Genomic DNA, 72089 nt, shown 5'->3' with positions numbered 1-72089 from the left:
TCTCCACGTTGTACATCCGTATGAAGGTTCCAAACAATGAGGCATACCAATCTGCTATATCGATCAGTGCCTCCATTTCCTTGTTTGACATGCAAGGTGGATCTTGTTCAAATATCATCTTGTACACCAGGGTGACAAAATGATCTAACAGCTATGTGATAACTCCTTTAAATCTACATTCGAACAACATCTTATTTAAGTGTTCATAGAGGTCTCCGCTAATGTCCATGCCCACTTCAAGTCTAAGAGCTCCTGACGGGCACAGATTGGATTCAAGATGTAAGAGGACATGTAGATTTTTGCTTGCTGACCTTTGGGCGACTGTCGAGCTATTGTTGCCTATTCCTTCAACCTGTGAGCCAACATGTCATGCAAGTTTCATGCTTTTCCTTCACTAGCCAGTTGGTCCAACATGATCACCCTACTCTAAGGAAAGGTCTTGGTCATACAGGCGACATGAAAAGATGACCAAGTATTGATACACCTTCCACAGTATCTTCGTCTTGTAAACCTGGTTGGGTGTCATCCTGAATTTGGTCAGCTCCTTTCTCGAATTCTTCAAGATATCCCTAGAGTTGGAATTGTTGCTAGGTATGCTGAAGGGTGTCTCCATGGTGACCACTAGCTTCAAAATAATCCCACTGACACTGCTCAATGTCATCGTCTTGGGATCAGTGTCCGAGACGATCCAATGTATGATGTCCGCGCATGGGAACACAGGATACCTGCAAGCAATCTAGTATGAGCGGGACTTGTGAATGTTCACATAGACTTGATGGTCTTTGAGGTCTTCCCCAAATGTGTTTGACTACTCATCATTGACCTATTTCCATTTCAGCTTGATTTCTTTGTCTACAATTATCTTGTTATCTTCATAGATCGACGAACTTGTAAACACTCTCTCAATTGTTGCTCTAGTTGCGCTTCCGTCGGTGTCCTTTGATCCTACTCTCTTGGAGGCCATTGATCATGAACTGCTAAGAGATAGAAAAAAACCTTTTAGATCTAGATACATGGTGACACACATGGTGTTAGTGCCTAGATTTACCTCAGGCTGAGAAAGGTAGGATCCAGGGCCAACATCAAACCACACTTAACTTGGTAGCTAGCCCTACCAGGTCAGGAGAGGGCTCTCTCTGGGTCAATCTCAGCAAAATATAATCACTAAAGGCTTGAGATGACTGATATAACTACTGATCTTAGGCTAGGTATGTGTGCAAGAGAGTTTGATTAATAAAATAATGTTTTTTCTGGCTCAAATAGGAAAGAAGATTTTGGGTGCGGGGAATGAGGCCCAGTTTTGCAGAGATCTCAATGGGGAAAGGTAGGCAACTGATTTTGGCACTTCAAATCGAATGATGTGGAGGGATTAGATAGGTGAGGAGTTGAAGAGGGAAATAGAAACCATGGATCCTCTATAAACAGCTAAAAACATCAAGAAATTAAAGCAAACCTCAAGTAGAGCACTGCAATTTCAATGGATTCTACTTACGCACTTGTTTGATTTAGTTAGGAAGAAACAAGATAGATAATGTCATATATAACACATAAAAAAATATAGAAGAAATCATTGTACCAAAACAAAATTCCACAGGGATCCCAAAGAGTGCTGCAAACCCTAGTCTCAATTCCTTAGCCAAAATGCTGATATGAGTGTACAATGAAGCTCCTTGCTTTCTAAAGAGTAACCATGCTAATGACTGAAAAAAACATAATATAGACAAACCATATCTCATCCTAGCTTCTAGGGATTGAGCTCACATGTTTAGGAGCTGCTTCAAATAATTCTAAACTAGGAACTAGAAATTAGGGAATAGAATAGCATGCCTCTAGAAACAAGGGAACTGATTCATTCAGTTTCAAACAACTTTTTAACAGATGGATCTACCTCCATAAGTGAAAATTTGACATATTTACATCATGATCCATCCATGTACATTGAATTACATCACAAATTTGACACTAAGCATGTGAAAAAGTCAAACTGGAAAAAGACAAGCGAAAAACAGAGCATTCCTAGTCAAACTGGGCCAAATTTCCTCTATGCACCGCGCCTGATTCTGTATGCATAGCACCTGTTTGAAGCCACTTTTAAAGGCCTTCCTGGTGTCCAAATTCACTCCAAGTGTGCTTGTTGGAAATCTCTGACTATCTACATTCCAACCCAAGTGGCATTTGTCAATTTGGTCTCCATTTTCCCCTACAAAATTCAGTTCTTCCAACACTGCTTCCTGTGTGTCAAAATAGGGGCAGTGAGGTCATTTTTTGAGTGTTTTTGACCATTTTGAGGGCTCAAAACCTGTCCAAATTTCTTGGCCATTGGTAGGAAATCATATCTGTTCATGCCAAATCTAAAAATGTTGAGTTCTTGTGATTTAGAGGCTCCTATCAAAAGCGAGCGCTAGGTGGTGCGGCGCATAGAGCAGAAAATCCTGTTTTTTATGCCAAAAAATTCAAAAATGTAAATAGTGCCCCAAATTTTTTGATATTTGGGCTGAGTCTCCTCCATCAATCATTGTGTTGAGCCAAGGAAGCCTCAGCCAATATCTGAATCCCTTCATGCTCCCTTCGCCTCTTTGATGCCTTCTTCAATTTTACCTTTAAGTTCATGATTCTAGCTTGGCACACCATATTCCTTGACAAATAATGATATGCCATGTTTCTTAATATATTCTTCTCATTGAGGCCTTTTCTAACCTCCTCTCCAAGTGAATATTGGTCTTTCAAGCCATGACTCCTGATCAGCATTAACCTCTTGCTCGGGTGAAGTGAGCTCCACCCCCCTCCTTTGGGCAGCTTGGCGATTCTCCTGAATGTTTTGCAACTCCATAATCACTTGCTGATCTTCAAGCTGCTTATTTCCTTATTCCAAGTGATTTATTGTCCTTTTTTCCCTCTCCAAGTTGAGGGAGAAGGCATTGATGTCCGCCTGCTGCTATTGGATTATTTCATTGAGATTTGTGCTTTGCGGGCCCACATCGGTATCATCACCCTCAATGAGAATGAAATCAGTCTCCCACTCACCTGATGGTCCTTCATCCTGTAATGGCCTCTTGCCTTTGTCCTAAACCTGTTGTGCTGATGACGGAAGTGAGATCCCTTCCACCCCGGGTGGAGATAATACTCGCTTAACTGCTGCGAACAACCATCTAGTGCCCTTCTCATAAGTGATAAACATTGGCATACTAGCGGTCTATGTCTCATGACCCTCATGCTGATATGAAGGTCCACCTATCTCATGTAAAGTCTTTGAAGGTCCCTGAGGAGCTGTGAAAAACTCATGAGAAATGAAGTCCTCCCAAGTGATGCTATGTAAGCCAAGCTGATGGATGACTACAATTTTAATCAGAGAAAAATGATATATACTGTTGAACTGCTACTGAGGAGTTTTGTGTTGTACTAGGGTGGTAATCTTCTCAATTTTTCGGTACATGAAGTAGGGGAGTTTCATCATCCTCACCCTGGTAAAATGCATCAGCAACCTGATATGATAAGCATATAAACGGGAAAACCGGCCCTCACAACTGAAATACTTCATTATCAATTTCATCAAAGGAGCATAAGAATCTTTGAGGTACCGGAAAGGAAACAATCTGCTGAGTTGTCTCAAATATCTGGGCTTGATGTATGGTTCATAATGCTGCCTGTCAATTTCTTGCCTCTTGTTCCATTGCTCTCCAATGTTAGGAATACCGGTTGCTAGTGAAATAGATTCTAGTGTTAATGTGAATGTGACACCGGCTAGAGTGGCTTGACCATCATGTAAATGAAGCACAAAAAAACGAGCCAACTCATGATGAAACTGAATTCTAAAAACCATCTCACAAAATTCATAGTAGGAATGGTGTTGGAAACAAGTGATGGCAAGAGGGTAGGTCTGTAACTCAGAAAGAGTGGTTGGTTCTTCTCGAATATGTTTGCCACCTCTATGAGGCCTCCTAGGTGCATGTACCTCTGTAGGTGAGTCACTGTGTGTCTCCTCTTCATAAGCATATGAGGGATCAGATTCCATCTCTGCTAGGTGGATGAGCTGTCTTGATGAGAAGTAGGTGATTTATGATGTTTTTTACTTCTGCCACCAAGGGAAAAGTGATATGAGGGACTATAGAGGGAGGGAAAAATGAGGGATTTAGGGACTGTTGGGACAGGGTTTAGTTAAGGGAACAGGGAATTAGAGAGTAATTTGGGAGCTTTTGGTATAGGACTAGGGTTTGGGAATTTGTATTTGGGATTTTCGGAAATGGGAATTGGGGTAGGAATAGATGATGTTTTAGGATTGTGTGAATTTAGGGAATAGGGGAATCAGGGAAAATGAGTGATGGAGTGGAAAGGTGAGGGAATAACAAGATTGACTTGGCAGCCAAAACAACAGTTCAAACCCTAGGCAGCAGTTTCCTTTGAGAGATTTCAAGAGATAGGGTTTGATTTCTTTTTAAACCATCACCATAAGACAACCACCATAAATTGCATAAAAAATTGTTTCACTAGCAGTGATAAAGGCTCAACCTACTTGCACAAATGAAGATCCAAACATTTTGGGCAATTTGGAATGAGTTGTTGAAGATTTTGGGCTTGCCAGCTCTATGCGTTGCGCCTCAAACCCAACGCATCGTGCCTGTTTAGTTTAACACTGGAAATCGTGGCCGAATGCACCGCGCCTTTGTCTTGGGGCAATTTTTCATCGATTTCTCTTGCTTGCTCTAAAACACGGCTTTGCTTTGCTTCCAACTTTGTCTTTGTGTGAAAATGAGCATTTCAATTTGAAGAAATAACTTATATACATGGAGCCTTTAATTTTTATCTCAGAAATACCCACTTTCATAATGTTTGGAATTTGACTTTATCTTTTAACTCTGTTTTTCAGCTTTCTCACTTTATTTAAGCTTATGATGAAATGAATGACTTATGTTTTGTTTTCTTTGCAGGGTATTGGAGCTACTAAGGCTAGGAAAATGACCAGGGTTACAGATGAAGTGATTTACATATGAAGGAAATAAAATTACATGAATTTGCACGATAAAATCTAAAGATACCCTGTTTTTCCTCAAAACAGAGTTTTGAGGAAAAACATATCTCTGAACACTTGATTATGAAATTTATTAATGCTAGAACCTCCTCATGTGCCTGCTGGTTATTATTGGACTTTCTGAAACCCTTTTTGATAAAACCCTAATGAAACCCTAGACCTAAATGACAATGAAACCCTAGAAAAGACTTCTGCAATCTTTAAGACAAAAAGGTGACTGTATACAATTTTTTATGAATAAACATGAGCCAGCAGGTAAATGACATGAGGGAAACTGTAGGAGAAGCCACTAACGTCAGATGATCCATGCGCCTAATGGAATGCAGCTGACTGGGTGAGACACCTAATATGCAATGCAATAAGAGGATTTGATCTCTGATGGAGGGATGAAGATACTAACGCTAACATTGGCTCCAATGGGGACGGTAGCTCCTTGGAGGTGCCAAGCACTAAAGATCTCTAGGAAAGCAAGCAGTGCCTTTGTCCATTGGGCTATGGAGTCAATAACTTCGACAAATCGAAACCAAACTCTTGACTCAATGACTCAATTTTAGGACTTAATGTGACTCAAAATTGACTCATTTTCAAGACTGAAATTGACTGAAAGACTGGAGTCTATCAAACCAAACCAAAACTGAAATCAAACCTCAACTTTAGCCCCAAACTGAAGAATGAAAATAGTACACACTTGCAATGGAATTTAAACAAACCGGTATATACAATGATGAGTAGGACAGCAGAAAACATTTCACAAATAATACCGTTTAAGGCTCCAACCATTGACCGGTCCACCAGGATAGTCTTCACCATTCAGCTCTTGCAAAAGGAAAGCATTCTAGCCTTGATATGCAGCAATCTTGTATGGTCCTTTCCAAAGATTTTCAAATTTTCCATGTTTACCTTTCTCTTCATTCCTTACATCCCATTTCAGCACTATGTCTCCTATTTCAAAGTTTTTGCCTTTGGTTTTTGGTCATATATCCTCTTGATTCTCTCCTGCAGCTTGAAATTGTTCTAAAATACCTCCTCTCTAGTTTGTTGCAAATGAATCATTTGATTGATCCTCTGCTGCAAACTATCATCTTCGTTGTCGGCTTCTTGTAAAAGTTTGACCACCGGGACTGCTAGAGAGGTTGGGAAGACTGTGTCCACACTGTACGAAAGCTCAAAAGGAGACATGCCTATAGATTTCTTTTGACTTACCCTATCTGCCCAAAGTGCATTGACCAACTTTTTGTGCCAACTTTTCTTGTTAGTTTCCAGCAGCTTTTTGATAATCCTGACAAGAGATTTATTTGAGGATTCTGCCAATCCATTGCCTTGAGGGTAATAGGCAGTCGGGTGCCCCAAAGTGATTTGATACATATGACAAAAGTTAATCATTCTTTTTTATTTAAAGGTTGCTGCATTGTCAGTGATCAGCTAATTTGGACAACCAAAACGAGACAAAATGTTGTTTTCAAGAAATGAGATAATTACCGAATCAGTAACCTGCCTTGTGGAAATCGCCTCAATCCATTTGGTGAAATAATCCGTTGCTGTGAGGATCCACTTATGTTGCGCTGAAGAAGAAGGATGGATCTCACCAAGGAAATCCAAACCCCACTGCTGAAATGGAGCACTTACTTCAATGGGCTTGAGTGGTAAAGGCTGCAACTTCCTCTTACCTTGAAAAATCTGACATTCGTGGTAGCTGGCCATTGTTTTGTACACATCAACAAAAAGATTTGGCCATTAATACCCTGCTCTGAAGATTTTATTGGTTGTTGTCTTCCTGAAAAGATGTCCTCCGCAATCTCCCTTGTGAAAGTCTTCCATAATCTGTTTTGCCTCTTCTTCTACTAAACAATTCAGCAAGACACCACCAGGCTCTTTCCAATAAAGTGCACCATTCATAATACAAAACTTTGCAGCCTTCAATTTCAGTGTCCTACTTTTGTTCTTAGCCATTCCGAGTGGTGATGATAGATTTTGTAGTACATAAACAATGTCCGAATACCGAGGAGAAAGAAAGAAAATTCCTGATACCTGAGAGGGCAGATTGTCTTCATCTTCCTCAGACATAGCAGCAATTAGATTAATGTCCAAGGCATGCAAATTTGACTCAGCCATTAGTTTAGCCAGCCCCTGTCCTTTAATGAGCTTCGTCAGTTTGATTTCCACGTCATACTCTAGCAAGGCAGCAATCCATTTGCCTCTTCTTCCTTCCAGATCTGTTTGCACTAAGACATCCTTAACAAAAGCATTAGGGACATAAGCAAGGATGTGAGAATGCAAAATATAAACCCGAAAATATTTCAATGTTTTTACCAAAGCAAGGGCCTGTTTTTCAATTATATTGTACTTCAATGCCGCATCCCTTATGGTTCTGCTAAAAAATGCAATTGGTTTCTCAAGCTGGTCTCTTTTTTGCATCAAGACCGCTGCCATAGTATGATCCGAGGCAAATGAGAACAAAATAAAATCCTGAGTATAGTACAGGCTGATCAAAACTGGAGCTGAAGAAAGAGCTAATTTCACCAAATTGAAAGACTTAACTGCTTCCTCAGTCCACCTTACTGCACTATCTTTTTTGAGCATGTTTGTGATTTCTCTTAAATGTTCTGCAAGATTGGGCACAGAGCGACGTAAGAAATTTATTTTACCATTGAAGGATTGGATTTCTTTCTTACTTCATGGGAAATCAATCTTTTGAATGGACTCCACCCAAGCTGGATTGATGCGAATGCCCTCCTTTGAGATAATATGCCCGAGAAGCTTGCCTTCATCCATGGCAAACAAACTTTTCTTTGGATTAAGAGAGATGCCATACTTCCTACACCGCTGAAACACAATCTTCAAATGATAAAGGTGATCTTCATATGAATTAGAGAAAATAGTCAAGTCATCAAGATAAACAACTAGAAAGACATCTTTTTCATTAGCAAATGCGATATCCATCGCCTACTGAAAGGTTGCACCAGCATTTTTCAATCCAAAAGGCATCTTCGCATAATGAAAAGTTCCCCACAGAGCGATGAATGTTGTTTTGTCTCTATCATCCTCACGGACCAGAATTTAGTTATAACCCAAATAACCATCGAGTAGCAACATGCAGGATGCTCCAACTACTCTCTGAAGTATGTGATCCATCTTAGGCAATGGATAGTTGTCTTTCAAGGATACTTTGTTCAAATTTCTAAAATCAATACATAACCGGATCTCACATGTTTTCTTGTGGATGGGCACCAAGTTTGAAATCCAATCTGAAAATCTTATGGGTACTATGATACCAGCTTTATACAACTGATTCACTTCCTTCTCTATTGACGGAAGCAACTTCGGATTTATTCTTCTTAACTTCTGACGAAATGGCCTTTGATTTGGCTTGATTGGAATGATATGCTGAATTATGCTTGTGTCATATGCCTTCAAATCTGAATAATCCCAAGAAAATACATTAGTAAAAGACGATAACAAACTGATATACTTTTCTTTTACCTGTGGAGGCAACACCTTTGATAATTTTACCATCTTAGGATTTTTAGGTGATCTAATGTTCACATCCTCAACTCTGTTCCTGGTTGGCAGCAAACTCGGTTTTCGAGGCACATCATCCTGATCAAATAGCTCCTCTAAAGGTATTATACCTTTAGGAATGATGTTGTCTTTGAGCTGCAAAACTTCCATTTGATTGACTTCTATATATGCTTCACCATCATCGTACTCCACATCAATAGAAGTGTCTTTGAACTTACCTTTATTTTGCAGAAATTCATCGATCTCATCATCATCTTGGAACACTTGCCAATACGTTTGATTGTCGGGGACAGCTGGGTGATGCTTCACATGAATCTCAAACTTGTTGTTTGAATTCATCGGAATTTTCAAATTACTTGCTGTTGTCGCAAGTGAATCTATAATGACATTCTGAGCACGGGGGACACATGTTAAAGTATAATCAGAAAATACTTTCAAGATATCCAACACCGCATTGCGGTAGGCCCACATTCGAGGATGCTTAGCTTGGTATTCCCCTTTCACCTGATTGATAACTAACTCAGAGTCACCATACATTGAAATCCTTTTAGCATTCAATTTTCTAAGAACTTTCAAACCAGCAATTAAAGCTTCATATTCAGCCTCATTATTTGAACAGTCAAAAGCTAGTTTATAAGAACAGATCCTTACATTGCTTGGCACTTTATTTGGGGCGAAAATAGGGCTGCGTATCCAAATGCCAATTCCAAAACCTTTCCTTCCTACCACGCCATCAAAATCCATGCTCCACAGGCCTGCTTCATCCTCTTCCAAATGCTGAAATTCTGTTTGTTCTCCTTGTTGTCCATTAATATGTTGCTACTGTCGGAAGGATGATTGCTCAGTGGTAATATCAAGTCTTTGCCTTTCTTGCTTTAAGACTTCTCTGAAATTTTCAGTGATCTTGGGAATGTCTTCTACTTCAACTACTTGGCTATTTACATCATTAAAGCTATCTGAATACAAAACAAATGATTCTAAATCAGTATGTATATAGTTGATTGGATGATTTACCGGCTTCTCCTTGCTAGTAATCATGTACTTCATTTTTTGTTCCCGGTATAGTTTCCTCATCTGACCAAACACGGGAATGGTAGCATAGGAGAAATCAAGCTGCATTATCCATTTAATCTTTTCTCCCCAAGATCTGGAAAGAATCATGCCAAATCTAGGAGGTATATCTGCCACAACCACGTCCATCAAAACATTTCTAGCTAGAATCTGATCCAAACTAACCACCAAATCCTTGATAATACCAATGCACCTTACTCTACTAGAATCAAAAAAGTAAAGGTCATGATATTTTCTAGTGATATCCAATCCTAATATCTCCATGATAGCCTTAGGCATGAGATTATGAGAGGCTCCGGAATCAAACATAGCATTATGTAACACAAACTCATGCACCCTGAGACTGATATAAAAAGGAGCGACATCACTATCTTGAGACTGACCTTCCAATGCTAGCCCAAAAATCAACTTGGGACTGTCATCCTCCATGTTCACCATGTCGGATGATGGATCTAAATTCAAAATTTTAGACACCTGACCTTTATAATTGTTGTTCTTCATCAACTCAGTCAAAGGAATGGATATTTTTAACATAGAAATTTCATTTTCTAAGTTAAAAAATGAAACTTTTTCTACCTCTTTCACTAAAACATCCTTCTTTTCAGTTTTCTCCTTTGACACATTTGGCTGATTGGGTCTTTCACTTGCTGATGGCGTTTTGTTGGTGTTAGGATCAGCTATCTCTTTTCCCTTTTTCTGCACATTGGGAGGATCATTCTTTGACGTTGCTGCCTCCTTCCTTTTCTGAATTGGATTTACGGGCACATCTCTACTTCAGAGTGAATATTGTCACTGCTGAGCTGACAAAGCATTCATGTATCCTCTTTCCTATTCATCGAACTCTTCCTCAAGAACTATTTCATTTGCCAAAATGAAATTTTCATCCCTTTGCTCAACTGAATTCTCGAAGTACTCTTCATCTTCAGTGATGAAAATTGGCATATCATCAGGTGTAAAGAAATGATTCTCTTCTCCGATTACATTCTCCTCCTCATCTGATTCCGGACCATGTACAAAATTCTACTACAAGGGTGTCTTCACCTACTGCTACGCTGCTTGATCTTGTGCTCGTTGCTCTCTTTGTTTTATCCTAAATTGTTGTGGTTGCTAGCCACAGAAATTAGGATTTCTGACTTGTGGTTCAGATTTGTCAATTGTCAATCTATCAAAGATCTTCTCCATCTTCCGAAGCACTTGATCTGAAGTGGAAACCTCTTCCTTTATTTTCACCTTCTTTTCAGCCTTTGCTCTAGCTCTCTTGGCAAGGAGATTAGCTTCAACGCTGACTGCAATTTTCTGCATGTCTTCCAAAGTAGCCGGATCTCTCTCTCTTAATTGATAGGCCATATCAGTATCAAAACCGTCTGGAAACTTAATCAAGGCCAGCCCCATAGGTGGCTTTATATGATCAGGAATTGCATTGTAAACTGAATTGAATCTAATACAGTAATCTTGAACAGACTCACCAACATTCCGCTTGATGTTCTCATATTCAGAAAAGATTTGAAGAGGACTTTTCTTCACTTCCCAGTGATCCAAGAATTGTCTCTGTAAATTAGCCAATGTAGTGATACTTGTAGCTGGCAAATCTTTGAACCATTTCCTCACTTCACCACCAAAGGTTTGTACAAATAGTCTCATGGTCACATTTTCTGCATCAATCTCATGGAGGTCAAAGAAATCTGTCATCCTGTCCACATGTTGTTGAGTCGTAACACTGTGAGGAGTGCCGTCAAAGAATGGAATTTTACTTTGATAATCGGCGAGCATATCATCCAAATTTTGAGGTAGCACGACGGGTGCAAAACAAGCAGCCATTACTCTTGGTGGATTTGCAATTAGTCTTGGGGATGTTGGGGGATATGAGGAGGTGTGTGTGGAGGCGAAGAAATTTTGGATGCTTGAGGAGTAGAAGGAGTAGACAGAGGTGATACTACTGCAGACTTTTGATCAGAGATAGTAGGCTGCATGGGAATGGTGGGAATGAAAGGCGGTTCGATGGGAATTTTTGAGCTAGATGCAATTGCAGATGACCCAAGGGTTGCAGAAGAAGTCTCTAAGAAATCAGCAATATCAGAAGCCACAATTGAAGTCTGGAACTGATTCAAGATATAATCGTCAATGGATTTATTGGCCCTTTCAGTTTCAAGATTTCTAGCAAACTCAGGATTTAATGCAGTTGAAGCAACAAGGCTTTTAGATTTGGTTTCAAACAAAGACAAATCAAACTGTTTGTCAAACTCAAGCTCTTCAAGATCTTCAAAAACGACAGGACATGAATGAGATTTGAACATGGGAATCACAGAACTTCCTTGGCGAAGGATTCTTCGAATAAAATTGGGATTTTTGTACACAGGAGGGGGATCTGGATCTGGATTAGCTCTGGTATATCTTCTGGAAGCCAGTGTGCTATTATTTCAAAGAAATCAAATGGACATTAACAACATGTTCAGCCTATCAAATCCTGAACTTTCATCCAAAAGCTTATAATTATGAGATGTACTGGGGTGACTTGCAAGTTAGATATTCTGTTTATAATACTAGACTAGAGATTGACTGGAGTAGCTTTTATCTACTTGCGCTAATGCAAAGAAAAAGCGTTTCGAAGGCTACCTAGCTAATCTTCAGACTCCGTCTGTAGTTTATAAAATGAAGAACACTAACAAACAACAATCTCTTACCTAGTATGGTCGCCACTATCTTAGTGCCTAGATTTACCTCAGGCTGAGAAAGGTAGGATCCAGGGCCAACATCAAACCACGCTTAACCTAGTAGCTAGCCCTACCAAGTCGGGAGAGGGCTCTCTCTGGGTCAATCTCAGCAAAATATAATCACTAAAGGCTTGAGATGACTGATATAACTACTGATCTTAGGCTAGGTATGTGTGCAAGAGAGTTTTATTGAATAAAAAATGTTTTTTCTGGCTCAAATAGAAAAGCAGATTTTGGGTGCAGGGAATGAGGCTCAGTTTTGCAGAGATCTTAATGGGGCAAGGTAGGCAACTGATTTTGGCACTTCAAATCGAATGAGGAGGAGGGACTAGACAGGTGAAGAGTTGAAGAGGGCAAGAGAAACCATGGATCTTGTCCAAACAGCTGAAAACATCAAGAAACTAAAGCAAACCTCAAGTAGAGCACTGCAATTTCAATGGATTCTACTTACACTCTTGTTTGATTTAGTTAGGAAGAAACAAGATAGATAATGTCATATATAACACATAAAAAAGTATAGAAGAAAGCATTGTACCAAAACAAAATGCCACAGGGATCCCAAAGAGTGTTGCAAACCTTAGTCTCAATTCCTTAGCTAAAATGTTGATATGAGTGTACAATGAAGCTCCTTGCTTTCTCAAGAGTCCAACCATGCTAATGACTGAAAAACAGCATAATATAGACAAACCATAGCTCATCCTAGCCTCTATGGGTCGAGCTCACATGTTTAGGAGCTGTTTCAACTAATTCTAAACTGAGAACTATAAATTAGGCAATAGAACAACATGCCTCTAGAAACAAGGGAACTGATTAATTCAGTTTCAAACAACTTTTTAATAGATGGATCTACCCCCATAAGTGAAAATTTGACATATTTACATCATGATCCATCCATGTACATTGAATTACATCACAAATTTGACACTAAGCATGTGAAAAAGTCAAACTGGCAAAAGACAGGCGAAAAGCAGAGCATTCCTGGTCAAACTGGGCCAAATTTCCTCTATGTGCCGCGCCTGATTCTTTATGCATAGTGCCTGTTTGAAGCCAGTTTTGAAGGCCTTAATGGTGTCCAAATTTTCTCCAAGTGTTATTTTTGGAAATATCTTCTTGTCTATTTTCTAACCCAAGTGGAATTTTTCAATTTGGTCTCCATTTGCCCTCCCAAATTCAGTTCTTCCAACACTACTTCCTGTGTGTCAAAATAGGGGCAGTGAGGTCATTTTTGAGTGTTTTTGACATTTTTGAGGGCTCAAAACCTGTCCAAATTTCTTGGCCATTGGTAGGCAATCATATTTTTTCATGAAAAATCCAAAAATGCTGAGTTTTTGTGATTTCGAGGCTCCTACCAAAAGCAAGCGCCAGGTGGCATGGTGCATAGGGTAGAAAATCCTATTTTTTGTGCCAAAAAATTAAAAAATGCAAAAATTGCCCCAAATTTTTTGAAATTTGAGCTGGGTCTTCTCCATCAAGCATTGTGTTGAGCCAAGGATGCCTCAGCCAATATCTAAAGCCCTTCATGCTCCGTTCGCCTCTTTGATGCCTTCTTCAATTTTTCCTTTAAGCTCCTGATTCTAGCTTGGCACACCATATTCCTTGACAAATAATGATATGCCATGTTTCTCAACATATTCTTCTCATTGATGACCTTTTCTAACCTCCTCTCTAAGTGAATATTGGCTCTTTCAAGCCATGACTCCCGATCGGCATTAACCTCCTGTTCAAGCAAAGTGAGCTCCACCCCCCTCCTTTGGGCAGCTTGGTGATTCTCCCAAATGTTTTGCAACTCCATAATCACTTGTTAATCTTCAAGCTACTTATTTCTTTTCTCTAGGTTATTTATTGTCCATTTTTCCCTCTTAAAGTTGAGGGACAAGACATTGATGTCCGCTTGCTGCTCTTGGATGATTTCTTCGAGATTTGTGCTTTGCGGGCCCACATCGGTATCATCACCCTCAATGAGAATGAAATCAGTCTCCCGCTCACCTAATGGTCCTTCATCCTATAATGGCCTCTTGCCTTTGTCCTGAACCTATTGCGCTGATGATGGAAGCGAGACCCCTCCACCCCAGGTGCAGATAATACTCGCTTAGCTGCTGTGAACAACCATCTAGTGCACTTCTCATAAGTGATAAACACTAGCATACTAGCGCTTTGTGCCTCATGACTCGCATGCTAATATGAAGGTCCACCTGTCTCATGTAAAGGCTTTGAAGGTCCCCGAGGAGCTGTGAAAAACTCACGAGAAATGAAGTCCTCCCAAGTGATGCCCTGTAAGCCAAGTTGATGAATGACCACAATTTTAATGAGAGCAAAATGATATATACTGTTGAACTGCTGCTGAGGAGTTTTGTGTTGTACTAGGGTGGTCATCTTCTCAATGTTTCAGCACATGAAGGGGAGGTTCATCATCCTCACCCTGGTAAAATGCATCAACAGCCTGATATGATAAGCATATAAACGGGAAAATTGGCCCTCACAGCTAAAATACTTCATTGTCAATTTCATCAAAGGAGCATAAGAATCTTTGAGGTACCAGAAAGGAAACACTCTGCTAAGTTGTCTCAAATAATCGGGCTTGATGTATGGTTCATAATGCTGCCTGTCAATTTGCTACCTCTTGTTCCATTGTTCTCCAATGTTAGGAATACCGGTTGCTAGTGAAACAGATTCTAGTGTTAATGTGAATGTGAGACTGGCTAGAGTGGCTTGACCATCATGTAAATGAAGCACAAACAAATGAGCCAACTCATGATGAAACTGAATTCTAGCAACCATCTCACAAAATTCATAGTAGGACTGGTGTTGGAAACAAGTGATGGCAAGAGGGCAGTCCTGTAACTCAGCGAGAGTGATTAGTTCTTCTCGAACATGTTTGCCACCTCTATGAGGCCTTCTGGGTGCATGTACCCCTGTAGGTGAGTCACTGTGTGTCTCCTCTTCATAATCATATGAGGGATCAGATTCCATCTCTGCTAGGTGGATGAGCTGCATTGATGAGAAGTAGGTGATTTATGATGTTTCTTTGATTTTTCCACCAAGGGAAAAGTGATATGAGGGACTGTAGAGGGAGGGAAAAGTGAGGGATTTAGGGACTATTGGGACATGGTTTAGTTAAGGGAACAGGGAATTAAAGAGTAATTTGGGAGTTTTTGGTATAGGACTAGGGTTTTGGAATTTGTATTTGGGATTTTGGGAAATGGGAATTGGGGTAGGAATAGATGATGTTTTAGGAATGTGTGAATTTAGGGAATAGGGGAATCGGGGAAAATGATTGAGGGAGTGGAAAGATGAGGGAATAACAAGATTGACTTGGCAGCCAAAACAATATTTCAAACCCTAGGAAGCAGTTTTCTTTGAGAGATTTCAAGAGATAGGGTTTGATTTCTTTTTAAACCATCACCATAAGACAACCACCATAAATTGCATAAAAAAAAATTTCACTAGCAGTGATAAAGGCTCAACCTACTTGCAAAAATAAAGATCCAAGCATTTTAGGCAATTTGGAATGAGTTTTGAAGATTTCAGGCTTGCCGGCTCTATGTGTTGTGCCCTGTGTATGCACAGTGCCCATTCAGTTTAACAGTGGAAATCGTGGCCCAAGGCACCGCGCCTCTGTCTTGGGGCAATTTTTCACCGATTTCTCTTGCTTTCTCTAAAACACGGCTTTGCTTTGCTTCCAACTTTGTCTTTGAGTGCAAATGAGCTTTTCAATTTGAAGAAATAACTTATATACATGGAGCCTTTAATTTTTATTTCACAAATACCCACTTTCATAATGTTTGGAATTTGACTTTATTTTTTAACTCTGTTTTTGAGCTTTCTCACTTTATTTAAGCTTGTGATGAACTAAATGACTTATGTTTTGTTTGCTTTACAGGGGATTGGAGCTACCGAGGCTAGGAAAGTGACCAGGGTTATAGATGAAGTGATTTGCATATGAAGGAAATAAAATTACATGAATTTGTACAAGAAAATCTAAAGATACCCTGTTTCTTCTCAAAACAGAGTTTTGAGGAAAAGCACATCTCTGAACACTTGATTATGAAATTTATTGATGCTGGAACCTCCTCATGTGCCTGCTGGTTATTATTGGACTTTTTGAAACCCTTTTTGATGAAACCCTAATGAAACCCTAGACCTAAATGACAATGAAACCCTAGAAAATACTTCTGCAATCTTTAAGACAAAAAGGTGACTGTATACAATTTTTGATGAATAAACATGAGCCAGCAGGTAAATGACATGAGGGAAACTGTAGGAGAAGCCACTACCATCAGATGATCCATGCACCTAATGGAATGTAGCTGACTGGGCGGGACACCTAATATGCAATGCAATAAGTGGATTTGATCTCTGACAGAGGGATGAAGATACCGACACTAACACATGGCAAGAAATATGTCAGCTAAAACCAAAGAAAACTTGACGAACGACGTGCAACATACCTAGGGATTGACTAGAAATGATTGTGTAATCTTTCCTGGGAGGCCGGGAGGCTGGCTATGGGAACTGTGCCAAAGGAAATCTGGACTACTTGGAGGCTGGTTAACTGTAGGAATTTCACAACGCACAATCCAGATTGGCCTGTTGGCTGCTCGGATTGCACAATGCATAATTTCCGCTGGCAAGGGTTGTAGGCCCAATGACTGCTTTTTGCAATTTTCTATGCCAGCCATCACTGCCTCTTAGAATTGCACAATCCAAGACTGAAGGACAATCAATGAGAAGAAATGCACATTTTTTGAGAGGAAGGCAGAGCCTTTCCTCTCAGTATTGCGCAATTCTCTCTTGGTGAGGCAGAGTATGGGCTAAGGTTGCCTAGACCTGCCGACGGGAAACTGAAAACAAATGGGGATGTTAATCCATGGAAATACTGAGTGTAATCAAGAGTGAATGATTGTGCATGCAAACAGTAAATGAAAGATTCAAAAAGTGGAACAACATGCATGTGTGTGAAGCAAGTCACCGAAATGGTGACCATTCATACAAAACAGTTTCATGCATGCGACAGTAGTGAGATGGTAACAAAAATTGAAATGGTGCTAGTAAAAGCTCATATGCATGCAAACGATAACAAGCATTCACAGAAATCAAGCAGACAACACTCACACAAGCCAAAACTCAAAACGCGACATAAATGTTGCAATAGACAAGTTAAGTGGAGATACACAGAAATAGATGATCTGAATGTGTCGAAGACTCCTTGATGTGTTGTGGGATTCCAAAGCTCCAAGATCAATGTGAGGAAGTGAGCTCTAAAGCTTTCAATAAATAAGTTTGAGGCTCATGACGAGCATGCCAAAAATCTATGAAAAAGCAACACTTGGAGGAAAGATTCTAAAACGATCTTTGCATGTAACCTCCAACTGCTAAAAATAGGTCCCTAAAATCTATGGATGCTTTTTGCATGTTTCTTTTTGCTATTTTGAGAAAAAGCAGTACATGCATGCAAGTTAAGTTTTCTCAGTCCTGAGTGGAACCAGTCAACCTAATGACACATGCAACAACCTGCCTAACTTAGGGTAACTTTTGCATAATTTCTGGGAGGAAGTTGGGTTGGCTGCCCAGAGGGATTGTGCAATTTCTAGGCTGAGTAGCTGACTACTACCCAGGATTGTGTAATTTCTAGGCTGAGCAATCCTACTGGGTCGGATTGCGTGGTTTTCTCTGGGAAGGTTGAGTGGCAGGGTTATGTAGTTTCTGAGCCCAATAGGCTGCCAAATAGGATTGCACAATTTTGGAGGGAAGATTGGTTCCCCTCCAGAATCACACATTTTCTTGAGAGAGATGTTAAGCTAGTAGCTGGGCCAAGTTTGGGGAAGCAACCTGTGAGAGGATTGAAATAAGTTATCATGCATAGGCTGAAAATCTGATAGAGAACCACTGAAGCTCATGTACTTGACAATGAAAGACATGCTACTAAGGATGGTTGGTAGGGAGGCTCAAAAACGAAGCTAAGGCAAAATTTTGGAGGGTGGTTGTAGCCGCTACAAAAGAATGGTTGATGGATTGGTTCATGTCATGGTTATCTCATGTATTTACATGTAATTGTTAAATTGATGGATGCAAGACCTAATTTATGTTATAATTGTTCAATGGATAAGGTGGTGATCCTTCTTGTCATGTTTCATAAGTGTTTTCAATCATTCATGCTATATCTTGTATCCTAGACCTGTAAGTTGTATTGATGCCAAGTGTTGAAAGAATTCCAGTCCTAGTTGGGGATGGTCAGGCCTAGTCTTGAGGTTTATTTTTGGTTTAGTAGTCTTTTCATCATGTCTTTGATGGATTTTGATAGTTAAAACAAGTTCTGGGTAGTGGCCATAATTCTGGGCTAGAAAGGTGCCTTGAATTATGTGGACATTAGGACAAGTCTACTGGGAAAAGTCCTTGGACGCTAGCTTATAGGCCTGTGAGAGCATCCAAAGGTCCCTAGATGATGGCATGCATATAACATGAGAGCGCCCATAGCTCAAGAGGCATAAAATATTAGTGTGACCTAGGGGCAGGATGTTTCAGTGGTTGAGATCTCTAATGGGGTTGTTGTTATCTAATGTGTAAGGTTGGTTGATGTGTTCTATCAATTTGATTTCCTTAAGGTCACCAACTAGGTTGAATCCCTTATGTTAGCCTCTCTCATCGCATGTTTACACCAGTTGGTCGATTACTTAGGCAGATGTGGGAGGAGGTCATTATAGATTGGTATCAGAGAGTGGTTACACTCTCGTTGGGTGAATGTCTTTGTCATGCATTCATGTTGGTTGTACATGTGTCAGTCACCCTTGTGGTCTACGTGCTTGTTGCATATGCATGGTCTTGGTGATGGTTGTAGTGATGTCACCATGTGAATAAGGATGTCATTGTGTGAAGCATGTCTTCATGAGTGTATGATTGGTTACATGTTGTTATATGTCACTTAAATATGTCATTTTGTATGCTTGGTTACATTCTCGTATGTTTGGTTACATTATTCCATGATTGGTTACATGCATCCTTCTTGTAGGTTTAGTTACAAGTATTGTCGTTCATGCTTGGTCATATGCGTTCATGCATGTGTGTGGTCAATTATGCATTGATTATGCATGTTAATGTTTGCATGTCGTCAAGTATATAGTGGTGTTATGGTTTTTGTTGTCATGCATGTAATCATGGTATGTGTGTAGTTGATATGGTCATGCATTGATGAGTGGACTCTAGCTAGACTAATGGTTACATGGTTATGTGCTTATGTATCATATGCCTATATGTTGTTACGATTATTTTGTACTTGTATCACATTGATTTCATGATCTTGCAGATGAGATGTCTTGCCAGAACTATGCTAAGTTACATTGGTTTATTGTAATTTGCTTTAGATAACATAGTATGCCTTGCAGGAAAGAGATCAAATGGCTAGCATGATCGTAGACTACAAAGACTCTCCCTATGAATTAAATGAGTAGAATGGTGTTGGATTCTCTTCTGATTTGGAAGATACATTAAGAAGCTTGAAGGAAGAAATAAGTGTTGGGTTGTATTATATTATTTCCACGACTAGCCCACGTAGTTAACCGGGGATTAGAGGGGGGGAGGTCACAAGGGGTTTTAGGGGTACCCGTAACCCCACTTTATGTGGTATTGGATGCTTCGGCATGTATAAATACGTATTGTAACATTGAAAGGAATATAATGAAAAATCAAGCTGGTAGTCCCGGTTTTGGGATCCATGGGAAAATCTCTATGTATATGTGTTTTATGTGTTATGCTCTCACTATTGTTTATTTTCTGTGTTTTAGAATCCGTATGCAGGTAATTTCTGTACGGGGTTAAAACATACAATAAGGATTTGTAAGGTGGAAAATGACAAAATCATGCAAGCACAAGAGAAACAAGTAGAGGTTGATTCAATACTACTTCAAAGTTTGTTAGACATACAGCAACAAGGACCACTTCAGATCAGCCATGAGAACAAGGACAAAACTAACGGGGAATATCGAAATAGGTCTTACGGTGGTCACAAGTCAGGTAGAGATGACATGATCAGATATGGCATGTTTTTGGACACTCTGGATAGGAGAGGTGATGGAAACAAGTATTATTCTAGTTCTAGTTCTAATAAGCATTATCATCATCATCATCCTTACGGGAGGAGTGATAGGGGATACATTCTGGATGAGTTTAAGAAAGAAAACCCACCTAGCTTTGATGGAGAGATAAAGAAATGATAGGATGTAGAGGCATGGCTGCTTGGTAAGAGGAAATTCTTCATATTGCATGATTATTCGGGAAAATTGAAAACAAAGATAGCCACTTTTAGTCTCAAAGGTAAAGAAGATATTTGGTAGGAAGATGTGAAGAATGTTAAAGGTATACATGAGGATGATTTGGCTTGGCATGAGTTTGATAGGCTCTTCAAGAAGAAGTACTTGTCAGAAAGATACTTCGATGAAAGAGCTAAGGAGTTTTAAGAGTTACAGATGGGTTCCATGACAAATGATGAGTATACTAATAGGTTCTTGGAGTTGTTGAAATATGTGCCTTACCTCAAGGAGGAGAAGGCCAAGGTTAAGAGTTTCATTGGTGGAATGCCTGTAGCATACAGAGACCAGATTGAGTTCAATGAGCCTAGATCCTTAGAGGAGGCCATCCAAAGTTGAAAAATTGTTATGAGCAATCGAAGTGCAAAGTTGAGCCTAAGCATGACTTGAAAAGAAATGAGAAAGATGAAGGAAAATGACAACCAAAGTGAGGAAGACTTCAAGATGCAAGTGAGAAAGAAAATGTAGTTCCTTACAAGTAGTTCAATATAGCTGAGAAAGGACATGGAGAGGAGTAGGCTAAAGGCACTAGTATGGAACCATTAAATTGTTGGATATGTGGTAAGAATCATCCTAAGAGGGATTCTTTGTAATATCAAAATGGTGGTAGACCCCAAAACTAGAGTGCTTAGAAGGCACATATAGTTGAGTATGTGGGACATAGCATTCCTCGTACCTATGCACTTGTGGACAATAGGTAGGTGGATCATCAAACATTTATCATTGAGTTGGATGGTAAGCTTTGTGATCAAGTTGTTTCTATTTTGATTTATCTAGATCTAACTATAGTTATATTAATCCTGACCTGGTGGATAAGTGTGGTTTCAGAAAAGAAGTGCATGCATAATCTTGGTTGGTGCAGTTGACTACGGGTACAAAGAAGATAATTCACCATTGGGTAAGAGCTTCTGCATTTGAGTTAGATGGTATGTCTACAAAAAAAAAATCAATGTACTTCCATTGGGATCGTATAATATTATTTTGGGTATGTATTGGTTGTACCTTCACAAGACCAAAGTGGATTTCTTAGACAAGGCCATTGAGTGTGTGGATGATAATGGAGAAAAGAGAACTTTGGAGGGGAAGAAGAAGCCTACATCAATGAGGATGGTTACCACTATGCATGCTAAGCATAGTTGCAAAAAAGGTTGTGTGATGTTTACAATTAACATTTCTAGTGGAAAAGGTAAGAAAGTTGGCAATGGAGATGTTTTGAGTAGATACCCAGTTCTGCAATAGTTTTAGGATGTATTTCTTGAGGATATTACAAATTTTCCACCCCATTTGGAGGTAAAATTTTCTATTGAGTTGGTTACATGATGCAGCTCTGACATAAAAGGAACCTTACTAGATGAGCACAGATGAATTGGTAGAGTTAAAGCTACAGTTAAAGGAGATTCTTAACAAGGGATACATTAGGCCAACTATATCACCTTGGGGTGCACTAGTGTTGTTCATAAATATGAAATATGGTAATATCGGATTGTGCATTGACTACAGGAAGCTAAACAAGGTAACAATCAAGAACAGGTACCCATTGTCGAGGATCAATTATTTGTTTGATCAGTTAAAGGGAGCAGTAGTGTTCTCTAAGATTGACTTGAGATCGACATACCATCAAGTACGCATCAAGGAAGATGATATCTTCAAGACTACGTTCAAGACTAGGTATGGGCATTATGAGTTTGTTATCATTCCATTTGGTTTGACTAATGGTCTAGCTAAATTTATGTGTTTGATGAATAGTGTGTTGTGCCCTTATTTGGACAAGTTTGTTATTATGTTCATTGATGACATATTGGTATATTCTAAAAATGAGGAAGAACATGGCAAGAATTTAGTAGCGGTCTTGAGATTTCTAAGAGAGCATCAATGGTATGCTAAGCTTAGCAAGTGCAACTTATTTCAGACTAAGGTACATTTCTTGGAGCATGTTCTCTCCAATGAAGGAATTGTAATAGATCTAGAAATGATCAGGGCCATCATGGAGTGGGTAGCTCCCAGGAATGTGGATGAGGTGAGATCTTTCATGGGGTTGGAAAGTTATTATAGGAGGTTCATTAGGAACTTCTCGCAGATTTCTTATCCCATTACATCATTGCAGAGGAAAGGTAAGAAGTTTGAATGGACAAATGAATGTGTAGCTAGTTTTGGGTAGCTCAAGCAGTTGTTCACACATGTAAGAGTGCTAAAGATTGCAGATCTAGATAATGAGTTTGTAGTGTGTATAGATTCTTGCAAGAGAGGAGTTGGTGGGGTTCTCATGTAAGAAGGAAAGGTAGTTTTCTATGAGTCACAAAAACTGAATGAGCACAAGAAAAAATATTTGACGCACGATCTTGAGCTAGCAACGACCATACATGCATTGAATATGTGGAGGCATTATCTTCTTGGTAGGAGGTTTGTACTGATGAGTGACCATAGTGGTTTGAGGTATTTGTTTGACTAGTCAAATCTAAATGCTAGGGAAGCAAGATGGTTAGCCACCCTCAGCAAGTTTGACTTTGAGATCAGATACATGAAAGGGAAGGAGAATCAAGTTTCAAATGCTCTTAGCAGGAAGGTACAAGTAAATCATATATAATCTATGAGCTCTTATGGGACAAAGTTACAAGATAGGATCTTGTAGGTAGGACAATGAGATGAAAAGTACATGCATATCATGCACAGGTTACAACAAAGTGCAGGTACAGGTGCAGGTGCAAGTACAGGCACAAGTGTAGGTAGAAGTATAGGTGATAAGGATGAAGACTATCATCTTATGATAGATGGTTCGGTGAGATTCACGGACAAGATCTATGTACCAAATTGCATTGATCTCAAGAAACTAATCTTGAGAGATTACACGTCAAGACATACTCAGGTCACCGAAGATATCAGAAGATGTTGATGGCGATGAATAAGTTCTATTGTTGTCTGAATATGAAGAAGCAACTCGCAGCGTTTATGGCTAGATGTTTAGATTATCAGCAGGTAAAGGTAGAATGTAAGCATCCAAGTCATTTACTATAGCCTATAGCAATTACGAAATGGAAATAGGAGGTCATTTCTATGGATTTCATTACAGTTCTTCTGAGGACAGTGAAATAACATGATTCTACTATGCTCTTGGTTGACAGGTTCAACAAGGTATCTCACCTCATTCCAGTAAAGGCTACATATTCAACTAGTGAGGTAGCACAAGTTTTCATCAGAGAGAGAGTGAGATTACATGGTGTTCCGAAGAATATTGTGTCAAAAATGGATGCAAAGTTCACTTCCAAGTTCTGGAAGGAGCTATTTGTAGGATTGGGTATAGATTTGGCCTTCATTACAACTTATAATCCACATACAGATGGAAAGATAGAGAGGGTCAAAAGGATCTTGTAGCGTATGCTGAGGATGTATGTGATGCACTAGTAGAGGATATGGGAGGAGTATCTTCCATTGGTTAAGTTTGTATACAAGAATGGTTATCAGGAGTCATTGAGGATGATTCCTTTCGAAGCATTTTACAGGCGGAGATTTAATAATCCCATCAACTGGAGTGATCCAGTGAATAGGGTAATTATTGGATTGGATATGTTGGAAGACATTGAACAAGAAATGTAGGTTATAAAGAAGAATCTAAAGGAAACACAGGATAGATATAAGAGTTATGCGGATCAGTAGAGGTTGTTCAAGGAGTTTCAGGTTGGTGAGCATGTGCATTTTCACATCCAGCATAAGAAAAGCTCTTTGAGGATTGGATCATGTGCCAAATTGGAACCATATTATTGTAGTCCTTTTGAGATCCTTGAGAGGATTGGACCAGTGGCCTATCAACTTGCACTACCTCCAACAATGAAAGTCCATGATGTTTTTCATATTACATTGCTTAAGAGGGATATAAAGGATGTTGATCATGTTATTAATTGGTCTATATTGCAGTTGGAGAAAGAAGGAGAGTTCCAATCAGAGCCTTAGTGCATATTGCAGTGGAATCATCTCATGCTCAGGAACATTTCCATAGAGCAAGTTAAAGTGAAGTGGAAGCACTTTGGGCCTGAAGAATCTACAAGGGAGATGGAGGATCAGATGTAGGGCCTGTATCCTTCATTATTTTTCGGTTGAGGCAAAGCCATTATGGCATGGTGTTTCGTATGGTTTTTTGTTATATGTTTAGTGATTTTGGTATGTGTACATATGTATATGTATGTAAATACTACCATGAGCTATGTTATAAAGCTCCAATAAGCGGTATGTTTGTTATCTTGTCATGTTGTCATGATGTCTTTCTTTTAAAAAAGTCTTTCATTGTAAATACTGCAACGAGCTAAACTATAAAGATCCATGGGTAGTATGTTTTCCTTTCCGTGCTTTTGTTGACATCTTGGTGTGGTTAAACACCGAGGATGTTGTTCCCTAGGGGGGAGGGTTCTATAACGGCAGTGGTGAAAATTTCATGTAATAAAAGTTAATAAAGGAAAAATAAGACCGTGGTGAAAAATAAGACCGTGGTTAAGGGAAAATTACTCCAAGTTGAACGATGGGCTAATATATCATAGTGGGCATCATTGGATGTGTTTATGGCTAAGGAAATTGGAAAAGGAATTAAAAGGAAAAAAGGTATTTTTGGCACATTTATTTATGAAAATAAAGGAAAATAGGAGAAAAGTAATGTGAAAGGTTACAGGTTGCATGTGAGGAGGAAAATAAAGGAAAATAATGGAAAATTAAGAAAATATCAGCCTCATTAATAAAAATGGCTTCTGAGGATCAGTTAGTAGCCTTTTGTCAGTTCAAGTTTTGGAGCTCTCTCATTAATCTCTCTATCTCTCACTCTTGGTCATTTAGATTTTTCTTGGAGCACTCTAGCTGTGGATCAAGGAAGGAAGAGCAGGATTAGGTTGCTTTAGCAAGAAGACTTACAAGTAACATATTGCATGTGTGATTTTCTCACTAGTTTTGACATGCATAGCTTTGCATGTTGGTGTATGGTTCTATTTCTCTTAGTGGCATGGTTTTGTCGAGTTATGACAGTGGTTATTAGCCTAGCCTTGCATTTTTCTAGATACCATGGTATGTTGCGATGTTTATCTTGGTTTTGAGATTCCTTTTATCGTATGGATTTCGAAATATGGGGCGGAAGTGGTCTCAAGTTTCATTCCCAAAGGTCTAGGAATCCTTTGATCAGTTTTGTAGGGAGACATGGAAAATCTTGAGGGAGAAGTATTGGTTTAGGGCCTACTGGTCCAGGTTTGGATTGTAGTAAATCCTAAGAGAATATTCTTGATTTAGGGCCTAGTGATCCAGGGTTGGATTACGGTAAAGCCTGAGAGACAAGGGGATAGAAAATTCCTCAAGGATAGTGGTGGATTCCAGATGGCATTCCAAGTTTGGTTCGGTTGTGATCAGAGCACTGGTTTTGGTGTAATCACAGTTTAGTGAGGGTGGAGGTGGTTTAAACTCTAGATTCCCATAACACCCTCATCCCACATCTACCCAAGCAACTGGCCAACTGGGGTAAACATGAGATGATAGTATACTATGATATGATTCGGCCTCCTAAGTCACATTAAGGAAGTGGAAACGATGGAAACACAACATACAAACATTAATCATCAGCTACAAGACCCTTAGGAAACAATCCAATACCTTAGACAGCTTACCTTAGGGACCCCTTCAACTTTTAGACAACTTAAGCCTTAGTTGTTCCCATGCTATAGGCATGAGGGTGCCCAAAAACCCAAATTCACTCACACATGCTTTCCTGCCAGTGACCAAAGATCAAAATTTTCAGTGTTATGCCAGCGATTCTAGGATTTGAGCCACTTTTTCAAGCCCAGAGACCATGTCACTACCCAGAAGTGAGCCACCTCTTCAAATTAGTAAAATAACATGGAAATGATAGTAATAAAGAAAATGATTGTCCAAGACCTTGAATGGACCCCTACTAGCCACAACAAACATTTTGTCAAACATATTACAAATGTGTAATCTACAGGTGTAATTAACAGTTCCAAGAATAGGGGTCTAGTACTTAGATGAGAAAAGCTAAGAACCATTGATGCCTCAACACATCAACTACCATTCCATCCATTAGGTCATAGATACATTGATCATTCAATTACAAGTAAAAACATGATGAGAGCCACACATGGTTGTTGTCATAAAACATATACATAACCATCATAATAGGGACAAAATTATCCATGAAAACATAGCCATATAAACCACATATAATCCATCATAATACTCATAGGAATACAAGGAGAAATAACCTTTCATTAATGATGCAAAATCAAAACCCAGGATGGGACTTCCACATCCCACCCAACCGTAGAATGGCTGAGCCAAATCTCTCTTCATTCATTCACCCCCGTGCCATATTCCAAGAATTAATGTGGGATATCATAAAATATATCAATTAAAAACCATCTAGGGCTTCTAGAGGTCATCCACCTCAAATCGTCGAACAATGATTCCACCTCATGGTAGAACATCACAACATAATCATCGAATCGGTCTCTATCCTAGCCATTTAGGGCTCTAGAGCATTTGTTACAACCAAGGCTCCAATACTAGTAACTCAAGCCACATCTACCACTGGGCTCTAGAGTGTTTTTCCAACAAAGGCTCCAGGACTAGTAAATTAACCCAAGCTAAGGAAATATGAGAACCAACCGAAAACAAGTAATGATAGTAAACCCACAATCACCATGGCTATATAGGAAATGGAAAGGATAGGAAATCCATTGTCAATCCAGAAAATCCTCCATGCCAATGATAGTTCACAACCTAGAAACCACATGCACATGTCAAGAATGCCAAAACAAGTGAAGGAAACATGCATTCAACTCAGTAGCTGCAAGCAAATCTGATGTAGTTATTGATCCTGATTCTTTCTTGCACTTTCATCCTCTTCCTTTTCCTTCTTGCTCCAAGTATCCAAGTATGCCACACCCACCAAGAGTGCTCCAAGAAAAATCTAAGTCTCCAAGAGTATGATAGAGAAAGAGAATAATAAGACAACTCCAAAACTAAAATGACAAAAGGTTACCAATTGCTCCTTAGAAGCCTTTTTATGAATAACACCTCTATTTTCTTCATTTTCCATTATTTTCCTTCATGTTCCTCTTCACATGAAACCTATGACCTTCCACCTCCCTTTTTCCTAATTTCCATTAATTTCATAAATAACTGTGTCAAAAAAACCATTCTTCCTTTCCAAAGCCTTAGCCATTGCCTTTAACAATTTCCGTAGCCTTAAACAATCACAAGTGATCCCCATCACTAGGATTTTTCCCAATATTCATCTTGGAATAAGTGTCCCGTCATCCATGGTTATTATTTTTCCTTTATTTAATTTTATTACATGGAATTTTCACCAGGGATGTTACAGAACCCTCCTAGTGGAGGACTGAATTTGAAGCCAATCCAATTGGGCTTCAAACTTTGCATAGAGTGTTTATACAGTGGCACTCTCCTCATGGCTTCCCTCATCCTACTTGGGGAATGATACTCCCTGATCCATAGGCTGTGTGGCAATTTGTTCCACCTTCTCATGCACGCATGAATGCAGTTATCTCCAAACAATCTCTCCATGTCCTCGAAATGAGCAATAGCTTGGGCCTGCTTATCCATAGAGTCTAGAAAAACTTTAGGATTAGCTGCGAGGTGTTGGTGGGCATAGATGAGAGCCATGGGTTCTGTTGGTTCTGCTCTAATTATCAGGGGTTCATTCAGCTCTTTTGCCATCATTTTCTAGATTTATACTGCCCTTTTCTCTTCATGGCTCATCCAAGATGCCATGGCCATGAGCTGCAAGTATCCCAACGCATCATTTGGATCCCATAAGTTCATGTCAGTAAGTGCCATTTTGTGCAAGTAAAACTCTGCTAGCTTCGCTCTGTCCTTAGCTGAACTGTGATCACATAGATGCATGAATTAGCCATAATCCTAAAAAGGTATTGTGCCCCTCTGGTGCATTGTCTTGATCTGAAATTGGAGCCACTGATCCTTGAGGTACACTACATATGATTTGGCTGGCTGCCTGCACTATAATGCCTCCATAGCCTAGCTAGCCATGCAGGCTAATTGGGCTTCCTTTTCCTGTAGCTGCTTTCTCAAGATCAACACCTCATTTTCTGCCTAGGATTCCATTTCCTATTGCTATTTTATTAATGTCTCACTATTTGCTTGGGGTTCCTCTTCCTGTTGTTGTCTTTTTAATATTGACAGCTCATTTCCTCCTCGAGATTCCCTTTCTTGCAGCTGCTTCTTTAGTATTTCATTTTCTACCTCTAATTGAGCTCTTCTGATGCTTTGTGTGTGCCTGACCATGCTCAATTCTTTGCCCATTTCCCTCAATTTGTTTTCCATGTGCCCAATGTCTTCCACTCCTTTTGATTTTGAAATCTGCATCCATGTATGGCTCTTGACTCTTTCCTTTTCCAGCTAGAAGAAAAGATGGACTGCAAACTTTTATGGGATGATATTCCCCCCTTCCAGAAGGTTGTAGTAGGAACCTAAGTTAGGCTAAGGTCCAGGCTCTGGTATCTCTTTTGCCTTGTCTTCCTCCTTGGTCTTTTCTTCTACCTTATTTTCAAGTTTTTCAGTCTATTGGAGCTTTCCCAATGTCTCTTGTAGAGAGGTATGCGCCTCCTGTAGGGCTATTTTGGAGTCCATTAGTTTGATCCTTTCTTTCCAAGTAGAAGTCTTAGGACTTCCTCTTTCGTAAGTGATGGGGGTTTTGGAGGGAGATTACTCCTTTGTTGCAGTAGGGACATCCTCAACGATGATGGGCTGCTTTGAAGGTGGTTGAGGCTTCCCCATCTTTATTGTGGTGCTCTTTTGAGCCTTGAAGTACATAGATGGTTGTCTCTTCCTTTTTCCTTTGGGCTTGGCTGGAGTACTAACTGTAGCAAGAACAACTACTGCCTCTCTTGCTAGTGTCTCAGGAGACACTTCTTCTTGTTGTGCTTCTTCTTCATCTACTGTTTTGCCTATTTCTGGTGGTTTTGTGTCTGTTGTCTCTAATTCTGTTTTCTCCTTTTCTTGTTTAGTTTCTGCCTTTCCTGTGGCAGCCTTTTTCTGAACTGTCTTAGGCTTCTTCTTTTCAGTTCTTGCCCTCTTCTTTCTCTTTGCTGTGGTTTTACCCTTTTCTGCTTTTGATTCTTTCTTCTTCTCTGCTTTAGGCTCATCTGTGGTGGTGTCATGTTTCTCCTCTCCTATCTGGTTTCCTCCTTCTTCTGTGTGGGGTTCCTCTTCTTCATGGATTTCCTTCTCAGCTTCCCCTTTTTGTTCCTCCTCTTCACTTCCAGATGGACTAAGGTCATCAGTGAGAAATTTTATATCATCCTCTTTAGTCATGCTCCTAAAAATCTCCCAGGCTATGGGGATTGTGTAAGTGTGGAGGGCATCCTCCACCAACAATTTAATTAGCCCATGGTGAGCCAATTGGTCTGGAACCCCTGACTTTAATTTGGTGCTAGATTTTATTAAGGATTGGAGGAGAAAATATGGAATACTGAGTTTTCTATATGAAGGAAGGTCCATGCCATATCTTAATTCATGTAATAGTCTTAAATGATACCCATGAATTATGTTGTATCTGCCTTCACAGGAGATGTATTTCACGATCTAATAACTGACCTCACCCCATGGATAAGCTATACCTGTCCTCCTGATGCCATTCTTATCCTCCACAGGATGTTCATTAGGCTGGAAAAAGGTCTTCTTGGCAACTTGGCCCAGTGGTTTTTCTTCCTTGCTCCAGGGGAGTCCAAGTGGGAGACTTGTAATCCTGCTGATGAACTCCGGTGTAAGTTCAATGGTTATACCCCTAAAACTGATGGTGGAATGGGTTTTTGAGTGAGGTTCTAAAGACAATAAAAATTCCTCTATGACTTCCTTATCATACCCATGAAACTTCTCAAAGAAAGGCATCCAATTTGCCCTGGTAAAGAGGGCTACCACTTCTAGATGTTCATGTAGCTTAGTTGAATTCAGAGGCTCCTTCCTCATAAAACCCCATATCATGATGTCCAAATACTACTGGAATGTCTTAGGTGAGGAGGAAGGCAGCAAATTTCAAACCCGGAAATAGAGGAACAGCTAAGGTTTTCTTTCTGGAACCAGAGAGAGATTTTTTCATGTTCTTCCTTTTTAACAAAAACAAATTGCAACTTTCCTCCCTTCCAAACTCTGTTCTTAAACTTGCATTAATTCTCGGTCTGTCTGAGCGAAACAATGTCTCAAAAAAAATAGAGAGCATACAGGGCAGTATTTTTTCCTTTCACAAAATGAGCAAACCACCCAATGCAAGTTCACTTCTTTTTACGGGCTTAATTTTCTAGAGTTGCATCATCTCTTTGCATAGGAGAGTACCATGAAGGAGAAAGAGATAGTATTTCAGTGCAAGGAGCAAATGGAGAAACTATATATATTTTTCAAACAAACACAGGCAGACTCTGTTCTCACTTTTCCCTTCTTTTCAACTCAATACGTTGCTTCGAATCACACCACCTTTTGTATATATATGGAAATGCAAAGTGGGTTTTACTGAGACGACCTCTTTCTATCCAAATCTATCATGAAATCCTAAGTTTTCCTCTGCGGTGCTACTCACTGGCCTTCCTGTAGAAAGGCTCCTATAGGACTCTGTTTCCGCTCCTGTAGAGTCCAATAATGGTTATGAAACTAGTAGAGAGTGACTATTCCAAGGCTCTGGAGGTGGTAGGTAACTCGTTGCAGTTGAGAGAACGATGATACAAATGAAAACAAAGGTTATGAAGGCATCGACTGCAGCGTACTTAAGCTTACGGGAGAGAGTTGCAGTGATGATATGAGGTGGTAGGAAGGGTACGTTACCCTCATCCAGACCATTGGTCCCTACTTCGGTGCCATTATGAAACTTCATGCCGCCTGCCCACAATAATTCCCATCATTCGCGTTTCGACACTGCCACTACCTGTTTTGAGTTTTTCCCGAGTTGACTGAACACACGTGCCGATTGTACCCACTGAGCCCAGTTTGAACTAGACGAGGGTGGTTGTTTGAACTAGACGAGGGTGGCCAGTTAGCTGGCCACCGAGCTCGTTTAATCGCAACCATCTCACTTGTCCATGAGGTTTTTAAATTATACTCATGCAATACAGGAACGGGTTTAGTCACTTACCTGTTAGTAGCTACTATGTTGTTGCATGCTTAGACTTTGGCGTTCTACTCATGGATTGTTGCTGCTAGCGCCCGTGGCTTCTGAATTGGTGGCTCAACTACCTCGTGCTGGTGATCTTTAATCAGGACCAGTTCCTTGTACGTTTTATCATCTATAGCTGCACTGACCTTGCCTTTGGAGCTCTATTTTTAAGGGGATCAATTGTTATAGGAATCCTACAGAATTTCCTGTAACTGCTTCTCCCTCTAAAACTTTTGGCTGAGGCTTGAGCAGGGAATGGAGAGATAGCTGGGGAAGGTTTTGCCAGTCGAGGAAAAGCAGCTAGGATGCACTAGGTAAGAGTTATGTTAAGGGTGTGGCTTGTTTATTCTTCATTTTTTAAAAAGAAAAGAACAAAAGAAACAGGATTTCTATGTTTTCTATGCAGGGAAGAAAGAAGAGAGTGGAAATGCAGTGGTGTAGGTATGGAATGGAGAGTCAGGAGGATGAATGGTGGTAGGGGGGTCTATAGGTCTTCTGGACAAGTTTCTAGCCCTTTGATCCTTTTCTTGACTTGATTTCGATCTTTTTGTGGTTTCCACAGGAGCCTCCTGTAGAATGCACAGAGCCTCTTGTATGATGCATAATTTCCAGAACAGGTGAGACCAGGGACTAGGAAAAGACAATAGTGATGGAGAAATGGTCTATCAAAGGTGTATTCAGCTTGGCCATGTCCCTTTTTATTTTGTGGCCCTCCTGCAATTTGCAACGCATTCAAAAGAAGTTAATTTTTCTGTTCCTGTTTTTCTTTTTTTCTTCTTTTTTTTTTTTTTGAGATAGTTGGGGCAACTCCAGGAGGTTTTCACCCTCACTGCATGCCCTGTGTGCCTCCAAGGGGAGTTTTTCACCCAGGGATCTTTTATTCTCCTCATTTTTTTAATTTTTTTTTTTTTTAAGGTCTGGGTGGAGTGGAGGCAGAGACCTACTCCACTGCCAACACTGTTTTACTCATATTCTTGCTTGGAGGGGGGATTCCTATAGATTTTCAACTTATTCCCATTGACAAGCATGGGGATGGCTTCTTCATTGATGGTTCGGATCAGAACTGAACCATTGTCATTGCACCTTTCTACTGTGTATGGTCCCACCCATCTTGTCCTTAGTTTGCCCTTGAAATCTTTATACCTTGAATCATACAGCAGCGCCCAATCTCTTTCCTGGAATTATTTCTCTTTGAGGTGTCTGTCATGCCATATTTTCCTTTGAAGCTGGACTACCTCTGAGTGGAGAAGGGCCTGCAATATTTGTTCCTCTAATCCATTTAGCTGAAGTAACCTTTCCTTTTATGCATGGTTGAGATCTAAGTCCAGCTAAGCTACCATCCTTAGTGTGTTATATTCAAATTCTATTGATAGAAAAGCCTTCTTCCCATAGAACAGCTCATAGGGTGTGAACCTTGTGGCGGTTTTCCAGGTGGTGTTATAGGCCCAGGTGGCCTCAACCAATCGATCTGCCCAATCTTTTCTACTGCTGCTCACTACCTTGGTCAAAATCCCTTCCAAAGCTCTGTTAGTGACTTCCACCTGTCCATTTGCTTGTGGATGATAAGGGGTGGAAGTTCTGTGCTTAATTTTGTGATGTGTGAGCAGGTCTTCAATCAAATTGGGGGTAAACTGACTCCCTTGATCTGTGACTAATTCTCTTGGATATCCAAACTTGTAGAATATATTCTCTCTCAAAAACGCAGCTACTTTTTCCTCTGTTGCTGCCTTTATCACCTTTGTTTCTACCCATTTTGTCAGATAATCAGTGCACATGATGATGTAAGATTTCTGCTTTGAAGGAGGGTTGACAAGACCCACAAAGTCCATGCCCCACTTCTCAAATGGCTTGAAAGTCACTTGAGGCTGCAAGGGCATCTCATCCCTTGAAGTAGGTTTCCTCATCCTTTGATATCATTCACATTGGCTGATATATCTCCTTACATCTTGATGAAGAGTGGGCCAATAGTAACCTACTTGCAAGATTTTGAAGGTAGTCCTCTTTGTAGCAAAATGGCCCCCACAGGGCCCATCATGACAGGCTAGGAGAATGTCAAAAACTTCCTCCTCCCTGACACATCTCCTCGAAACCTGATCTGGGCCAAGTTCGAAGAGATTTCCCCTAATCCAAGTGAAAGGAACATTTTTCCTCACGATCTTGCTCTTCTCTTTTGAGGACAGGTGTGCCGGAAATTGTGCGGAAACCAAGTAATTTGCTATATCAGCAAACCACAGAGAGAGTACTGAGATAGAAAATAGGTGTTCATCTGGCATTTGATCATCCACCATTCCTTCTTCACCTGTAGGCAGATCTATTCTAGACAAAAAATCAGTGACAACATTTTCCTTACCTGGCTTATCAACAATGGTTAAATCAAATTGCTGCAATAAAAGCAACCATCTAATAATGCGAGCATTTACATCTGGTTTGTTCATTAAATACCTAATGGTAGCATGATCAGTGTGTACAAATGTTTGATAGCCAGTGATGTAGTGTCTGAACTTATTTAGGGAATTGACTACAGGTAGGAGCTCCTTTTCGGTTACAGTGTAGTTTAATTATGCCTTCAACAAGTTTCTACTTACAAAATATATGGCAGAAGGCAGTTTCTCATAAACTTGCCCTAAGGCTGCTCCTATTGCTTTGTTCGAGGCATCTATATGAATGTGGAAAGGTAGGGCCCAGTTTGGGCTTCTCAAAATTGGGTCAGTCACCAGTTTACTTTTGAAGGTATCCAGAGCCTCTGGACAATTGTCAATCCATATGAACTTAGCATCTTTTCCCAAAAGACCAAACAATGGAGAGGCTATCTTACTGAAATCCTTAATGAATCTTCTATAATACCCTACTAAGCCTAGGAAACTTCAAACATCTCTTACCCTTTGAGGAGGTGGGACCCTTTGGAGATGGAAATTTTGTTGGGGTCCACCTGTAATCCTTGCTAAGAAATTGCATGACCTAGCACGGTCCCTTCAGTCATCAGGAATTCATATTTTTTAGGACTGAGGGATTGGTTCATTTCAATACACTTGTCCAAAACTTTTCCCATGTTAGACAAAGCTTCCTGGAAGTTAGAACCATAAGGGGTAAAGTCATCCATATATATTTCGACTGCATCATGAACTAGTTCAGCAAATATACTCAATACTGCTCTCTGGAAAGTGGCAGGAGCATTGCACAATCCGAAAGGAAGGACCCGATATGCAAAGGTACCCCAAGGATAAGTGAAAGTGGTCTTATCTTGGTCTTCCGGGCTGATTTGGATCTGGTTGTACCCAATAAACCCATCTAGGAAGGAGAAAAACTTCTTCCCTACTAGGCCATCTAACACTTGATCTACGAAAAGCAAAGGAAAATGGTCTTTCTTGGTGGCCTTGTTTAGTTCCCGATAATCGACACAGATTCTCCACTTCCCATTTTTCTTTAGCACTAGCACCAATGAAGAGACCCATTTGTTGTCAGAGATAGGGTAGATGAATCCTGCATCCAGTAACTTTTGCAGTTTTTCTTTGACAATGTCCTTAAGGGCTGGATTCATCCTCCTTGGAGGCTACTTGACTGGTTTGCAATCTTCCTTAATGTAGATGTGATGGGTACAGATTAAAGGGTGCACTCCCTTCATCTCCTTATATCTCCACGCAAAAGCATCCAAGTGGTTTCTTAATAAGCAACACAGTTCTTTCTCCTACGAGGTGGATAGGGATGAGTTTATTTTCAAGGTTCTTTCTGGCCGAATTCCATATTCTTAACTCGCAGAGAGTTTGGGTCGGCTACACAGAGATCAACTAGAGGATTGGCTTGGGTTTCTTCCACCAACTCTTCTAGTGGCAACACACTAGGGGGTGGATTCTGAATCGAATTTTCAATATGATCATCCTTGGTTTGTGCCCCCCCCCCCCCGGCAAAGGTAGCTTCCACTGCACACAGTGGTGTGGAATAGACTTCATCCTCATCTTCCTCCTCCAACTAGAGAGGTAAATCATGTTCTAACAAAGATTAGGCAGGAGGATATAGGACTAGCTGTTTGGACATATGCCCATTCTTGATTGTCATGTTCACAGCTCGACAACTGATGTAAGCATCTGCAGTAGCCAACCAGGGTCTTCCCAGGATGAGAGGATACCTAGTGAGCTTTGCCTTTGGCTGGAGAATGAGGAAATCAATAGGGTACTCCCAAGAATCGATGGATACCATTACATCTTCCACAATCCCTTTAGGGGTCACGGTGGAGCGGTCTGCTAACTGTAGTACTATTATGGTCTTTCTCAAGGAGCCCTGAAGGTTGAGCTTGAGCATAATGTCCTTGGACATCACATTAATGGCAGCCCCTAGATCAATCAGGGTATGGGGGATTATGGTTCCATTGATGTGGACATCGACTGCAGGACTTCCAGGGTCTAGATATTTCAGAAAGATTACCTGCCCCAACATCAGGTCAGACAGTTGTCCTATGACATTGATAGTTGAAGCATCTCTCCTGCACCTGCTTGGATTCTTGAAGCACTTCTCCTTGATAATCTTGTTGTACATAGGCACATCCTTTATGTCTTGGAGAAGTAGTATCTTTACACATAATTGTTTTAGTTCTCCCAGAAGTTCAGTTTCTTCTAGGGTAGGTTGTGTTGTTCTTGATAATCTCTTAGGAAAGGGTGGAGTGGCTTTTGGTTCACTTTCCTCTTTTTGTTCCTCATCCTCCTTAGGGGAAGGTTGGTTATGTGGGAGAACATTCCTAGATCATAGGTTAATCTCCTGAATCTCCACAGCATAGTTCGGGCATGATGTTTCCCCACTATATACCTATTGGGCCTGTCTGTTATTTGGGTTCGGGTTCGGTTGAGTAGGTATTTGGGGTTGCCTTGGTGGAACAGGAGGTAATGATTGTGCTTGAGCAGGTGGTGGAGGCAAAAGAGTGGGAGAAGAGTTGTACTGGGGCCTCCACCCCTGATGAGGTGCATTCCACTGAGGCTGTCACTGAGCATAAGAGTGAAATGAATGAGCAGTTGGTTGAGCATGGTATTGAGATGGATATGACCAAGGAGGGGGTGTGGACAAGGAAGGATGAGTAGGGGGACCCCAAGAAGGCATGGACGTGGCTTGATTGGGATTGTAATATGTTTCAGATGTCTAGTGCATTCCCTGCTAGTAAGGTCTGGTCCCATGTGGCCTTCTTTGGTTCATGAAATAGAGTGGTTCAGTGGCTCCTTTGGCCCCCTCGTATGCAAATTTAAGTTTGGGCAAGGAAGGGCACTAATTCGTAGAATGGTCTTCTTCACATACTGAACGCACTTCTATAGAGTTCAATGGACATTTGTTCCTAGGATGCCTTTTGGTGCATCTAGGACAAAAAATTGCCAAAGCCCTCTCTGCTTCCTCTTGTTTTCTTTTGATATGCAGGGTATCCATTTGCATGGCAAGAGTCTGCCTCATCTCACTCTTGAAATCTTCCAGAAGATTTTCAAATTCACCTCTAAGGGATGAACTGGATGAGGATGTACTAGCTAAGGGTTGACTTCCCCTACCTATCTTTTTGGTTGCCCTAGAATGGTTTTTAAACACAGTCTTTATGTCTTCATAAGGTAGTTGGTAGATGTCCCCCCCGGCCAGCAAATGGAGGGTATCTATAATGTCTTCCGGGACTCCTCTGAGCAGGACCAACTTCAGAGATTTGGGGTCAAGTGTGCACCTAGCCCATTTATAACTGAGCTGAAACCTCTCTTCATAATCTTGCAAGGATTCATCGCTTCCCATGGTCATTCGGGAGATTTCTTCCTTGGTATCCTTTGACCTATAGTATTCCCGGTATTTGTTATTAAAGGCTTCCTGCATCTAGGCCCAAGTTGTGATGTTGTTTCCAGGTAACCCCATGAACCAGTGCAGTGCTGCATCCTTGAGGGTAGAAGGAAACAGTTTCAACTTCTGCTCATCTTCTGCATAGTCATAAGTTCGACAAATAACCAAAAATTCAAACAAAAAGGTATTAGGATCTTCGATAGTCAACCCATGGAAGTGAGGTAAGGCTGAAGGACTTATGTTTTTCATTTTAGTGTCCCCATTGGTCTCTCGGATGGGAAAGGTACCCTCTACTCTTTCGCCATTCCCTCTAATGTTTCTATTTTCAGCCATGGTCTCAAGAGGAATGGTTTCTTGCTCTTCTTCTACTATAGGATCTTTGTATATCTCTGGTGGTTCACCTATAGGTTCTTCTGGATCACTGCCACCGAAGAAGAGAGAAGGGTGACTTTGTGATGTGGTGGGGGTGTTGGGTAGGAATTTTCCTGAATTATCTCTGTTCCTACGAGGCATGAAAGAAAATCTCCCTTTGGGTGATTTTTGTTTTTCTCTACTTGCACCTGTAAAACTGAAATGGATTGAACAACAAATTGCAACTAGCTGAAATGAACTTGCTGAAATGAAATTGTAGAATTGAAATGAAAGCAAGGAAATGACTAATCTACTTTGCTGAAATGGAAATTGCAGAATTGAAATGAAAGCAGGAAATGACTAATCTATTTTTGCTGAAATGGAAGTTGTAGAATTGAAATGAAAGCAAGAAATGACTAATATATTTTTGCTGAAATGGAAATTTCAGAATTGAAATGAAAGTAGGAAATGCCTAATGTACTTTTGTAGAATTGAAATGAAACAACTACTCTACTTTCGTTGAAATAAACTACTTAGCAGAATGTTGTAGTAGAAAATAGAGGAAAAGCAGTAATCACAAAATATTTTTCTGCTTCCCCGGCAACGGTGCCAAAAAATGGTGAGCACCAATATTGTAGCAATAATTCTACAACTCCTGAGGCTTCCTACTTTACTTTTATCAACCCGATAGTTTGTAACAAACTTGGAAGCGACGGTGTTGTATGCACTAGTACTAGCTCTTACTGCAGGCTGTCACTTGGTCAGCTGGTGCAAGATCACTAGGAGCTTAAGCCAACTTCCATCAATTCTTAGAAGAAGCTTTTAACTGTGATGAAAGAAGCTAACTCTACAGAGGCTATTCTATTTCCAGAAAGAAAAGGAAAACTGCAATGTAACGCAAACCCTAGCAAACCCTAATTTATCCACTGACCCTACTTTTCTAGGAAAAGAGATGAAAACTGATGAAATGAGTGCCATTGACTACTATAAGGTAAATTGCATTTATTGAAGCTACTTCTGAAAGGAAATGAGAAGAAAACATATTTTTGTGCTTTCGAGTGTTTTTATGTGAAATTATTATGCTTGTGATTGTGCAGAGGCTTGGTGGCAAAGGAAGATGGATTTGGTTTTTGTAGAGGTGGGGGGAGGTGTGGAGAGGTCCTAAGAAGCCCCTAGTACCCTTCTAAAGACTCCCATTGCAATTGGATTTCGAGAAAACACTTACGGGGGATTCTACAGGAGGCTGCAGGGGATCTACAAGAGGATCTACAGGAGGAGGTTGAGAGCTATTTTTGAAAGTTTTGAAGGTGGAAAAATGATGGAAAAGGGTAACTGAAGGCTAGATGAAGGTGTTCAGGTGTCTGGAGCTTGTCAAGGAAGATCACGAGGGAACATGATGGTTGGATTTGTTCAAATGGAAAGAGGGAAGCTTATAGAGAAAAAAGCAGGAATTAGGGAAGATTGGCGAAATGTTGCGAATGACTTGGGGAATCTGTGAAAATTGAGCTGGTTCTAGCTACTTTATGGATGTATGGTGAGCTGAGGTTTCCTGCAAGAGATCTACACATCTACTTACAAAACCGATCAAAGAAAGAACTAACTACCCTATGAAAACAGAAATTTCTCTAGCTTGACCTAATTTCTGACCTACAAACAGGAAATACTGAACAGTAACCTTTGAACAGAAAAACATACAGAGAGATCTATTGTAAAAGAACAAGAAATTATCTAGGCAACTGAATCTGAAGCAACACATTAACCTTTGAATCAAGTCATCACACTAGAAATTGCATGGAAGAGAAAAATTGTGTTTTTGGTGGCAACAATGGTGTCAAGACCTCAAATCATGATCCCAAGAAGGGAAGAAAAGAGATCAGGGCATGTTGGTTGCCTTTTTTATTTTTAATCTATCCCTGTATTAACCTACTTCAGCAACTAAAACAAAAGTAGCTATGCAAACCATCAAAAGAAACCTATTCTAACATGGAAAAATAAATCTATCTAACAGATATTAACCTGTGAACTGAAGTAAAAACATATAAGTACAAATAAAGAGGTGTTGGGAAGCTTGGGTTGGGCCATAACACAAGAGCTTCAACCCTTTGAAAGAGATCAGTGTTGGCTCAAAAACTGTTTCATCTTCATTATCAAAAATAGCAGTCACATTACATAAATTGTTCTCAAAAAGGAACTCGAAAATGAGCTGAAAAAATGCTACACAAAAGTGTGAAAATTCTACTAATGAATGGCTAACCTACTGAGGCTCTAAGCCCGCTTATTTATACAAATGGAGTCCTCCAACAGTCCTCCTAAAATCGAGGAACTCAGCTTCCCAGAACTGGAGATAAACAATAGTCCTTCTTTACATGCTCGGTTGTCCCTTGGATACATCAATGTGGACCTTTGTGCTCCGAGTTGTTGATGGAGGATTCAAGGAAAGGGGTCATAAATGAAGGATATACCCCCCTACAAATCCTATTCCCTGTTTTTCTCAAGTATTTGCTGCCATTTTCTCATAAGTCCCTTGACTTTTGTCCAAAATTGACCAAAAAATCTGCATAAAGCACACATTAGACTACATGGAAAAATGACTAACCCAATTCATGCTATTAGCATAAATATATTAAAAACATGCAATAAACTAATGAGGATGGTGGATGAAGTCAAATTAAGAGGAAAAATGAGCCCATATAATTACCCATTTCTGGGGCTCATCAGAGACCCTCCAGCAGTTTGCGAAGGAACACCAGATGGTGTTGGGGGCTTTCCGAGTGCAGATACAGGAGTTGTAAGTGCGCAGTCGATAGGTGGGTATTGTGTCAACTAGCCTTGCACTAGGCAAGGTTGCGGCTGAGGAAATGTTGTGCGCCCAGGTGACTAACACTATAGTGCTACGAGAGGGAACACTCGTGACAAAAAATGAGGCCGATAGGCCTATGGTTAGTGGGCTGAAGGGAGTTAGAATAAATATGATTGTGCTCCCTCGAGAGACGCTCTATGTTTTGTAGGATGGAGTTACTGCAGAACTGCAAGCTAGGGAAGGTTGCAAGCTCCAGGTAATGAGCGAGCAGCACATTAACATCGAACAGTTGATCCTGCAACGTGACGAGGTAGTGGCACAAAACAGACAGCTGGTACAGGTGGTCAAGGAAGCCTGCCAGATGGTCCGAGAGTTGTCCATCCAAGCAGAGGAACCAGTGGAGGCGTGCATCTGGAAACTAGCAGTAGAGGTGCGCGAGGCAAAGGAAGAGATGGCCAAGGTTTAGCTGGAGCTGAACCTTCAGATCATTGAACTGCAGTTGAAGGTGCAGCCTTTAACTCTGCCATAGATTAAGGAACAATGCACTAGCGCCATTGCAGCAGCCATAGCAAAGGTCAATAGTGCAGTGAAAGACTGCACCAAGCTATTTGAGGACTCGTTCGAGGTTCTCACTACTCTGCAGGAGGACCCGAATAAACAACGCCTAGAAATAGATGCGCATGAGCTACAGTAGCAATATGATGAAGTAAAAGGGATTGCGCAGACGGTTTCCCTTACATAGAGACTCACGCAGATGTAGCATGCGAAAGTGCTCAAGGAGCTAGTGGATGTTGCTCGACATAAGGAAGCCTTTTTGAAGGCATGCATACAGTCATGGATTGATGAGGCTTTTCTCATTACAGCCTATATTGAATCAAAGGTCACATAGATGCAGGGAACACAGGAACAGATTCAGGAAAGCAGTTCAGCTACAGCGGTTTCTGAACAGCACATCCAGGAAGCACAGCAGGAAGCCATTCAATGCGCTGCCGATGTTGTAGCAGTTCAAGCAGAGTTGAGAGGTCTTCGCACAAAGATCTCCACACCGATAGAGTGGCTTGAGGGTGAGTTGAGATGTTTGTGTTGGGGCCTATTTGGCGCGAGATCACCAAAGGGAAGTTTTGGGGCTGAGAGCCCAGATTTTGGTCACAAATTCTAACTTCGTTGTAAAGACTCCACATTTTGTGGGTGCAGAGCGCGTAGCTTGTAAATGAGGCATAGGGTTGTCTGCCCTTAATTTTGTAATGTAATGTCAACTATAGAGATCTACCCATGGTCCGCGGACCATGGGATTGTATAAATAGAGCAAGGTTCTAAGTGTAAATCAGTAATGGAAAGGACCAATGGATGATCATGGAATAGAAGAATAGTGTAGTATCTGAAGTGCAAATTCTAGTATTGGGTCGTAGAGTACGAGAAGGCTTTGTAACTGAGTGCATAGAGGCCTAGTAGTCGGCAGCTAAGTCCACGCACCCCTACAGCTGAGTGCGCAGGGAAAGTTGAGTCTGTAACTATTGGAAGCATTAATAAAGAGAAGTTTTATATCATTCTTGTGTATTTATTTCCTATTTTCTGCATTGAATTTATTGGGTATGAATTGCAATTCTATTGTTTATATGACGTGTGAACATATGTGATTGTGATAATTAAGTAAATGTGAGATAAAGTATCTGTTTACGCGAAGTTAGCTAAGATCTTTAAAAATATAAGCAAGACCCGTGGTAGAGTTTGGGGAAATAGCACAGATCGTTGCCATAGTAGCACGAAAGCACCTCAACCCTTGGTTAGGGTTGCGCGAATGCGATTATAACAGATCGCGAAGGTCTCACAGGTTAGCACAGTGCACGAAGTGACTTGCACAAAGGTAGGAACAGTTGGACTAAATCGACCCCTCAGACATCTCAAGGGTGCAAAAACTTGGTTCCAGCATCCTCCCATACTGCTTCGAGTGAGACTTCAATTCGTGCTCTGCGAGCTGATGCTAAAAGGGCCAGTATCATAGGGATTTGTTTGGCTAAATAACTACGAACTTGGATCAGGCCCCATCAAGACAACAGAATGCAAGCCTTATTGCACACTGAAGTGGTTCAGCTACAGATAAAGGCCTAGCATGATTAGAATATTAAGACCAAAGCCTTCTGATTGGCATCCAAATCAGATAAAAATTAAGGCCCATATGTAATGCTCTTAAGATGTAGATAACATTAGAATGCCCAAAAATACTAGATAAATAATGCCAGTAATGAGACAGGATGGAAATATTTGTTATAAGTAGTGAAAATTAATGTTCACTTTCCTCTTTGAGGGAAAACCTCCAGCAGGGCAGAACTCAATTATAACAAGACTCAGCCAAAATTCCCTTGCTATCTTTGACTGTATATAGTTTCATGAGATACAAAACCGTAACTACTCATGGTCCCTTGCATAATGTGGGTTAACCACTTTATTTATTACCTATGGTACATTTATTCATCATCCATAACTAAACTAACTAATTGTGGTCCCTTGTTTATAATGCAGGCCAACCACTTACAATCATTATTAATGTTGGTAATAGTTTATAGGATTTATTTACTAAATTAACTAACCATGACTCTTACAGGGCCCCTTGGCCCTTGGAAATTGTTGGAGAATAGTTGTTGATTGCTTTGTCACATCTTTTGGTAAAGTTCCTTTCCACTAGATGCGGAATTCCTTGATAGTGCAATCACAAAGATGTATTTCCATTGAATCTAAACCTACCATTTTTAGTCGGAGCCAAAGAGAACCTTCCTCGTCCAATTCAAGTAGTATGGTCTAAACCTTGCAATTGTGTCCCACTACTTTCTTGAGGTAAGAGACATGGAAGATTGGGTGGATTTTTAAAGTGACAAGTGTTGGGTCTCCAAAATGTCATCTTTCTCATCATCTTTTCATTCATTTTTAACCATATTCGATTTAATTATAACCTTACACTAAGACCATGTTCATGATCATATATGGGTTTATCATTATTATTTTACAAAACATTATTTTCGTATTTTGAGTGAATTTATGGTTAAATATTATAAAAATAGCATACATTCACTTATATATAAAAGTTGGATGAGTTTTGTGATGTGTGTAGACATATTTGAATATTCTAGAAAAGTCATATTTCGAGTCTAAGTCTCAAATTCGAATTTCCTCTTCAAACTTTTGAAGATTTGAGGAATATTTGAGATAATCATTCAAGCACATTTGATGGAGAAAAATCTTGAAAGTTTTGATCAGATTTCTTATCAAGTATTTTAGAGATTTGTGAGAGGATATGTAGAGATGTTACTTCCTAGATGACACATGGTTGTAACCACATATTTGTGGATCTATGAGATATCTATGGATCTAGGAGAGATTTGTGGATCTACAGTTATTAATTACTTATCTTAGTCTTTCTATAAATAGGAGTGCCTTGTCCATTCAAAAAAAGGAACTCTTGGAGCATAATTCCAAACTCTGATGGAGTAAAATACATTTGATAGGTTCTTGTGTTATTTGTTTTAGAGTATTATATTCTTAATTTGTTGTAAGATATAGTTTTATAATTCGTGTAGTTTCATAATATATGTTTTTTATATTAGTTTTCTTATGTTTTAATTTAGTTTCTTTTGAAGATCAATAGTAGCACTTTGTTTAATGTTGCAATTATGAGCTCTCAACACTTGAGAAAAGATGGTGATTTATATTAACAAAAAATTTTCAAGAATCCAACTTTGGACGCAGTTTTTGGCCACAATAAGACAAATCATGACAAACTAAAGCATGGGGCTTTTGCCGAATGGGCCAATTTAGTTGCAGCAAAGACATGTCTTATAAAAACTGCACAATTTGGATATATTCGAGGATCTTTAAAACGTAATTTTTCAGATTTTGTGTTGTGACCAACAAATATATCAATAGAAAAAAGAATTTGAACTATCCATCAAATTAAGAAAGAGATCACTTATTTTGAACCTAAATCAATCTAGTTTCTTAAGTCATCGAAATTCTCTAACATTTATCTAATCTTTTTAATTAATAAATAATTTACATTTCAATGATCACTTAGGATTTGATTTATTTATTTGTTTTAGATGCTTTATTTTCAAGTTTCTAGTTGTCACTTCATTCTTTTCCATATTTTCATATCATATTTATATATATATATATATATATATATATATATATATATATATATATATATATATATATATATATATATAATGACAAGACATTTTCATTTGTGATTAGAGTTGCTTTCCTTCATAGAAATAGATTTCAAATGTTTTCTAGATTAAATTTACAAGCTTTCATAGATTCAGTTTACATGCTTTCCTAGATTAAGTTTTCAATGTTTTCCTAGATTAATTCTTTACTACTTTTCTAGATTAATATTTCATTTCATGTCATTTAATTTGTTTTTATAGAGTAGAAATTTCTCTCATTGTAATTTCTTTTCTCAAAATTGAAAACTAAAATCCTAGCACATACTCTATCATATACTTCACAAATTTACAATCCCACATTGACAATGTAATGTAAAGTAATTTAAAGCACAATTAAATTACCCAACAGCTAAAAAGGCTAGTTTGTAGGTGACTCATCCAATACACTAAATCACATGATAAGGCCCATAAACTTTTGGAGCTAAATTTTGGAAGCACTTTTCTTTGAGAGACTTCTACTTATATGGTTGGAGTCAAAGAAACACTTGTTCACCCACTTGAAAAGACCTTTCAAAGTCAAGTTGGTCATCATGATTCTTCATCCAGTTTTGAGCTTGATGGAGATTATCCTTTAGAAGAGTGAGAGTAGTAGCTTAGTTCTGAAGCAGTTAATCAACTGGCTTCTGTTTGGAAGATCTTGGAAGATAAGAATTTGGTGATAGTGGGAGTTGGCCATACACCACCTCATACAGTGTCATCTTGGTTACTTCATGATAATTAGTATTATACCACCATTCTACTAAAGGTAACTATTATCACCGGGCTAGAAAGAATTGGGTTGTCTCAACCTTTAACCTAGTGTAACTATTTCAGACCACTTGCATTAGAAGTTAGCCATTCCACTTTGAGAGGGCTCTCTCAAAAACACTCATCAAAATTACTTGAAACAATTCAAACAACAAATGACTAACTCTTATCTCTTTTTGTGGTTTTGTAGGTGAACAATGTAAACTTTGAAATGGGAACTATAAACTCAAAATGGGAACTCTAGCCAAAAAACCCTGCAAAAACATGAAAAATAGAGCTAAAAACAAAAGTGTGTATACTGGAACGATGGTTTTTTTAGGGTCAATTTTGAACATGCTTTAAAAATGGCAGCGAAAACGAATTTTTTGTGCAAAAATTGTGCAAAAAACACCCTGAAAATGAAAAGTGTTGATACTGGAATGACGGCTTTTTTAAGATCAATTTTCAACATTTTTAAAAAATGCCAGTAAAAGTGAATTTTTATGTGCAAAAATTATGCAAAAAACACCCTCAAAATGAAAAGTGTTGATGCTGGAATAAAACTTATTTTCTTCTCGGGTAAATTTTCAACATTTTGAAATAATGGTGTAAAAGATTTTATCATGACTCGGAAAAGCATTAAAGTTTCAAAAGAATAATGAAAACATAAAATTAAAAATTAAAACAAAAATTAAAACAATGAAAAAAACAATGAAAAAAACAAAAAAGAGTTTAAAAAAAATTGCAAAACGTAATTAAAAATATATATTAAAAACAAAACATAAAATTAAAAAAAAAAATCAAATATACAAAAAAGACCAAAAAAAAAAAAAACAAACATAAAAAAGATTTAAGAAAAATAAAAAATCAATCATAAAAATGTTAAAAAAATAATTAATCTATAAAAGATAAGAATTAAAAAACTAAAAAAAATTAAAAAAAATATATAAAGAATTAAATAATAAGAAAAAACATATTTTCAAAAAAAACAACATTTTTTTTATCTAGTAAACCATAAAAAAATTGCAAAAAATAAATAAATAAATAAATAAAACTATAAAATTAAGTAAAAATAGAAGAAATTTAAAAAGCATATACAAAAACTAAAAACAAAAAAGAAAAAAAGAAAAAAAAAAACCAAGCTAGATTGTTGAATTTAAGCTTCCGTGATCCATATCAAATCTTTTGAGAAGATTTTTTGGCGTAAATCACATTCGAATGCATTTGTCCACGCATTTTGAACCAACGAGTGTGGTTCATCATCAGGACAAGTCTCAAACTAGATTAAAAATTATAGAAAAATAACAAAACAAAAACAAAAAAAATTTAGAAACTACTAAAATAAAATAAAGATTAAAAATATTTTCAAAAAAACCTAAAAAGACAAAAATATATTCAAATTAAAAAAAAATAATAATAAATAAATATTTTTTTTTAAAATATATGTATTTACAAATTAAAAAAAAAAAAACATATTTTTTTATTTAAAAAAAAAAAAAAAACATTTTAAATTTTATATTAAAAATTTTAAAATTTAAAATTTCAATTTAAATTTTTTTTAACATTGTTAAAAAAATATATATTTTAAAAACAAAAAAAAAAATTAAAAAATAAATATTATTTGTTTCAAAAAATTAAATGCATTTTTTTTCTAAAAATTATTTGTTTTTTTTTCTTTTTTTTTTCATATCAATTTTTAATCTTTTTAAAAAATTGGTGAGGCTTGTAGTCGTACCACCCAGGGCTGCACACCCACGGGCTGTAGCTGGGCAAGCAGCCGCGCCGGCCAGCGTCGCGCCCCCATGGGCGGCCAGGTGGCGGCTGGCCGATTCCCAGAATCGACCAGCCGCCCGTGGGGGCGCGGCTATAAGCCTAACCCATTTGAAAAAAAATTGATATTAAAAAAGAAATAAAACGAGTATTTTATTAAAAGAAAATGCATTTAGTTTTTTGAAACAAATAATATTTATCTTTTTTAAAAATTTAAATGTTTTTTTTTCACTTTTAAAATAAAAATTACTTTTTTTTTAACAATGTTAAAAAAAATTTAAATTGAAATTTAAAATTTAAAATGTTTTTTTAAATAAAAAAATATGGTCTTCTTTTTAATTTTAATTTTTTTTAATTTTATTTTTTTAATTTGAAAATAGGCATATATTTTTTTTTTTTTTAAATGATTTTTTGCTCTTTTTTTTTAATTTATATATACATATATGATTTTTTTTAAATGTTTTTAATCTTTATTTTAGTTGTTTTTTAATTTTTTTTTCCTTAATTTTCTTTTTTTTTTAAATCTAGTTTGTTTTTTTTTTAACTTTTTTTTTAATGTTTTTTAAAATTTTTCTATTTTTACTTACTTAATTTTACAATTTTTTTTTTCCAAATTATTTTATGGTTTACGAGATTTATTTATTTATATATATATATATATATATATATATATATATATATATATATATATATATATATATATATATATATATTTATTTAGTTTTTTTAGTTTTTTTTTGTATTTTATTTATATATATATATATATATATATATATATATATATATATGATGTCAAAAAAAATTGACATAGAAAATTTTAAAGCACAAAAAATGTAAAATAGAAAATTTTGAAGTAAAAAAATAGGGCTTTTAAAACGTAATGTACATAAGAAAATTTAAAGTGCCAAAAACTATGCTCTAAAAAAAATATGTGTGTTCTGCATCACCTCTTCTCAAAATCGGGTCACTTTTTTGCTATATCTACGAAACGGGTAATACTATCAATTCTCATTTCAAAGTTTACATTGTTGGTGAATAAAAATTTGATGACTACCACCATTGGGCATGGAGTCAAATTAAAACAAATTATGGCCAACAACATCGTTTGGTGGGAGTTGAGGCATCTATAGCTTTGAAACTGATATCAAATTAACATCCCTAGTCATACAATGAAGGAAATTGGAGCAATTTGACAAGATTTCCAAGTAATCAAAATACTATGTAAAACTGGAAACAACATGATAAAAACAAATGAAAGCCATGACATGAATCTCAGGTACAAAAACATAGTTATTGGAAATTTTCTATTAGAGGATCAAAAGATTACAAAATGTCACTTCTTCACATTTTCCATCAACCCTTCTCAAAGTCAAAACCCCACTTATTTATAGAGAAAATACCTCTTTACATTATCTTTCCACCTGGGCCAAATTCGATCCACTATATGAGAGACCTATTCCTACTTTTCTTCTAACTAATAGAGTCCTCATAGGGATTTTCTATTTTACAATTGTTGGAATTCAAGTATGACTCTACTAGCTTTAAAGCTATAACCTCTTTTTGTTGATGTAGATAACTGAGCCCAACTGCATGCTATATTTCATGGAGTGTCATTACATCTTCAACCTATTGTTAGACATCAACTAAATTTTCTTTTTTGTGGACTGCCTTAATGAGCTGGCTACTATGTTCATGTGGATATGTGCTAACTTGGCATGCTGAAAAATAAGAGTTTAACATGCTGAAGTGGACACCCTTTATCATTTATAATCCATCTAGAGCTTGAATTTCTGATATTCAAAATATTCAAAAAGGAAGAAAAAAACCATTTTTTTATGATTTCGTAGCAAAAACAACGTTTTCAGTAGTTTTATAGCAAACTTTGTAGCAACTTCAAAAAACACTCTTATGTTACCTCTTTTCTTTCTTTGTTGGTTCGGATGTCTTCTTTGATGTTTATAAGCTAAACATAGGCCTTTAGAATTATCTTTGCTAAACTTTAGACCAGCCTTAACCTCCATGGAAAGCTATAACAGTTTTGTAGCAAATTCTCGGCTTCATTATGGGTAGTTGCTACGAAAGTTCCAAAATTCTGAGTTTTCCTAGTTTTCATGATTCTTAATGTCTCCTTATGACTCCTAATATCATGTTGACTATATATATGGCCGAGTGTATTGATTTAGGTATAATGAAGACAAAATTAAAAACTTTACCATATCATGGAGTAACACTTACTTCAACAATAATCTTGAGGTTTCTCTTTTTGAGCTTAGTTTGAAACATTTCAATTTGAGTTTCCAGTGCTGTGACTTGTAGGTGTAGGATTTTTCTATCATCCTGTAACCAGCTATTCCCTTTATACATATGTTCCATCATTTTTTGTAAAGGTAGAGTCCTCCTTATCATCTTTTTTTATTTATATGAAATTTCATCATGAAAATCTATCTGTCTCAGCACTTCATTTTGGTATTCATCAAACTCAAGCTTGGTCTTGATCACTTCTTGTTTTTCCTCTCTTAGCTGTTCTTGTAGGACCTCTATTTCACTTTTTTCTTTAACAAACCCCTTGTCTTTATTTTTCTTTCATGGTTTCTTTGATGATTATGTTTTGTCCAATGGTGCTTCAGGTATCTCTTCAATTTGCTACATTGATCTTGTGACAGGTTTTCATGGCCTAAAAATGAAACCATGTTCTTATTAAGTAAAATCTAATTTCTTTTGTCCCTTTCTTTTCTTCTTGGTTTTAGTTGGGATTACTTCTATAGGGTGCTCAACTAGACTTTCTTCAATGTCTATAGCTTCTAGAATGTCAGTCAGTTTGCCCTTGTTTGTACTATGTTCTCTCTTTTGTCTTCTGGTCATTCTCCTCTTAATACTCGTAAAAGCTTCAATTATAGGTTGCCCTATCACTGGTTGTTTCTCTGCTCTAGGTGTTGTAGATTTACATTTTGGAGTTTTTCTAGAGGGGGTAGCAACATCTAGTTCATATCTAGTTAGGAAAAAAAAGGTAATTCAATCTCTGTTCAATCTATTTAACTCTTCAACTTCTAACAATTTGATAAGACCATGATGAAAAATAGAGGTATTACTTGTATATGGTTTAGCTTGAACCTTGTCAGCCATCTTTCTTAAACTTCTTAAGAGGTAGAAAGGGATATCTAAGGGATATTTACCTGTGAAGTGGAATAGAAACCTGAAGTGGTATTGATATACTATATGGAACCTTCCTTCACATGTAAAATACTTTTGAATAACCATCAGCAACTTGGAATCATGCTCCTTAAGGGAAGTCCACGTGATGCCCGTTGTCATATCAATCCCCTGATGTTCTTCCTTCAAGAATTCATCACAATTCTGTAACTGGAACTTCTGAACTTTAAACTATGTTTCCCCTCACCTTGGGATTTCAGTAGTATGAGAAATGGTGTTTTGGGATACATTCAAATTTAAATGCCAACGTTCATGCCAATCCCTGTGAAATTGAGGACGAAATCTTTAGTGATTTGCACATGAAAACCTCGTAATTTTTGGCAAAATCTAAGACATCCCACGTTGGGAAATGACTGTGAAAAATTTGGGTCTTCTTTAAGAAGTTTCATATCTTTGGGCTTATAATGTACTACATCCCCTCCTTTGTATTGTTTTCTGGTTGCCATGCTTATCAACACATTGAGAGTTGTGTGTGAGTTTCTTCCTCTTCACCTGCAAACCAAATTTAGAACACCTAGAACTCACTCAAAACATGGCTAAACTTGTTTTGACAACGTAAACCCTATTCCACGATAGCACTTCTGAACCTTTGATAGCAGCAGATGGTATAAAGTGGAAAAGGAGAGGTAAGGATTAATGAAAAGAAGTGGAGGACACGAGAATAAAGGCTTTTTATTACTCAACACAACTATGACATCACTAACAATCATTTAAAATAATATTGTTACACAATAATGGACTTTCATAGTGAGACAAGTGTCAGAATGTACCGTTTTTCTACGAAACTGTGAGGGACTTTCATAGAAAATTCTTGGTTTTTTGAACAGGAGTTGCTATGAAAGTTTGTAAAATTGTCAGACAACTCAATTATGAAGCGATGACCTCAATAAAAATGGAATCATGACCTTTCCTCATTTATTATGACCCTATCAAACACTAAATGTACCATGTGACAAATTCTACATGAACCTAAACATAAAAAACCTATCTAAAATTACTAATCAAACTGAAAATTATTTCTAGGGGTTATCATGGATAACAATAACCACTACACCCATTGATGTTGTTTGTTCAAAGAAAAGCACCATAGGTAGGTCTCGAAACATTTCTGTACTAGTCCGGTTTGACCATCCATATGGGTGTGATATGTTGTACTCATTTGGAGTGGTGTTCCATGTAGTTTGAATAACTCCTCCCAAAATTTTCTAGTGAAAGTAGCATCTTCATCAAACACAATAGAAGCAAGCATGCCCTACAGTTTGAAAATTGGGGGCATGAAAAATTGAGCCACCATGGTTGGAGTGAATGGGTGTGGTAAGGAAACAAATGGGTGTATTTCGAGAGGCAGTCAACTACCACCATGATAACTGACTCATTGCATGATTTAGGGAGACCTGTAATGAATTCCATAGAGACATTCATCCATATAGAATACGGTAGTAGCAAGGGTTGTAATGTTCCTGGTGTCTTCAAAATTTCCCCTTTGTTGCATTGGAAGATGTCATCTTTAGCTACAAATGTAAGAATTTCCTATTTCATGGCAACCCAAAAGAAGGAGTGGCATGCACAAGCATAAGTCTTCTAAAAATTAGAATGGCTTGTAATAGGTGAGGAGTTCATCTCCCCTAAGGTGCAGGGTTTGGGTGTGGAGTGAGGGGAGAGAACCATATGATCCTTATATCAAAGAATATCTCCCTAGAAAGTATAGAACACCGGGGGGGTTAGGATACCCTTGTAACCTTTTTATTATCTGGGAAAGAGATGGATGAGTAAGCCATTCATATTGTTCCTCCTCAATCCAAGATTGTATGGGAAAATATAGGGATAAGAGACTGTCATCTTCCTCAATTTTTCTAAAAAAGGCATCAGTCACAAGATTGTCTCGAACCTTCTTATAGACTATCTCATAGTCATAGCTCAACATTTTGGTAAGCCACTTATGTTTTTGTAGACAAGATAAGTTTTGCTCCAAGAAATACTTCAAACTATGATGGTCAGATTTGATCTGGAAAATTTTCCCTAGAAAGTATGGTTTCCAAGTGTCTACTACATGTATGATGGCCATCATCTCCTTCTCATAAGTAGATTGACCCAAATTCCTTCCACTTAATTGTTGTCTTGTGAAAGCTAGTGGTCGACCTTATTGTTTTAAAAATGCTCCAATGTCGGTTCCTGAGGCATCACATTTAACCACAAATGGTTTGGTGAAATATGGGAGGCCAACATAGGGGTGGATCTCATGGCTTATTCGATATTTGGGAAGGACCTTGAGTTGTTTTTGTCTAGAGAAATGTATTTTTCTTGAGAAGATTCATTAAGGTTTGGTGATGCAACCATAACTTTTGACAAAATTGTGATAGTAGCCCATGAGGCCCAAAAATCCCCACAAACTCTTCAATGTCCTATGTTTGGGCCAATATTGCATTGTCTAAATATTTTTTGGATCCACTTCAATGCCTTCATGGTCCACAATGTGTCCCCAAGCACTCAACCTCTTCCATTCCAAAAGAACACTTAGACAATTTAACAAATAATTTATTATCCTTCAAATTTTGCAATATCTTTTCAGTGTGTTGAAGATGTGTTTTATTGTAGATGAGTATATAATCAAAACAAACCAAGACAAAATTTATAAGATATGTATTGAGAAGGTGATTCATGAGACTTTGAAAGGTGGATGGTGCATTATAGAGACCAAAGGGCATCACCAAAAATCCATAGTGACCTTCATTAGTTCTCAAAATTGTCTTGGGAATCTCAAGTTCCTTCATTCTAAGTTGGTGAAATCTCGAATAGAGATCCAGCTTGGTAAAGGATTGGGCACAATGGAGTTCATGAAGGAGATCATCGACTACTAGAATGGGAAATGTATCCTTGATGGTGAGCTTATTGAGGACCCTAAATTCAAGACACGTGCCACTCCCCATATTTCTTCAATACCATGACCACTCGGGACGAATACAGGATGGTGTTGGGATTAATAACATCTACTTCTAGGATCTCTTGAATAACCTTTTCAATCTCATTATTTTTTGTGAATGGGTACCTGTAGGGGTGAACATTTGGTGGCTATTTACCTAGAATCAAAGGGTTTCTATGATTATGCTCACCCCAAGAGGGGGTAGCTCCTTGGGTTTTTCAAATACCTATTGGTGGTGACCCAGCACCTACTGAAAATTGGGATGAATGGTGGCAGAGCTTGATTTAATAGCTTGGATTGCATTGAATTGAAAAACTAATCCATGGTGGACCTTTCTTAAGATCTTCTCCATTCTATGTGAGTTGATGATAGTAGGAGAGCCTCCACGGAGGCCCTTAAGCATATGAGTGTGTCCATTCTGATTGAAGCTCATATATAGCTACTGGTAGTCCATGTTAATTGGGCCAAATGTCATAAGCCATTTTGTTCCAAGGATAATGTCGCAACCTCCCATTTCACTACAAAACTTGTGGGTTTTATGGTGATAGTCCCCCATCTGAAGATTAATGTTCTCACAACATCCTTCAAATTTCATGGCTCCCTATTACCTATAAGGATTTGAAAACTGCATACTTCCCACACAAAACAATGAACTACCTCTGTTATTTGTTATGAAAAAATTATGCATGTTTCCAATATCAATCAATACCACAACTCATCTATGCTTAATTAAGCCTATTATTTTAAGTGTTTGTGGAGAAGATATGTACGCTAATGCATGGAGTGATGTAATTGGTTCATCTGGTATTGCACTAATTTCTGTTACTTCTGTTAGGGTCCTAGTGTCTAGGGATCAAAATGTCCTTTCCTCTTTCTATTCATTTTGAGGGTTTATATGTCATTTTAGCCTTTGAATCACTCATGCAATAGTCTAAGGAGTCATAGTCTAAGGTCACATGCAAGTTTTCCATGTCATAAAGGGGTCTTTGAATACAAAATAAAATTTGAGAGGGTTGAGAGTCCATGAGAGGGTCATAAGGTCATATTTCCAAATCTGTACTCATGAGGATAAAAAGTTCTTTTCATGGGGGTCTTATTTATCACAAGTCAAAATCATGACAGTCAGTTAGAAGTTCTATGGGTATGTTAGTGGTGTGTACTATATCCTCCCCATGTTACCATTCCCATGTCATTATTCCCTTGTCACCATTCACAATTCAACATTCACCTTTATGTACTCCCCCATGCACCTTTCACCATCATATACTCCCCTAATTCACCATTTATCATCATGTCACCCCTAAATTCACACTTCATCATCATGCCATTACCCTCCTGTTGGAAATACTGAGAGGGGGGATGAATCAGTATTTCTTTTTTCGACTAGTGTTTTACCAGTTAAAAAATTTATATTCAGAACACAAGATGAACAACAAGAATAAATGCTTTTATTAATATAATCTTTGTAGTAAAACATATACAATATATAGATGGTTGCAATCAGTTGCCAAGCACCAACTTGGACTTTGGTGAGGCTCCAACCTCCAGAGCTCCAACTCTATTTCACCAAGGTTCCAATCTTGGACTTAGGAGCACCAACTCCCAAGGACTTATATCCTTCTTACTTCTGAGCACCATCCCCAAGGACCCCAATCCTTCCTACTTTTGAGGCACTAGCCCTAAAGACTCCAATCCTTCTTGCTTCTGAGGCACCAGCCCCAAGGGTTCCGACCCAATCTTGTCAAGGCACATTTGATAGTAATGTTCTTCTCTCAGAACTCTTCATTACTGAGTTCTGTTTGTTTATAGCTTCACTATAGTCTCCATGCTACAGCATCAATGACAATCAGGCTTCTTATGAAGGAGTTTTTACAACTCTTCATCCTGCCCACACAGAGTCTCCAATAGCCTTTGTGCTCTCTGATAATGTCTTTACACAGCTTTAGTCAGTCTACTATTAGATGCACTAAGGTCTATATAAAGAACAACTTTCTCTTCAAGCATCTATTTTAATGTCACAGTGAATGCTTCAGCATGACTGCTTCTCATCTGGCTACTTCTCCCTTCAAACAATGGTTGACAAAAAACTTTATTCACTACATCATAAAGTTATTCTTCACGCTCCATTGCATACCTGATTTATTCATCATAGGTCTAAGTCTTTCATAGCGTGATATGATTAGCAGAGATGCTCATCCTTTGAATGCCTCCTTTCCTGTTAGTCCTTCGGCCCTTTCCTGTACTGCTAGACCCTCACTCTATTCTGTTGGACCCTCTGCTACTGCCTCTATTTTCCCCATATGTTTCAACAACACAACAGCCTTCAACCACACCTCCTGTTCTCAGTTTTTCCTTTTTTTTCATTCCTCATGCCTCTGTCTATAGGTTTCCTCTCTTCGCTCACCCTTTGGCTTCCTCCTCAGTCGCTATAGATTCCTCTACCTCACTTGATCCTTCAGGTTCCCTTCTCAGTCGCTGTGGCTTCCTCTGCGTTGTTCAAATTCACTGATACTCCAGGGTCACGTAAATTCATAAGAGAGGTCCAAAAGAGAACATAGAGAAATCATGTTCCACGTTACACCATAACAACGTTCATTTTTCCAATCATTATGGACATACACAGGGCTTTTTAGTTTAACGGAGATGTTATGTCCCAATCGCAATGTCAATTGCCATGATTCACCCTAATGAACTAACATTCAGCCTCCTGAACCATCAGAACAGTTATCATAAGCCTCTTGGACTAAAAACCCCGCACAAGCCAAATATTCAATTACATAGGAAATATGAGCAAAACAGGCAAAAAGACTAAAGGGCAGACATCAAGAGATATTACACCCGCATCTACACTGTATTGGGTCCGCAGTGAAGTCACAATCGATGCTTGTAAGAGGAGAGGGCTTTGTGTATCATTGCGATGGGTGGATGCAATACATTATTAAACCATAGCACAATGTTGCAGCGGGTTCGCGTGTATATGTATCACAATCAGGGGTTTCCCTTGGCGGAGGTCTGATGCGATATCGCTAATCGCTATTGGCGATTGCAATTGGCCGCTTAACACGTTGTAACTCCAATCCCGAAGTGTGGATGCGATATATGTCTACAGTCGCAAATCGCAAGGTCTAGGTCTAGACCTTAACGCAGACCACTCACTCATAGCGATGTGATATTATGTGCCAGAATCGATACGACTCAACACTCCTGTGTATAAAGTTTCAAGTCTACTTTCCACCTCTGATAGTGTATTTTTAATACAGCCAATTCTTCCACCTCCGATAATGTAAAGGCATATTGTATTTGCCGATAGTGTATTTACCATATATGCATAGTTTTTGGCCACCGATAGTGTTCATGCATCCATTGCTCCTCCGATGGCTCCCAATAGTGCAATTGCACACATACATGTGATTTGTGCTCCTAATAGCTCCCGATAGTTGTTAAATGCATGCATATAAGCTCTCCAACGGCGCTATTTTGCTCTCTGCTTCCTCCATTTGCTCTGTTTTGTTTTGATATATATATATATATATATATATATATATATATATATATATATATATATATATATATATATATATATATATATATATATATATATATATATATATATATATATGGCTCCTCCAATATTATATATTTCCGTGCTGTAATACTCCTCTGTTAACTGCTCTTCCATTGTGTCCTCCGCTCTTCCTCTATGCTCCTCTGATCGGTCTTCCTTTGGATTCCGAACCTTTGGCATATATTACTTCTCTTGTAGCTTTGATAGCTTGTTAGTGCATATATAGATGGGATTTGGCCTCTGATAGCTCCCGATTGTGTAATCTGCTTCCTCTGATGGCTCTATTTTGGCATATATATATATATATATATATATATATATATATATATATATATATATATATATATATATATATATATATATATATATGTTATATATTTATGGATCCTCTGTTTTCTCTGTTTACTACTCTATTTGCTTTGTTTTCTCCTCTTGCTCCTATGTGGCTCCTCTGGCTTGGCAATGCCTCTCTTGCTCTAATATTCTGCACTATATCTCTCTTGCTCTGATATTCGACAATATGCTTTGATATGCCTCCTTTGTTAACTCCTCCGTTAACAGACTCTTGCTTATGGCTTGGCTATCATGATGGCCTTGCTCCTGTCTCTTCATGGATCTGCTCTGCTTCCCCTTACCTTCATATCATCATCTAGTATCTAGAATATCTCCATATTGACATCAATGACAACCTAGGTCAACAATCCCCCCCTTTGTTATTGATGGCAATATTCTTCTTCACTCCCCCTTTGACATCAATGGCAAAGGAGTGCTTAGGGACTCCCCCTATCAAACTACTTTTGTTCTTCATGAATGGTAGATTTTCATGGGTCTGTGACTCCCCCTGTCATGGTGCTCTTCTTCTTTTTATTCAAGATAGAAGGATTGGTGCTTTATCATCAATTAGCACATTATTCCCTCTTCATGTCTCAGAACTACTTTACCATGGCTTCAACAATGCTTAAAGATGCTCTTCTTCAATGCTTTCAATCAGATTTCAAATAGCCATACACCAAGTGTCCAAGTCCAGGCATTTATGCTTCAATCCATATTGTTGTCTCCATAGGCATAATTGAGAGACCTTCATAGTCCGAATCAAGAGGCACTGCCACTGAGATTGTCTTTTTTTCTATCTTTCTTCAGATTTGAGTTCATTTGTGTCTCTATGCTTCTTCCTAAGTCACTACCATCCTTTCCTTGTGTTCTTGTGCATATCTCAGCAAGTTATTTCCTCTTAGCAGATTTAGATATCCAATCTTTGACTGTCTTTTGAATTCATTTTTCTGATTTGCATCTTCTTGCAATGCTTCAGTTCTGTTATATGTTGGCAACTACTCTTACTTCAAACTCCATTCCAGATGTATCTGTTTGTTTGAAGATTGCCTTTATTAGTGTCCAAAATTTATCTGTTCTCACATTAAATCCTTGAGTCAAGACATAAACTTCTGTGATAACAACACCATAGTTGTTTGCCCTATTTTCTCTAACATTAGATGACATTCTCTGTTGTTCCAAATACTACTTAGTGATTAAGTGGAAAGCATCTTTAACAACAATCCAAATAATGGTTACAAGATAATATTCTTCAATGGAGTACTCCTGAGAAATAATCTTCATCAAAGAATGATTGTTAATATAGCTCAACAAGGATTTCATAAGGACCCTTTCACTAATAGCTTTAGCAATAATGATCAAGAATCACAGGCCCCCCCTAACTGTATGCATCATCTCTTTTGGTAGAGTTCCCATCAAATGCTCAGATTGTCAAAATTCAGGCCAATGACATATGTTGTTGGTTGGAGAGCTCAAGGGACTTTCGGGTTGTATTTGCTTCCTTCTCCATACTTGTGTAACTTTCTTCTTTTGCATGGTTCTAGCTTGTGTAAGAGCCCAAGTTAAGTTACAATCATGTGCCATATGACCAATGTTATGACACTTGAAGCATTCTACCATTGTTCATGAATAAGAATTCATGATTTCTTCCTGCAAAATTGTTTCTTGGAGATTGTTGGGGACTATAATGTCTATCCCTATGAGATGGTTAGGGACCATAACATCTATCTTTATGATATGCTTTATAATCTTTTTCCATGTGACCAAAGTTTGTATAAGAATAACCATAACCAAAAAATGAACTTTGGTACCTGGGAGATGGAGATTTCCTTGATGTACTTCTGAAGCCTTTCTACCTTGAGATCCTTTGATGATAACAATTTCCTCTTGCATCTTTGACATCATCTACATTTCTTCTTGGAGTAGGATTTCTTCTTGGAGCAGGATTTCTTCTATTGTAGCCTTGATTTTTCTCCTTGCCTTTGCCAAAATTGGGAGAATCACCATTTCTTTCTGGCTTCTTGACATCCCTTTTGTTTAAAGCATTTTCATTCTTGTTTGAGGATTCACCTGCATACCCGAGACTTGATTTATCAAATGGACATCTATGATTGTTGATCGTGTCATCCGAGGCCTAAGAGCTCTTCAATATTTTGTTCATCCCTTCAAACTTTGTTCTAAGGGAGACAATCTCTTCTTCCAATCTTTCACACTCACTATTCTTCTTAGCAAGTTGTTTCTCAGTTTCTTCCTTGATACGAGTAGCTTCATGTGCTTCTAGGTTAAGGGAGATGATATCTAACTTCATTTTGAATATTTCTTCATTCTTTGCTTGACTACTCTTCATTTGTTCCTTGACCCTTGTAGCTTTACATGTTTCAGCCTTCAGAAGCTTGATGATAGATTTTAATTTGAGGATTTCTTCATCCTTTGCTTTCAATTGATAGATCATGGTGTTTCTTTCCTTCTCTAATTCATCAACCTATCCTTCTATGACTTCCAATGCTTCCATGGTATTTTCAGCTCCTTTTGCTTGTTTCCTTGCTTCTTGTAGTTGAGACTTGAGAGAGGAGACCTCTACCTTGTACTGACCAATCTCTTCTTAAAGTTTGTTCAAGATTTTCTGCCTTTGTTCAAGTTGACTTGACAAGGTATATTCCCATTGCTTTGCTTTATCCAATTTTTTTTTCATAGGTATGACTTCTTCATGATGCTTTCTTTTGCTTTGATGAAATTCCTTCTTAAGCTTAGCAAGCTCTTCATCCCTTTCTTGTACTTGAAGCTTGACAAGGTCAAATTTCTCCCTTATTTGATCTTGGTCACCAGCTAGTGCTATCTTCTTAAGTTCCTTATTTTCCTTTTTCAAATTGTTAATCTCTTCCATGGCAGCCATAAGTTGAGCGAGGAGATCTTCTAAAAATATTTTTCATTCTCTTCATCTTCTAGGTCTGCTTTAGCCATGTTGTCATCATTCTCATGTTCAGCATCTATGATGGGTTCTGGATTTCCTTCTAGATTTCCATCATCTTCTTGACTGATGGTCATGGTCAATGCTCCTTTTGAGTGAAGATCATGATGTTTGTCCCATATACCTTTTGTTGATGAATATTTTCCTAGATTGTTCTTTGCAGAATCAAGTATCGCATTCAAGATTGCCTTTATTGCGTTTGCATTATACTCCTTGGATTCTTCATCCATCCTGCTATCAGTAATCACTGATTTCCAAATTTCAATGCCTTGAGTCTGTAGGAAATTTCTCATTCTTTCTTCCCATATATTAAAGTTCCCATTGAGCCTTGGAGCCTCCTCAAATTGGTTGTCTTCTATTTTAGTAGTAGAGGGACACATCCTTAGGAGGATTGGAGACTTTCTTCCTTGACTTCACCATTTGTGTTCTAAAGATCAACCTTCAGACTATTAAGCTTTGAGTGAAGGTACTGGCTCTGATAACAATTGTTGGAAATACTAGGGGGGGTGAATCAGTGTTTCTTTTTCTGACTAGTGTTTTACCAGTTAAAACATTTATATTCAGACCACAAGTGAACAACAAGAATAAATGATTTTATTAATATAATATTTGCAATAAAATAGATACAATATATAGATGGTTGCAATCAGTTGCCAAGCACCAACTTGGACTTCGGTGAGGCTCCAACCTCCAGAGCTCCAACTCTATTTCGCCAAGGTTCCAATCTTGGACTTAGGAGCACCAACTCCCAAGGACTTCAATCCTTCCATTTCCTGAGACACTAGACCCAAGGACACCTATCCTTCCTACTTCTGAGGCATCAACCCCAAGGACTCCAATCCTTCTTACTTCTAAGGCACCATCCCCAAGGGCTCCAATCCTTCCTACTTCTGAGACACCAACCCCAAAGACTCCAATCCTTCTTACTTCTGAGGTACCAGGACCAAGGGTTCCATCCCAATATTGTCAAGGCACATTTGATAGTAATGTTATGCTCTCAAAACTCATCATTACTAAGTTGTGTCTATTTATAACTTCATTGTAGTCTCCATGCTACAACATCAATGACAACCAGTCTTCTTGTGAAGGAGTTTTTACAAATCTCCATCCTGCCCACACAGAGTCTCCAATAGCCTTTGTGCTCTCTGATAATGTCTTCACACAGCTTTAGTCATTCTACTGTTAGCTGCACTAAGGTCTATATAAAGAACAACTTTCTGTTCAAGCATCTCTTCTAATGTCAGAGTGAATGCTTCATCATGACAGCTTCTCAGCTGGCTACTTCTCCCTTAAAACAATGGTAGAAAAAAAACTTTATTCACTACATCACAGAGTTATTCTTCATGCTCCATTGCATACCTGATTTATTCATCATAGTTCTAAGTCTTTCACAGGGTGATACAATCAGCAGAGATGCTCATCCTTTGAGTGCCTCCTTCCCTGTTGGTCCTTCAGCCCTTTCCCATACTGTTGGACCCTCACTCTATTCTACTGGACCCTCTCTAGTGCCTCTATTTTCCCCAACTGTTTCAACAACACAACAGCCTTCAACCACACCTCATGTTCCCTATTTTCTTGTTTTTTCATCATTCCTCATGCCTCTGTCTATCTGTTTCCTCTCTTCACTGGCCCTTTGGCTTCCTCCTCGGTCATTCTAGATTCCTTTGCCTCGCTTGATCCTTCATCTTCCCTTCTCTGTCATTGTGGCTTCCTCTGCACTGCTCAAGTTCACTGATACTCCAAGGACACGTAAATTCATAGGAGAGGTTGAAAAGAGAACACAAAGAAATCATGTTCCACGTTACACCGTAACAACGTTCATTTTTCCAATCATTATGGACATACACATGTTTTTTCAGTTTAACGGAGATGTTATGTCCTAATCACAATCTCAACTACCATGATTCACCCCATTGAACTAACGTTCAGCCTCCTGAACCATCTGAATAGTTATCATAAGCCTCTTGGCCTAAAACCCCACGCAAGCCAAATATTCAATTACATGGGAAATATGAGCAAAATAGGCAAAAAGACTAAAGGGCAGACTTCAAGAGATATTACACCCACATCTATAATGTATCGATTCTGCAGTGAAGTCACAATCAACACTTGTAAGAGGACAGGTCTTTCTGTACCATTGCAATGGGTGGATGTGATACATTATTAACCCATAACACAATGTTGCAGCGGGTCCGCATGTACAGGTATCACAATCGGGGGTTGCACTTGGCAGAGGGCCCATGCAATATCGCCAATCGCTATTGGCGATTGCAATGGGACACTTAACACGTTGTAAATCTGCTCTTGAAGTGCTGATGCGATATATGTTGGCAGTCGTAAATCGCAAGGTCTAGGTCTAGACCTTAACGCAGACCACTCACTTATAGCGATGCGATATTATGTTCCGGACCCGTTACAACTCAACACTCCCGTGTATAAAGATTCATGTCTGTTGTATGCCTCCCATACTGTATTTGTAACATAGCCAAGTCTTCCGCCTCTGATAGTGTAAAGGCATATTGTATTTGGCAATAGTGTATTTTCCATATATGCATAGTTTTTGGCCACCGATAGTGTTAATGAATCCATTTCTCCTCCGATGGCTCTCAATAGTGCAATTGCATGCACACATGTGATTTCTGCTCCTAATAGCTCCTGATAGCTATTAAATGGATGCATATAAGCTCTCCGATGGCTCTATTTCTCTCTCTGCTTCCTCCGTTTGTTTTGTTTTGGTATATATATATATGTATATATATATATATATATATATATATATATATATATATATATATATATATATATATATATATATATATATATATATATATGTATGTATGTATGTATGTATATATATGGCTCCTCTAATATTATATATTGCTCCGCTCTAATACTCCTCTATTAACTGCCCTTCCATTATGTCCTCCGCTCTTCCTCTATGCTCCTCTGATCAGTCTTCCTTTGGATTCCGAACCTTTGGCATATATTACTTCTCCTGTAGCTCTGATATCTTTTTAGTGCATATATAGATGGGATTTGGCCTCCGATAGCTCTCGATTGTGTAATCTGCTTCCTCTTATGGCTCTGTTTTGGCATATATATATGTTATATATATATGGCTCCTCTGTTTGCTCTATTTTCTCCTCTTGATCCTATGTGGCTCCTCTGGCTTAGCAATTTCTTTCAAGGCCTTTCTTTGATACCTTCATACTCTTCATTTTCTGATATGCCTCTCTTGCTCTGATATTCTACAATATGCTTTGATATGCCTCCTTTGTTAACTCCTCCATTAACAGACTCTTGCTTATGTCTTGGCTATCGTGATGGCCTTACTCCTATCTCTTCATGGATCTTCTCTACTTCCCCTTGGCTTCATATCATCATCTAGTATCTAGAATATTGCCATATTGACATCAATGAAAACCTAGGACAACCCCTAAAATCATAATCCATCATCATAATTCATAATACCATAACCCCTTTACTCGCTGTTTACCTTCATTTCAAAACAAAACAATAGGAACTCTCAAAATTTCAAAATTTTTGAAACTGCACTTATTCACTCTCCATTTTCCCGCTCTGAGAGGCTTTGATAGGTTACAGGGTAGAAGGTTGAAAGCTTGCAAGGGGTCAAAAGCTAGTGTTTGGAACTCAGGTGGAAAGAGGTCATTGCATGACTGTTGTGAAAATTGAGAACAACCATTTTGGAGGTCTAAAAGGATGGAGGGAAGCACTCATAGGGTGCTACATCATCACTAGGTCATCTCAAGCACATCTACACACCACCATTGCATAAAACCATCTGCAACCATATCAAACATGAAGGTTTTCTACACTCTACTACGAATTTGTTGTGAAACTAATTGTTTTGGTCATCATTTTCAAAAGCGATTTCTGACCAAATGGTAAATAATTTAGAAAAAATGAAAGACAATTGTTTCCAAGAATAGGCCAGATAACAAAAAAATCCTTTCGTTTCTTCACAGGTGTTATGGTTTTGGAGATATGCAACACTCTTGGAGGCTTATTTTTCAAAAATTAAAATTCTGCATTTTCCTCCTTTTCAATCATTCTGTTTTGGTGTGCTTTTCAAATAGATGGAAGTAAATTTTTATAAAATAAAATAGCTTTATGTCAAAAATGGGCCAAATAACAAAATCCTCTCTCATTTTTTGGACATGTATCATGGTTTGGGAGTTACATGTGTCACTTGGAGACTCATTTTCCATAATTTCTTATGGACAGAATTCTGATTCTTTTTTTTTAAATTCGATTTGTAAATCTGAATTTTGGTAGGTTGGAAGTATGTTGGGTGCTATAAGGATGAATGATATTTTTTACTAGTCACTATAATTAGTTTGGAGAAAGAGCTTCTAATACAACTTCAGAATATTTTTTTGTTGCGCAAATGGTAAGCAGTCAGTTGGGAGGTCTGCAAAGGATAAATATGATATCTCAGAGGTTCTACACCAACACAAAACCATTTCAAGCATACCCATTAGCTCGATTTTCTCCAGGATTTTCTACAACCATGTCAATCTTGAAAACTTACTGCACCCTATTGCGCAACTATATCAGTTAGGCCTATTTTTTCATATTGGTATTTTGGGACCTTCTAGAAGTATGTTAGTGAGTGGATAGGTGTGGATAGGCATAGATATGTTAGTGTAATTGATAAGTCTACACATGTTGTTTCTAAATTTTTGTAAGCTTTAAAACAATGATGTTTCCAAAATTATGATAGATTCTATATTGTAGGTTTTTTCTTTACTATAAATACATTGTATCAAGCCTGTTTTACTTTTATGCAGTGAATTAGACCACCTTGAGTGGTAATTTCGAATTCCTCCTTGTATTTAATGATGTAAGAATACCAAAAAGAGGTTGGTTAGAGTGTGAGAAAAAGACTTGTGTTCTATACATTTTAATAAAACATTTAGTGAATGAAATAAGGACAAAGTGACTTGTTGCAGGAATTCAAGTGTTACTCCTTTATGGTGATGTGATTTTTTATTTTGTTCATTACCTTCTCTTATTTCCATTCATGAATGTCTTACTTCATGTTTAGTAAAGAAAAAGTTGATTTCAACATTCAATGTTTAGTTGCTTTTTCATGGCTTTCTAAGAATTTTAATGTTTATTCCTCAGTAAACATCTAAAATTCCCCCCTTGGTGAGGTTCTTTAGGGGTTTTTAAGTTCACTATTCCTTTGCTCGCCCTCCTACAACAAATTTTTATTTAAACACTATAAGACTGTCTATATTACTCTTATTGCAAGAGATATTCATTATCCCATTTATTCGCTGAAAAAATTAGTTGAGAGCGAGTCCATGCTCAATGGATTTTGTCTTGCACCTACCATCAAACCTCTAAAACAAAGTCATTTCTTTGTGTCTTTAAGAACTAGCCTAAAATCTAAAACACTCAGTTATCTAATTGACTGAAAAATCCTATAGAGAGGGCCCTCTCTGGAGTTGGAAGGGTTAGGTTCCCATTCCATGAGTGGTTTGTTGCTACACCTATTATCCTTTTTTAAGCATAGAAGTAATTATAGGGTGCTAACATTCTGCCATTGTTTTTGGGGAATGAAAGGATCCATCTTCCCCGGGAAAGATCTTCAAAGTTTCAGATTTGATTATTGATGGTGGACATCATTTAGACACATGAACGCTGAACAATTCACCTGGTGAATCCAATCAAGTTTCAACTTGATCTAAAGACTCCACTGGCAACAAGATCCAGAAATCGGGGTTTACTGGTGACTCCGCTGGTCAAATATGAATGCACAATCCAAAAGGTATGCTCCCATGAATCGAAATCACATTCCAGGATTTCCAAAACACATCCCTTTTATAGATTGGAAATCATATTTTCCAAAGTTCAAATATGAGAATGGTGATATGTTGCTTTACATCTTATCAAATTTCATATGCATTCAAAAAGGCTTAAAGTTGAATGGCATGAATATTGCCTCATGAATATGTTCATGGCTACTCTAGAAGGAAATGCAAGGTCATCGTATGAAAAATTACCAGTTTCTAGTTTATGTTCTTTAAAGAATTTCCATATAGTATTCTTTGAAACTTTTAAAGAGTCTTATCCATCTTTATTTCTAGTTCAAAATTGTTGTGGACATTTTGAGAGTTTCATTGAAAATTTGGAAAGCTTGTATGAAAATAATGAGTTTATGGATGACGAAATATTAGAGGCCCTTCCTCAAAATCCTTTTCATCGCCAAGAAGAAATGGTAGCCTCTCTCTTGAATGAAAATGAAACCGAGCAGGATTTTAATGATGAAAATCATGTTCCATCTTATGAAGTTGATGAAAATTTGAAGAAATCTTCTCATTCATTTTGTGATCAAAAGTATGATAATTATTTTAAACAACAGAAGGAAATCATAAATGATGAGGAAAATTTCCATGATATTCAGGTGGATTCCCAGTAGGCAATAATTTTTTCCTTAGTTGAAGATGAAACTAATCAAGAATTTTATGTAAATGTTCATGTTCATTCTCTTGACATTCATGAAGTAATACAACATGTTTGTTCTCTTTAGCTTGATGAACATATTCAACAATTTTCAAATGCCCAAGAAAGGGATAAGGATAGTAGATCAGCTTGTTCTTCATGTCATTCATTTTATTAGTTTTCATTTCATGAAAAAAATTACCTAGAGTTGCAAGGAAATAATGAAGAAGAGCAGGTTGTTCTAGACCCCGTGGATGTAGACATTTTTCTATTCAAGATGTGGTTTCCACCATTGAAGATTTGAAATAACATACAAACCTTGTCTATAATATGGATGATAGGAAATAACAAATTGTTTCATTACAATTTGGGAAGGATCAACCGAATAAAGGACTTCGGGATCTCCAAGACCCTTTTTCCAATTTGTTGCAGTCATCAAGGAAGATGGATGTTCTTGTATTTATGGATTCTGGTTATTAGATTCAGTTAAATTTTGTGTTGCTAATTGTAAACATTTTCTTTATATTTAAGCAAAATTAAAGCAAAGTCCAGTCGTCAAGTCATTTTCTTTCATGGTTGCACTGGATGTTTAACTTCACTTGATCAAGCATCTTGTGGATCAGATAGAGTGAGTAGGTGTGTGAATAAGCTTAGCCCTCAGAGCATATTTTTTAGTAGTGTGAATTTCCAGTAGTTTTTCTTGGTAGTTTGGTATTATTTTTCAGTACTACAGGTGTGGGTGGCCATCATTGGAACATGAAGCCCAAAGTGAAGGCACTAATATCCCGGTGATCTATTTCCATATGTAAGGTAACAATAAATTCATTCATAAGCATTTGAGTCTTTTTATTTTTGACACCATTGCCCAATGGTTAGGCTACTAGTCTGCGGTGTTCTTGGCACCTCACTAGGAGGTTTCCATCCCCATTATAGACAAATTTAGGTTCCTAGCGTCTAGGGATCAAAGTGTCTTTGCCTCTTTCTATTCATTTTGGGGGTTTATATGTCAGTTTAGAATATGAATCACTCATGTCATAGTCTAAGAAGTCATTTTCTAAGGTCACATGCATGTTTTCCATGTCATAAAGGGGTCTTTAAATACAAAATCAAATTTTAGAGGGTTGAAAGTCCATAATAGGGTCATAAGGTCATATTTCCAAATTTGTACTCATGAGGAGAAAAAGATTCATTAAGAGTTAAAGGGGTATTTTCATGGGGGCTTATTTAGCACAAGTCAAAACCATGATAGTTAGTTAGAAGTTTTATTGGTCTCTTAGTGGTGTATATTATATCCTCCCTGTGTTACCATTCCCGTGTCATGACTCCCTTGTCACCATTCACAATTAATGATTCACCTTTATGTACTCCCCCCTTTCACCATCTTATACTATCATCATTCAACATTTATCATCATGTCACCACTAAATTCACACTTCATCATCATGCCATTACCGCAACCCCCCTAAAATCAATGATCCATCATCATAATTCATAATACCATAACCCCTTTACTCAAAGTTCACCTTCATTACAAAACAAAACAATGAGGCACAAAATTTCAAATTTTTTGAAAATTCCCTCATTCACTCACCATTTGTAGCCCACGCTCTAAGAGGATTCGATAGGTTGCTGGGCAGAAGGTTGAAAGCTTGCAAAGGGTCAAAAGCTAGTGTTTGGAGCTCAGGTGGAAAGAGGTTGATGCGCAACAGTTGCAGAAACTAAGAAAAACCATTTTGGAGGTCTGCAAGAATGGAGGGAAGCACTCGAAGGGTTCTTCATCATCACCAGGTCGCATCAAGCAAATATAAACACTCATCCTTGCACAAAACCGTTTTCAACAATATCAACAGTGAAGGCCTGCTACGAATTTGCTGTGAAATTGACATTTTTTACCATCATTTTCAAAATAGTTTTCTGACCAAATGGAAAATAATTTCAAAACAATAAAAGTGGTTTTCTCCAAGGACATGAAAAATAGAAAAAACCTCCTTCCATTTCTACATAGGTGTTATGGATTTACATATATGCAACAAACTTGGAGGCCTATTTTTCAAAAAATAAAATTTAGCATTTTCCTCCTGTTTTAGTCATTGTGTTTTGGCGCACTTTTATAACAGATGGAAGTGAATTTTTAAAAACTAAAAGAGGTTTATGTCTAACATGGACCAAAGAACAAGAATTTCTTTCCTTTTGTTCACAGGTATCATAGTTGGGGAGTTACAAGTGTCACTTGGAGACCATTTCCCACAATTTATTGCTGACAAAATTCTGAATATTTTTTTTTGTTGAAATTCAATTTGTAAATTCGAATTTTGGTAGGTTGGAAGTATGTTGGGTTATATAAGGATGAAATATATTTTAGAATGGTCACTACAATTAGTTTGGAGAAGGAGCTGCTAATATAACTTTAGAATCTTTTTTTGTTGCGCAAATGGTAAGAAGTCAGTTGGGAGGTCTGCAAAGGTTAAAGATGGTATCTCAAAGGTTCTACACCAGAACAACTCCATTTCAAGCATACCCATTACCTCATTTTTTCCAGGATGATCTGCAACCATGTCAAACTTGAAAACCTATTGCAACAACTGCACAACTATATCAGCCAGGCCTATTTTTGCATATTGGTTTTTTGGGACCTTCTAGAAGTATGTTAGTGATTAATAGGTGTGCATAGGCATAGATAATTTAGTGTAATTGATAAGTTTGGACATGTTGTTTCTAAATTTTTATAAGCTTTAAAAGAGTGATGTTTCCAAAATTATGATAGCTTCGATATGATAGGTTTCTTATTTTCTACAAATACATTGTCTCGAGCTTGTTTTACTCCTATGCAGTGAATTCGACCACCTTGAGTGGTAATTTTGAATTCATATTTGTATTTAATCATGTAAGAATATGAAAAAGGGTTTGGTCAGAGTGTGAGAAAAAGACTTGTGTTATGTACATTTTGATAAAAAAATTAGTGAATGAAATAAGGATGAAGTGACTTGTTGCGGGAATTCAAGTGGCAGTCCTCTATGGTGATGTGATTCCCTATTTTCTTCATTACCTTATGTTATTTCGATTCATGGATGTCTTACTTCATGTTTAGTAAAGAAAAAGTTTATTTCAGAATTCACTGTTTAGGTGCTTTATCATGGCTTGCTAAGCATTTTAATGTTTATTCCTCAGTAAACATCTAAAATTCACCCCCAGTGACGTGCTTTATGTGTTGTTAAGTTCACTATTCCTCTTCTTGACCACCTACAAAAAAAAAAAAAAAATCTTTAAACACTATATGAATGCGTATCTTGCTCCTATTGAAACAGATGCTCATTATCCCATTTATTCACTGAAAAAATTAGTTGAGAGTGACTCCATGCCCCATTAATTTCATCTTACACCTACCATCAAACCCTTAAAACAAATTTATTTCTCTATGTCCTTGATAAATAGCCTAAAATTTAAAACATTTGGTTATCTAATTAACTGAAAAATCCTATCGAGAGAGCCCTCTCTTAAGTTGGAAGGGCTAGGTTCCAATTTCGCAAGTGGTTTGTGGCTACCCCTATGATCCTTTTTTTAGACTCGAGGTAATTAGAGGGTGATAACAACTTCTTCAGTGGCCATTTTAGTTTCTTCTTCCTCCTCCCCAAGCACTTCAACTAATGGGACCTCATCTGATGGGCTATTGTCAGTAGCATCAATCTGAAAGAACCTTTTTTTCTTTCATTTTTGGCCTAGTGAATATTTTTCATCACAATAGTAACATAGTCCTTTTCTTCTCCATTCGGCCATTTCGGCGAGCGATGCCTTTTGAACCTTAAGGTTTTGGGTGTGGAGACTAGTAAGGTTGGGACATTCCTTTGATGGAAATGGTGAACGACTAAATTGAGCATTAATAGTGGCTTATACATCTAGAGTTTTTTAGCAAGCATCCAACTAATTAGCAGGTTTATTCATTTGAACACGTGCCTAGATGGCTTCCTTGAGGCCATTGATGAAAAATTCCATATAAAATAAATCCCCAATGCCCTTGGTCTGGATACCTAGTTGCTAAAATGTCGTGATGAATTCTCATATTGAACCAGTTTGTTTGAGCTTAGTAAGGCAACCTAGAAAGTGATATTCCTTATCAAAATATGCACAAATGGCTTTAGAGAATATACTCTATGTTGGCTTTCCTATGTAGCATTTCTAATGCCATTTCCACCACTACCAATGTTCTTGGTCCATGTAAAGAGCTCCCACATGTAGATTGGCTTTGTCATCCAAAATATTGTTGAGTTGAAAATATTGTTCCATTTGTGCCACCAAAACTGTTGGGATAGAACCATCAAATTGTGAATGTCAATCTTAGTCATCTTATTGCTAGAATATTGGGGCCCCTCTTGGGAATGACGATACCCCTCATATCGATGGTGCCTATATTCTCCTTCCATGTGGGAATCGAAAATGTTCCCCTCCCTCATGGGGTCTTTAACATTGGTGTACTATTATATGGCTTCTAGGGCCTTTGCAACTACATATTGGACCATGGTGGTGAGGCATTCTTTTAGTTTTGTTACTCTTTTATCAAGATTTTCCATAGTTTGAGCCATCGTAACTATCATACAATTTCTTGGGTCAAAATTTTGGTTTGCTTAAAATTAGCATGGCTACAATGGGTGTGAGACAAGGATTTTGTTGATGTAGGTCACTTGAAAGAACTTCTAAACTAACTGGGACCATTTAACAAATGGAGGCTTACTAGTGGATGCTATAATTATGATTAACTTGTCGTCTTGAATCTTGTGGGATAGGTCTCTTACAAGTGGATTTTTGGGTCCACTAGACACCTTTTTTTCCTTTTTTTCTTTCTTTACTCTGATAGGATTATTACTCCCAGTTGATGAATACTGTGGTGGTCAAAATTCAAAAATATCAATAAAGAAAAATGTGTAGGAATTTGGCAGTTTCAATTGATTAATACTATGGCAGCAAAAACCCCAACTTTTGGATACTACGAAATGTGTAGGAATTTGTTTATGCCATCTAATCAATATCGTGACAGTAGAAACCCTAACTACTTGATACTGCAAAATGTGTTGACCAACGACAGGAAGTGAGGGAAATATGGCAATAAGGAGTATGATGTAAAAATTAGGTTGTATATTTGAAACTGTTCATGAAGTTTTAATCAAAATCATAAGACACAAACC

This window comes from Pinus tabuliformis, chromosome 6 (assembly GCF_031772625.1).
Source record: "Pinus tabuliformis cultivar Carrire ecotype Pingquan chromosome 6, CPIR1, whole genome shotgun sequence".
NCBI lineage: Eukaryota > Viridiplantae > Streptophyta > Pinopsida > Pinales > Pinaceae > Pinus > Pinus tabuliformis.
Note: the sequence above shows the minus strand (reverse complement) of the source record.